This window comes from Aethalodelphis obliquidens, unplaced genomic scaffold (assembly GCF_003676395.1).
Source record: "Aethalodelphis obliquidens isolate GAN/ISIS:26980383/991018 unplaced genomic scaffold, ASM367639v1 scaffold3, whole genome shotgun sequence".
In the NCBI taxonomy this organism is placed as follows: Eukaryota; Metazoa; Chordata; class Mammalia; order Artiodactyla; family Delphinidae; genus Aethalodelphis; species Aethalodelphis obliquidens.
This window is the reverse complement of record NW_020837947.1, coordinates 50,434,079-50,506,167: the sequence shown is the minus strand read 5'-3', so window position 1 is coordinate 50,506,167 and position 72,089 is coordinate 50,434,079. Positions and strand designations below refer to the sequence as shown.

Sequence of the window (72,089 nt, the reverse complement as noted above, 5' to 3'; positions counted from 1 at the left end):
CTACAAGAGCAAGCACTCTATCTAAGGTCTCTATTCTGACTGGATGAAATACAGCTACTCCTAACCCTGTGTGGGCTTTGAGCATTGATCATCCTTACCGTTTTCACAAGGCCGTTATTCCCAGGCCTTGCGGGGTTTCCTCTTAATACATGTTCAGATCAGTACTCAGCCAAACACTCAAAGGGGGCTCCCCTGAAGCTCTCTTTTTGTTTACCTCCCTCCACTCTGGTACTGTATGCCACAAATTCCCCAGACTCTGATCTCTGTCTTTCAACTTGGCAAGACTATCAGATTGTTTAGATTCCTTCTTCTTGCAACCAGACAATGAGCTAGAGTGCTGATAAGGCATTCCTTGTTTCGTTCCCTTTTCTCAGGGATTACAGTTCATAACCTGTTGTCCAATGTCAGGAAACTGTTTCAAATATCTTGTCTGGTTTTCCAGTTGTTTATGGTAAAAGGAAATTCCTGTAGTATTTAATCCTTCATAGACTGCAACAAAAATCTTTCAGGTTAATTTTAACTCTTTCAATTGTCACTGTGCTCACTGTCTTTGGGATTCAAACTCTGCCAAGTAAAATGCGACTCTAGTCCAGATTATAGGGGAAATTTGGGGTGGGTGGGGGGAATGTTTACCTGGAGGGGGACCTGAATGAATGAGGGGCAGAAAGAAAGCAGAGAAAGAAGTCAGGATGATGTCCAGGTCTCTGACTTGGGTGTTGAGGGGGTGGTGGTGCTATTAAAATAGCATGAGTAGAATCTGGGCATGTTGACATTGAAGTTTTGATAGACGATAACTGAAATCTTGGGAAAAGAGATCTGGGCTGGGCTGGGCTGGAAAAACAGATTCCAGTGTTATCATTGTACAGGTGACCATTCAAGTGTGGGAATAAATGTAATTAGGAAGAGAGATATAAAGGAAAAGAAAAGTAAGTCAAGGGCAGAATCTTGAGTAATGACATTTTGGAGGATAACAGATAAAGAGAGAGGTGTACAAAAAAGAGACTGAGAAAGAGCTTTGGGAGAATTGGAAGAAAACCTGGAAGAGAAAAGGATGATCAGCTATATGAATGAAACAAAGATAGTACTGAAAATTGACCATTTGCCTTGGCAGTTATGAGTTCAGTGGGTTCAGGGGGTTACAATCAGGTGAGTCATGGGCACAAGAGAGGTTTGGTGCAAATGCTGGGAGAGTGGAAGAGGGAAATATTTGATTTTCATGAGTGGGGGAAGTTAGAGAAGATGTTGTGCAAGAGGAAGTCTTCAAGTTGGGTCTCAAAAAATGGGTAGAATTTTGAAGGCAAAGACTGGAAAGGGCAGTGAGATGATAGCTTTTCAATTTCACCATCTCTACCATCACTTACACAACTTTTGATGGAGTTGCTAATGAGTTGAGAAATAGTTCTTTCTATGCCGAAAAATAAAATTTTTAAAAAGAGAGTGTGGGACACAGAAAAGCAGAAAGGAAGAGTCAGGATAATTCACTATCTGGATAATTTGGAGAACAAGTGAATCACGCCAATAAGATTTTAAGAAAACAGGGACAAAATCACTTCCTTGATCAGATGTGTCACAAAGGGAACAAAACCAAAAATCATCCAAGCGAGTAACTCTGCTGACTCCTGGACTTCGACCTGGGATTTGAAGATCCTGGATAAGCAGGATTCCTACATAAAGGCTGGCAGTCATGCTGGCTTGCAGAGCTTGCCTACATTTTAAATAAAACTGTCAGATTAAGCAATGCCTGGCTGAAGTATATTAATACAAATTCTTAACTGTCAATTAGCTAACTTGCTAGTAAAAAGAACCTGGTTTATAAGATTGCTGCTAATGAATATAATGCTTTGTTCTCAGGCAAAACATCTGCTTTGGATATGTAATTAGAGGAAAGGCCCCCTCCCACACTCCCCATAGGGAGAACATGTGCCGCTTTATTCAAAGGAGCTTATTATACCTGTGAGGGGTCAAAGTCTGTGGATTTGTGGCTTATGGTATTATGACAGATTACAAAATCACTCCATTATGCTAGTCAATCTGTTTCCAAGCACCTAGCGGGGAGCTAGCCGGCGGCACTGGATGCTCTGAAACAAGATTCCCATTGGTTTACTTCCTAAGGTCTTATGATAGGTCAGCTGTTGTTGACATCACCCGACAGCTCACATGTCAGAGCCTTTCTGTCTGACTTCTGCCTCTGTTACTGCCAAGCTCTCCTCTGAGAGCCGGCCTGTGCCTCAGGCCACAACCAGGCCCTAAGAAGAGCTTAAGTGGATTTGAAATACACGGGTAGCCCCATCATTTGCGCTAATGACAAGGAAAAGGAAGCAGAACACTTAAACCCTATGTGTCCTTTGTTTCTGACTCTTCCTCTCTCCTACCCTTCCCCCATCCCCCCTCTTTTTATTTTCTATTATTTCCCTAGTTCCTCATCCCACTCCTCCCATAGGCATATGCCTTCTTATGAAACATATTTAGAGAGGAGAGCAGCTAGTTCCAAAAGCCTTTGTTTCGAAGTCAATTGTCACATGTACCTACAAAACCATTTCAAACTCAAGAGGTTGAAAGATATTTGATATTTGCCTGATACTCCAAAGAAGTGGTTTGAAGGAAAGTCAATGTTATTTCCTCAGCAGAGTAATAATTACTTTTAAAGGGTTTTCTCCCTCATAGTCTACTTTTCCAGCAGTGCCTTGCTATGGGCTGGATAGTGTGTGCAGGAAGCGGGGGGGTGACTGTCTTCATTCCTGCCAACTATGCCCTCCCTGTCTAATTTCTGCAGTTGTCCAAAGAACCCAGAGTTTACGAAGGTGAAATTGACTGGGGGATGTGACATGCCAAATCATAATATTTATAAGACTTAATGAGCTGGAATAAAACCACAATTTTCAAGTAGTAACATCTGAAAGAAAAAAATAAAAACCATATCCACAGGGGCTAGGAGGAATGGAACTGCTTCCCTGAGATGGAGGAAGAGTTTGGCTCCAGTGGGAAACCAGCACTCACTGTTGCCAGTCGTTGGGGAAGTCACACCCCTTGGAAGACACAGCTGCTTTTCATCAATGAATACTATTTAGGTGACCATTAGGAACTGAAAATACCTATGCTAAGACAAGACATGAGAGAAACCTGAATGGACCTAGGGGATAAATGGTGTCACCCAGAAGGGCTCTGCAGTTACCAAAGTGGGAACAGAAGCTGAGCCGATTAAGGGTCTTGTATCAGTCACATCTGTAATTGATAGTTTAGTGTTATTTTTGCCCCGTGTCTTCTACGTATCCTTAGAGCTCCTGCAGCCTTATTCAATGGTTCCATTAGTACAGTGTGCCATTGGACTGCACCCTCTTTGTAAGGAAGACTGCCTGGATCTACAGGGCTTTTACCTGGTGTGTATAAGATGTTCTCTAACACGTATAGAGAAGGGAAGTTAGGAAGAGATCCACTGTAGGTGAAAAATGGAGGAACTGGGTCCTGGAATATTTGAAACAAGAGCCTGTGGTATAGTGCAAGGAACATGGGCTCTGGCACTAGAAACACTGGGATCTGATTCATGGCTTTCACTTACTAGTTGTGTAACCTCGAACCAGCTACTGAATTTTCCTGAGTCTCAGTCTCATCATATGTAAAAATGAGTTTAATATAATTGGAACTACTTTGGGAGAAAAACAATGTAAAAAATGCCCAGGGGGTGTTTCCCTGGTGACGCAGTGGTTGAGAGTCCGCCTGTCGATGCAGGGGACACAGGTTCGTGCCCCGGTCCGGGAAGATCCCACATGCTGCGGAGCGGCTGGGCCCGTGAGCCATGGCCACTGAGCCTGCACGTCCGGAGCCTGTGCTCCGCAACGGGAGAGGCCACAACAGAGAGAGGCCCGCGTATCGCAAAAAAAAAAAAAAAAAAAAAAAAAAAAAATTGCCCAGGGTAGGGTCTAGCACATAACAGGAGCTCAGTAATGGGTAGCATTTTTTTTTCAAAAAATCATTATTTGTTTTGAAACACTGGGCACTTTTGTGGAGTCCAAAGGATCCTAGGCTTTGAAAGGTGAAGGATTCAGAAACCATTTCAAAATCTCATATTGTAGAACAACACTCCTGAGACTGCTTCATGTACTAATGAAAATTCTGTGGTCTGGGCAATTTACAAAAGACAAAGCCCCTTATGTCTTTACTCCCTTAGAGTACAAGATCTCTCAGGAAAGGGATGGAGGCTTCCTCATCTCTGTGTCTCTAGAACCTCCCAATACTGCTTGCATATTCTCTTATTGAGGAATTCAGACTGATATGTCTTGGGAAACATTACAAGGGACTGTTAGAATGCAGCCTAGTTTTAGGAAAATTCCAATTAGAAGAAATTGCCTTGGGGGTGGGGGGCAGGATGAATTGGCAGACTGGGATTGACATAAACATACTACTATGTATAAATAGATAACTAATGAGAACCTGCTGTATAGCCCAGGGAACTCTACTCAGTGATCTGTGGTGACCTAAATGGGAAGGAAATCCAAAAAAGAGGAGATATATGTATACATATAGCTGATTCACTTTGCTGTACGGCAGAAACTAACACAACATTGTAAAGCAACTATACTCCAATAAAAATTAATAAAATAAATAAATGAAGTTGGATAGAAGAATGCCAAAATAAAAGAAAAGAAAGAAATTGCCTTGGGCCGATGAGTCTGTGTTTTCCTGTCCACATCGATATTCTTGGAGACTTCATTCCTGGCAGGCAATTCTGAATCCAGTTGACATCATAATTGCACAGCTCATCGCTATTTGAACAATAATCTACTATCCTCCAGCTTGTTTTATTTGTTACTTCGTATATTCAACAAATACTTATGAAGCATCTACACTGTGCCAGGTAGAGATGCTGGGGCTATGTACGGTGAACAAGACAAGAAAATTTTTACAGAACTTACCTTCTGGGGCGAGGGGAGAGGGCAGACAAACAGTAAAAAATTAACTCAGTTTCAGATTATGGCAGGTCTATGAAGGAAACAAATAGGATCATGGCCTGGAGACTGAGTGGATAGAGGTGGTGCCTGCTTCAGGTAAAGTGCCTCAGAAAGGCTTCCCTTGGGATGAGCAGCCAGTCCTAGGAAGGAAAAGCGTTCTAGGTCAAGGTATCAGGTGAGGACAGGGGCAGGGCCTGGAAGTGTGGAACAGCAGCTGGAATCTGAGGAACACAATAGAAAACAGCTGGGCTGGAGCATGGTGAACAAGGGGAGAGCGGTCAGCAATGAGCCTGGGCGAAGCAGGTGGGGTCAGTTCACGAGGACAATGCAGGCTAAACAAAGTGAGGGGTTTGGGTTGACTGCGTGATTCTCTCATAGACTGTTCGGAGGATGCTTTCCATTTGTGTACACTGGCTCCTCTGCAGGCTACCAAGAGGGCAGTCTGGATCTCTATAAACCCCAGTATACTATAAGCATTATTAAGTCAGTCTTTGTCTACCCCATGAGCCACAGATCCTAATGAATTGGGAGCAGCCCTCCCTAGGAATATTTTTATTAAGGATAATCTATTTGATATTTTATTTTTGTTTCAACTTTAATTTTTAATGGTGCACCTGAATAAAGAGACATTGAATAGGTACCTTTCAAACATTTGGGAAGTAGTCAACAAAATCCATGAAAAGAAAGTAAAGAAACAAGTAAGGCATGTGAGAGAGTTCTAAGCCTCTTGCATTAGTCTAGGGCTAAGCGTCCCCGTGGCTCAATAGAGTATGATTAGAAGGACATTATCAGAGTTTTGAACTTAAGAACTACTGGGCAGCTAACTAGTGAACTGGAGAAACAAATCAGAGGTCTAATGATAAACTTCTACTCAAAGTATTTTTATTTTCTCATTTAATCAGGATTTCTCTTTTGTTTTGTGACCTGAGTTTAACTCTTTAACTCAGGAAATTAATATTTTGAAAGCACAAATTCATGTTATATTTTTTTTTCAAATAAAAGAAAAATAAACTTTTTTTTTCCTGCCAGTACTGGAGACTTCTTTCTTCTTACTATTCTGTTAGAGAAAGAAGCAAGGCAGCAGTACATAGTGGGACAAATTAGCCGTCATCAATGAAAAACTGGTCTCCAACTTCTGTGGGCAAATCATTTCAAGTCTCTGAGCCTAGGTTTTCGCCTCAGGGGATGTTAAGCCAGATACTAGAGAGTCTGTTGAGTCCCTTCCAGCTCTAAGAGCTGTGATTTTAGAAAGCAAGGAGATGTTTCTGAGGAAGGATGAAGAAAATATAATGAAAGATGAAGGAGGCAAGAAGAGACAGAATATGAGAAAAATAAAGTGAAGGTAGCTTTCCCTCCTTACCCGACAAATTGACCCTGAAGTCCAAAAGATTAAAAGGGATCTCTACTCTGCCTGGGCTTCTCCCAACAACCTTAATTCAAAAGTATCCTGGTTGCTTAAATTATCCAGAATCGCCTCTTAAGCCCTTTGCAGTGCACTTCATCAAGGATTTCGACATGACAAAAAAGCCCTGAAGATTCTTTGATAGGTGAAGCTTAGAAAAGTTTCTTGGTTCTAAATCAAGTCTTATATTTTACTGTCTAAACTGATTAGGATTCATTTCAGGTCAAGTTATCCTTCGAAATATATCTGTGGGTTTTTTTTCTGTTTGTTTTTAGTGTCCAGAGGCCAGCCCTAGGCAAAGAATATTCTCGTTGAGTATACTAAGTAGAATTCCCAACTTCCGGTCTCCAGCAGTGACTTAGAAAATAGTGTCACTCAGATTCACTCATCTATTCGATACACCAGGCCCTGAGCTTGTGTGAGAGGAGGCAGGTGAGTAAACAGCATTTACAGCTCATGGCCAGGGGATGGTACAGGTGCTGAGGGGCTCATAGGAGGGCATTGCCAATGAGCTATGAGGGAGGCTTGCACTAGGATGGTGCAGGCGAAAGGGAGAGAAGTAGATAGACTTGAGATACGTTGGAGGAAAAACTGACAAGAAGTGGCGATGGACTGCATGAGGAATACAGGGAAAGGGTGTGATTTTAATTTAAGCAACCGTGTGGGCATTGGTACTCGTTTACCAAGATGGGAAATCATCTCAGTTTTTGACATGTTATCTGATAAACTATAACTCCTAAATTAAGCTATAACTCCTCCAAGGAGTACACGATTTTACAAAAGAAAGCTCTCAAGAATCAAAAAAGGTGGGGACTTCCCAGGTGGCACAGTGTTTAAGAATCCGCCTGCCAACACGGGGGACATGGGTTCGAGCCCTGGTCCGGGAAAATCCCACATGCCGCGGAGCAGCTAAGCCCGTTGCACCACAACTACTCAGTCTGCACTCTAGAGCCAGTGGGCCACAACTACTGAAGCCTATGCACCTAGAGCCCATGCCCCGAAACAAAGAGAAGCCATCACAATGAGAAGCCCGTGCACCGCAACGAAGAGTAGCCCCGGCTCTCTGTAACTAGAGAAAGCCCGCGTGCAGCAACAAAGACCCAGTGCAGCCAAAAATAAATAAATAAATTTATAAAAAACAAACAATCAAAAAGGGTGAAGCTAGAGTAGTAGATGGGTGGGCAGCTGCATTGACTGTTGTTTGTTTTTTGTTTGGGGGATGTTTTTGTTTTTTAATTTAGATATAATTGACATATTACATTAGTTTTTTAGGTGTATGACATAATATTCCAATATTTATATATATTACAAAATGATCCCCACAATAAGTCTAGTTAACATCACCATCACCATACATAGTTAAAATTTTTTTTTCTTGTGATGAGCACTTTTTTTTTTTTTTTTCGCGGTACGCGGGCCTCTCACTGTTGTGGCCTCTCCCGTTGCGGAGCACAGGCTCCGGACGTGCAGGTTCAGCGGCCACGGCTCACGGGCCTAGCCGCTCCGCGGCATGTGGGATCCTCCCGGACCGGGGCACGAACCCCTGTCCCCTGCATCGGCAGGCGGACTCTCAACCACTGCGCCACCAGGGAAGCCCTGATGAGTACTTTTGAGATCTACTTTCTTAGCAAGTGTCAAATATACAATACAGTACTATTATCTATAGTCACTGTGCTGTACATTACATCCCAGGACTTATTCATGGGCTGTCATTTTTGAATCAAGGGCCTATGGGTAAGGGTACTTGGGGCATAATGACCATATTTTATGGAGGTGAGCACTTCCTCCTCTAAGTCCTCTAGTCTAGACACACACCCTCCTTTAAAAAAAAAAAAAAAAAGGGCTTCCCTGGTGGCGCAGTGGTTGAGAGTCCGCCTGCTGATACAGGGGACACGTGTTCGTGCCCTGGTCTGGGAAGATCCCACATGCAGCGGAGCGGCTAGGCCCGTGAGCCATGGCTGCTGAGCCTGCGCGTCCGAAGCCTGTGCTCCGCAACGGGAGAGGCCACAACAGTGAGAGGCCCGCGTACCGCAAAAAAAAAAAAAAAAAAAAAATTTTGTTCTGGTGCTAGGAACCTGAGGTTTGGTGGAGAATTTTCCCCGAGTTGCTCCTGACTATATCTTGACCTAAAAGCCTGTATAAAATCTGTCTCACACAAAATGGCTTGTGGAAATGACCACCATTCCCCCCTCAAAAGCAGCACCTCACCTCCAGCCCCTAAGCCCACCACCTTGAGGGAGGGAACAGCTGAAGCTTCCAAAAAGCTGCCAGTCTCTGTGTCTGGAAAAGGAGAAGTTGGGATAGGTAGAATTTCATATTCACAGAGAGCAAGGAAGAGAAAGAGACCATTGTCTGCCTGAAGCCAGGTTTTCTGATCCGATTCCCAGAAACCTCACTCTTCTCCAAATACCCAAGCACAGCAGTTCCTTCCAAACCCATCCTGAGGAGCACCTTTAAAAAAATCACAATCATCAGTTCAAAAGAATTTGTACCTAAAAATGTTCTTCATAAAAAATTTTTGTCTTGGGCTTCCCTGGTGGTGCAGTGGTTAAGAATCCGCCTGCCAATGCAAGGGACACGGGTTCGAGCCCTGGTCCAGGAAGATCCCACATGCCGCAGAGCAACTAAGCCCATGCGCCACAACTACTGAGACTGCGCTCTAGAGCCCGCAAGCCACAACTACTGAGCCCACGTGCCACAACTACTGAAGCCCGTGCACCTAGAGCCCGTGCTCCACAACAAGAGAAGCCACCACAATGAGAAGCCCACACACCACAACGAAGAGTAGCCCCTGCTCGCCGCAACTAGAGAAAGCCTGCGTGCAGCAACGAAGACCCAAGGCAGCCAAAAATAAATACATAAATAAAAAAGAAAGATTCTTAAAAAAAAAAATTTTTTTTCTCTACATATGTGAACACCTACCATTCACTTAGCACTTAAAAGTTTTGAGTTATAACACCAGTCCTGAAGAAGATTTTAACTGGTCTCTACTTATTTTACTGAAATTAGAATACGCAGCCACCAAGTAAACTTGTTTACCCTTATATTATCCATAAGATCGGTTAATCTAGAGGGAAATCATCATGAGTTTATAGCCAACTTTGCTTTTCATATAAAATTAAAACACCCAAAGAAACAAAAACCACTTTACTGAAAAGGATATACAATTTTAAATTTTAAATAAAATATAATTGCCTATTATGACTAAATTACAGTCTCCCTGCTCTTTATTAGTTAGTAATCCCTGGTTTTCTTACCTAGGACCTGCCTGGTTCCTGACATTGGCATTCTCATTAGATCAAGAACTCTGTGAACTCAGGCTCATGTCTGTCTGGGTCACTGCAGGAGCCCCAGGGCCTGGCATACTGCCTGCCTCACCTTAGGGGGCCAGAAATATCCCTTCAAAGACTGAGTGAGTGGACACAATCCAGCACCAGGGCTTTAGAATAAGCTGAATATGGTTGGATTATTTCTGGAGTGTCTGGAAGGAGACAGATAGAATTTAAGGGATAAATGTGAATCAGAGCAGAGGAAGGGAGCTAAGACCAAAGGATTATCAAATGTGTTTTGGTTTTTGTCTCCCCAAGCCCTCCCTAGGGGATTTTTATGAGGCCAAAAATAAGAGATAAGGGGAAAGTTCAGGCAGAGGACATCAGGAACTTCTCAGGAACTCAGGTGTGAATAGGGCAAAGAACAAAGCAAGGGTCTTGGATGTCATTCTTGCTGGTGCCTGGGGATGTGACATAAAGACCAGTTCTCCTACTTAAAGATTCGATTTGGTTCATTGAAATCAGACTCTTCCTGGGATGGCTTAAAAATTTCAAAACAATTTGACAACAAAAATCTTTACAGTGAGTTATACTGTAGTTAGGGGAACTTCAATTCAAGGCCACATTCCCCAAAGTATATTTTTTGTTTTTTTTTAATAATTTCAATGGGGAATTATAGGGTTTTGTGGAAGGAAAAATAATGGTAAAACAAATGTTAAGCAGATTACTTTCTTGCAGTAATTCTCAGAGCCTTTAATATGTTAATGTACATTATGAGTCAGAGAGAGAGAGAGAGAGAGAGAGAGAGGAGAGAGAGAGTAGCATCTCTTTGGGGGGAAAATATTGACTTAGTAATTCCACCTTCCTCTTAAGCACTCTTTGCTAAAAGAAATTCCCCATCTATGTCAACACTTTTCAGAGGGCGTCATTTTCTTTTTTTGTGGCATGGCAAAAGCCCAAATGAAAATGCAAAGACCAGAAGTATATATTTTTTCAGTAAGAAAGAAATATTCTTTTCTCCTAAATTTTGCCTATTGAAGCCAGAACTGGTATGATTACTTTATATAAATATAATAGCTGTTCAGTGATCATGACAAACAGAAAAATATGACAAAACTGCTTTGTGAAAGAACACAAAGTTAGAAAAATGATTTACCAAAATATAACTTTAAAACATACTTTAAAAATAAAACTTGGGCTTCCCTGGTGGTGCAGTGGTTGAGAGTCCGCCTTCCGATGCAGGGGACACGGGTTCGTGCCCCGGTCTGGGAGGATCCCACATGCCGCAGAGCGGCTGGGCCCGTGAGCCATGGCCGCTGAGCCTGCGCGTCCGGAGCCTGTGCTCCGCAACGGGAGAGGCCACAACAGTGAGAGGCCCGCGTACCGGAAAAAATAAATAAATAAATAAATAAAACTTAACCATAAAAACAGAGATATAATGTGGTTTTATTACCAAGTATTTGAAAAATAGAATGACTCATTATTTTTGTAATTCCTAAGGGTACCATTTTATAATTTGCCCAAGGATTTGATTTGATATTCTAGTGGCCCCAAAGGTGGCAACATCTGCTTATAAAAGACCTGATTTGGACTGTGTGGGCTGCTGAAGTTTTTTCAGGCTTTTTCTCATTAAAACAAGATTGTACGGTAGACTGGCAGTGTCACTTTCTCACTCATGCTTCCCAAAGGCTTAAGCGGTCAGAATTTACCTTTTCCTTTTCTTTGTAATACCAATTTTGTTTCATAGTTAATGGGTGTAAAATATCCTCTGGGGAGAAGCTACAGAGTTTAGAATTTTTCCTTTCTCAGAAGTCAAAAGATAATAGATTATCAATTTATTTATCCTTCATTTCCCAAAAAATATTTTCTCACAGATTCCCTGCACCCCTCTTACCACCTTTTAACAAAAAATTCATGAATAATATGAAGTAAACACAACTGATAGTGGTACGGGCCTTGGCCCATCATTGCTTACCATTTAAGAGGTGCCTACTGCAGTTGGAAACTAATTTTTGGTTCCTGCGGATATAATATCCATGGATTTTCCAAAAATAAATGACTAGACTGGGCCCAAGTAAAAAATATGTCTTAATCACTGAAGCAGCTTTTTGTCTGACCATCATCTACTCACTTCTTTACTCTGACAGCTGCCTCCCCTCCTGTGGCATGAAAGGATACAGCACTAAAGGCGGAGACTGTCCTAAAGGATGGCTGGAGAGGCTACATGGAGGAAAAGAGAACCCTGGGATTGCAGGGCTGAACTGCCTATGCTGCCCTGAAGATTCCCTGCAGCAGGGTTATCCTTGCAAAGCAGGGTAAGAAAGGGAGTGGATCCTGAGCTCTGAGAGCTGCTCTCAGTCCTGTGGGATTTTTCCCTCAAAGAATTGCCCAAAGAGTCTGTTTTCTAGAAAAGTCTGAATGATGGCTGGATTACAGAGCTCTTGTAGCTCAGAGATGGACGGTGCTGGCTGTAATTCCTCTGCTTGCCTTCCTGACCCATTCTCCATCTTTCCCAGCCCTGCTCTGTGCCCAAGGAGACTGACCCCTTCTGATGAGAGGGCAAGAGGAGAGAGGGGTCAGGCTTTATTCTTTGCCCTCCCTCCTTAGTAGCTGCATCTCTATTGATAGCTGTGATGTTCCACACCTATGGCTCCCCTCAGGGAGCTCCAGCTCTCGCCAGGCTCCAAGACCACTTTTTCTTCTCCTTCAGCCCTAGGGGAATTAATGGCTTCCTGCTGGTGCCAGACTCTGGGTGCCTCAAAATCCTTCATTCATTTCCTTAACCCTGCCCACACCTCTGGAGGCAGTCCCTTTATTACAGTCTCCCCATTGTATTAAAAGTCTTACCTGTTGGGATAAATTCTGTTTCCTGTGGGGAACCTGGATGTTACACCAACTGACGCTCATTTTAATATCAAATTGTTAAAAGAGATCTAGATTTTGTAGAATATATTTCTTCACAACTTCAGTCAGAGTATTGCTTAGGAGTATGGGTGTTGGGGTCATGCAGATCTGTTATTAACTGTGTGATTCTAGGTATGCTTAGTCTTTCTCTCCAAGTGTCAGTTAAGTATCTCTATGTATGTCATCCAGAAAATGGAGCTAAAAACAGTATTTAATTCATTTAGCACATAAATTGTTGTTAGGATTAAATGAGATAATGTTTATAAAGTACTTAGCCTAGCACAGCACTTAAAAGACTGTCGATAAATTGGAGTGCTTCTTTCTTATTACTATTTAAGTATATTTCAATTTTCAAACTGTGATACTGCAATTTCTCTCTATTAATTGTTCAGTGTTTCTTACTTGTGAAACTAAAAGCCAAACACATTATAAAACATTATTATTAGTTTACCAATATGGATATTGAATGCTCAAGGGATTTGCACTGGTTTAAGATTAAGGACCAATAGCAGAGAAAGAAGGGAGTTCAAAAGCCTTGGCCTTGGTTACTTTTAGGAAGTAGCATTGTTCCTACCAACCCCCCAAAACGACTGCCCAGCTTTTCACGCTTTTCACTCCAGGCTATCACACACCCAGCCCTTCCTGGGTGATATGACACTTTCCCTTGTCCTTTAGTACAAAATAGAATTCCTCAGCTCATCTGCTCCACCTGAAATATACTAAATCAATTGGTATTGGTTTAATTGTGAATGACCAAAATCTCAAGACAATAGTAGCTTAAGCAACATGGAAGTTTATTCCTCCTTCACATAAAATCTGAGTGGGCAGGCCTGAGTTGGTAGGGTGCTCCATGGTGTCAAGGACTCAGGCTTGTTACTCTGCTATGCATGGCCCTTGTCCTTTTCTTTCAAGATGGAGCTCCAGCCATCACAGCCACTTTCCAAGCAGCAGGATGGAGAAAGGGGAGAAAGATAAAGGGCCTTGTGAAATAATAGAAAATATATATTGGTCTCTGCCTCCCAGGTCCAGGCACAGAGATCCTAAAACCCTTGTAATTTCCTAAGTGATAAGGGCATTAGGAGCATCTTTTGTTCTAATATTTGGCCTTTGACCCCAGTTCCTGACACAGAGCTCCTAAAGCCCTTGGAATTTTGGATGATAGGAATTTTGTTATTCTAATGAGGCAGCTCTTGGTGGGCTCTTGAATAGCTTCAGGATGGGGGCTGGTAACCAGAAAGACCAATCCATGATTAGAAGCTTGTAACTTCAATCCCACCCCTATCCTCTGGGAAGGTCTGGAAAGGGGCTGATGATTGAGTTAATAATTGATCATACAAAGCCTTTATAAAAATCCCCAAAGTATCGGGGGTTTGGAGAATTTCCAGGTTGGTAAACACATCCACATGTGGGGAGGGTGACAGACCCCAACTCCACAGAGACAGAAGCTCCTGTACTCAGGACCCGTCTGGACCTCTCCTCGTCATCTGGCTGTTCATCCGTATCCTCTACCACATCCTTAATTACATAATAAACTGGTAACTGTGTTTCCCTGAGTTCTTTGAGCCATTCACAAGGAGAGAGTCATGGGAACCCCAATTACAGCCAGTCAGTCAGAAGTATAGGTGAAAAGCTGAAACTTGTGATTGACATCTGAAGTGGGGGTGGGACCTGAGGCTATCTCCAGGTAGTGTCAGAGTGGAGTTAGATTGTAGGACACCCAGCCGGTGCCAGAGAGTTGCTCGATGTGTCAAACCCCACACACCTGGCAGCAGAAGTGAAGTGTAGTAGTAGTGTGAGAGGAAAGGAGGAACGTGGGAACTCACCTACACCAGTTCTCTCTTAAAACAAGCGTCCTAGAAGTTGCCATTGAACACTCCTGCCGTGAGCCTGTGGGCCACTAACCTCAGTTGGATGCCGCTCCTCTCCCCCACATCAGGGAGGCTGGGAAATGTCTTTATCCTGAGAAGTCAGGCATCCAGTGCAAACTTCTATAGCTATGGAAGAAATGAAGAGCAACCACTGAGGGCAACAAGCAACCTCTGTTAAAGACATCTTCCTCTCTACCGCTCTCCTTCCTCACCAATAGGAAAAGAAGGCAAGGAGATTTTTTTTAAAAAACCAGTGCCATCTTGACAGTAGAAGAGGGCATTTAATAGTGGTTTTCAGCTTCTCAGAAGAGGTACGGTGTGAAACTAAAAGAAAACCAGAGGGACTTCCCCGGTGGTCCAGTGGATAAGACTCCACGCTTCGACTGCAGGGGCCACGGGTTTGCTCCCTGGTCGAGGAACTAAGATCCTGCATGCTGCTGTGGCGAGGCCAGAAAAAACAACAAAAACGAAACAGAACTGTCTCATTCTGCCCCACCTTGAACTCTGCTCAGAGCCTGGTTTCCAAACATGAGCAATCAGTAGACTTTGTCTTAGACCGTTGCCACTGCCCAAACATACCAAGCAGTATTTGTGCTCTTTACCCAGAGCACAAATCTGGGTAAAGATAGCATTGACTGTAACTGGAATTACAGAATACATTTCATATCTGAGAGGTGGAGACAGCCTGCCACGCGGCATGCAGGACCTTAGCTCCCCAACCAGGGATGGCCCAGCCAATCATAGCACCTCATTCTCCTGGGCACAGTGATTGGTCCAGCTGAAGGGCTGAAGGGCATGTGCCCCAGTCTGGGCCAATTAGAGCCCTTTTCTGAGACTAGTTTGGGGCTGGAGGAGAAGGGGTCTTGCTTTTTGGAAGTATGTCAGTGGGGACTGCCGGCAGCCATATTTTTTTCCACTACATGAAGAACACCTGTCTGCAGTAGGAAAGAATGAAGACAATATAGACAAATGGGTAGAGGGCACAGGTGGCAACCTCCCTGCAGTTCCTCAGTCCAGTCAAACCCGAAGCTAGATCAATTTCTGGACTTCCCAGTTAGGTAATCCAATAAATCTCCTTTAATGCTTAAGCTAGTCTGAGTTGGATTTCTGTCACTTGTACAAGTCTGAACTAAAAAAAAAAGTAAAAGAAAAGTTAAACAACATGCTCTTTCTATTAGAAATACACTTAATAAACTTCTATGAGTCCACAGTAAATTCAACGAGACAAATGCTTAAGCAGGTTGGTATCTAAGAAATATTCGTTAGCATACTACGGACAAATCAAAGGTGTTTAGGAGAATGTTGAGGAAGTCAGTTTTGCTCATTTTTGCTGTCTTCCTTCTTACACTGGCAGTTTTTGCTTTTGAAATTGTAAGAAGAAAAACAATGAGTCAGTCAACAGAGAAGGGATAGAGAGGTAGTAAAAGGAGGTATGGGAACAGAGTGATGGAGAAGGGAATAGTGAGAGATGGCACGGAGTATCAGAGCTTCCAGCCTGGGAGTCAGGGGACCTGGGTCACAGCCCTGGCTCTGCCACTACTGCTCCATCTGCTTGGGTGAACCACTTTGACTAGTTGTAATTTCTACACCTGAGAAATAAGGAGGCCTGGAATAGAGGTGATTAAGGTCCATCTTGGCTCTAATAGTCGATCCTTCTAGTATATCCTTATTTCTAGCAGGAAAATGAAGGACACAAGGGAGTAGGATGCATCACTGTTGGAGTCACTGCTGTCAAGAGCATGACCTCAGGTTTCCCAAGAGGTCTAGCTCAGAAGGCAGCTGTTCCAATACCCCCAAACCAGCCTCAGATCATCCCAGGAAACTGAGGCTCTGGCTTTTCCCTGGAAGGGTCAAAACTTGGTCAACAATTATTGGGCTGGGGGTAGAGGTATATCCAAGACAGAGCTCCTTGTTTATAATTCATTAAAGAATTCATCAGACGCCCTGGGCAGACAGGGCAGAACCCACCTAATTGCCTTCTTCTCTCCCCACCCTCTTCCTGCCCACTGAGGAATCCTGATCCATATTAGATCCTATCCAGAGGAGCACACTGGAACTCATCCAACATAGCAAGTGCAGCCTGCCCAGCAGAGACCTGAGCAAACCAGTTTCACACAGGAAAATTCAATTGCCTGCTATTGTCACAGCCAGGGAGGCAGGGGAGGAGCACTCCTACCCATCACAGCAATTTTTTTTTTTTTTTTTTTTTTTTTTGCGGTACACGGGCCTCTCACTGTTGTGGCCTCTCCCGTTGCGGAGCACAGGCTCTGGACGCGCAGGCTCAGCGGCCATGGCTCACGGGCCCAGCCGCTCCGCGGCATGTGGGATCTTCCCGGACTGGGGCACGAACCCATGTCCCCTGCATCGGCAGGCGGACTCTCAACCACTGCGCCACCAGGGAAGCCCCCCATCACAGCAATTTAAGTAGGAGGAGAGATGAGAATGGGAAGAAGTGATGAATAAACACGGGGAAAGAAAGCTCTACAGAAGTGTGCTCCTGCTCAAAAGTTGGGGTTGAAGGGTAGTGTCTGAGAAGAAAGGAGTTTTCTTCTAGCTCTTTTAAACCATTTTCCCCATTTCAGCCAAAATAGCCAGCAAGAAGTTTCTCAGTTCTTACAGTGCTGACGAGTAAGACTTAGCTTAGCACAGAGCAGGTGCTTAATAAATCTGTATTGAATGAATAAGTAAGTGAATGGACGGAAAAATCTGTTGGTCACCATACTGACTCTCTTTGACGAACCACAAAAATGGAATATGCTCCACGGAAGAGACGGCATGACGAGGATGGGGCTCCTTGCAGGCTTAGCTGAGGCTAATGGTCCCCTCTCCAGACTATCCAGGCAGAGTCTGATGGGTCTGATGGGTCACATCACACAGAGGGTTATTTCCTTCAGTCAAGGAGCAATTACTGGGCCCTTCTTTTGGGTTCAGGACCATATAGACGTTAGTCCCTGACTTCTGAGACCTTGCAGTCTAACTGAAGAGATAGTCTTAGCCCACAGAACAATGATATGAATCATATAAATCACTAAATAAGCGGTCTTAAGTAATGTAGGGAGAACTATAATTGCAATTAGAGTCCAAAGAAAAGAGAGATGAGTGGGGCTCGAACAGTCTAGAAAGATCCATTAAAGTGGGATTTGACCTTGACGCAGAGAACAGACAAATGTGCATTCACTTGGGGAAAACTTGGGTTAATTTTCTGGACTCTGATTCCACCTGAGTCACAATGCTATTTTCCAGATGCATAGTCAAGTCCCCTTCCAACTTCCCTTCCACAGTCTGCATGGCAGGCGAGGTTTTCATCACCATTAGAGCAGAGGGGGGCTTCACAAAGAGCAGTGTAATCTGAGTGCTGATGAGGCCAACAGGTTTGATTCTGAAGATTGTTATTGCTGCCAGGCTATAACCTAGACATATAAATGTACTGCTTCAAATGTTCCATCAGGAGAATCGGCTGGGGAGCACTAATCCTAAGTGAAACCATCTTGATTACAAAGGAAGGAATGACAACACCATATTGCTTAACTGCTGAACCTTACAATGAAACACAAAGTGGCATTAACGTTCTCTGCCTGTAAGGCTGCAGTTTAAGCAGTTAATCTTATTTTAGCTGAATGGCATGTTCATTACAGCAAATAAGTAGGTAATGTGTGGGATTACTGAAAGGAAAGATAAATTAAACCAGTTATGGTTATAATGTTGATTTTATTTTAACTGTCTGATTTAACTTGGTATTTTTCAAGAGTCAGATCTAATATACACTCATTTAGCAGAGATTAAGCAGATGGGACTCTTGCCCAGAAAAGGTATTATATGCAACTTAAGATGCTACTTTTAAGGGCAGCAATCCAGGACACTCGATACTGGCTCTAGCCTGGAATCTTCAGTGCTTAAACTGGAGGGGTCCTGAATGGTAAGATAGCACTTCTCTCTTTCCATTAAATAGTTATGTTTTCACCATTTATGCTTTTCAAGGGCAGCTGAAGGACTTTTCTTCAAGGTCTCAAACATCCTTCTGTGTGGACCTGCTACAAAACAGTGTGTAGCTCAGGAATGTATTTTATCTTGTTTACATGTGCTTTCTTCACACAAGTGTTACCCTGACTCCAAAAACCCTTCATTGAACTACAGGTACAAGAGGAAAAAGAGATATAGTCCCTGAACTGGAAAGGATTACAATCTAGTCAGGAGAGGAGGGATAATAATCTCAAACATAAGGAACCTAGGAGACAATGTGAGAGGGTGTCTAATCAAGTGCCGAATTGCATAGTGCAATTGAGCAGAGTATGGAGTACTAGATACTGGGCGCTGCACTGGAGGCTCTTCATATACCTAATCTCATTTAATTTGCACAATAATCTTGTAAGGCCAGTATTATTACCTCCTATTTGTCCAAGGAAGGGGAAGTAAATTGCCTGTCCAAGGAAGGGAAAAAGCAGGAGTTTAAACCCAGGTCTAATTCTAAAGGCCTCGTTTTTTCCTTTATGACAAGCTGCTTTCTTAAATATGAAGAGTCAAGAGCAGAAGAAAATCATAAAAGATGTCATGAAAGGAGTGGAATTGGATCTGAGTCAGAATACACCTTCAATCCAACTTAAAAACAAAAAAATTCTTTACCAGTACCCACTTGACAATCAATTTTACTTCCAGAAACAGCCTAAAGAAATAACCTTCTTTCCACATAATACAACGACCTTAAAACATTTTAACTCCAAGAATCCTCTTTTGATTTTTATGCCATTGTTATGTGTTTTCATTATATATATGTTAATCCCACAGGGCATTATTGTTGTATAGTCAATAATTATTCAGATTTATTTATCTATTTTATCCTTCTTGTGCCTTTGGGTTTCCACCTAAGTTCATTTTATTTCTGCCTGAAGAACGATCTTTAGTATTCCCTTTAATGCAGGCCTTGCTTGTGATAATTCTCTCAGACTTTATGCCCAGATATGCCTTATTCCCCTTTCAATTTGAAGAACACATTTTTGCTGGGCATAGAATCCTAGATTGTCAGTTACTTTCTTTCAGCACTTTGAAAATACTCCGTTTACCTTCCCGCTTTCATTATTTCTCTTGAGAAACTAACAATAAGTTTAATTATTGCTCTCATGAAGGTAATGTCTTTTTTCTCTAGCTGTATGTATGTATGATTCTCTCCTTGGTTTTCATTTACTATGAATGTGACTAGGTTTTTGGGTTTGTTTTAAATCCTTTTTGGGCTTCTTAACTTGTGACAATGTTTTTCACCAGTTTGGGAATATTCTCAGCTATTATCTTTTCAAAAATTGTTTCTGTTCCATTTTTCTCTCTCCTTTGCTTCAGGGACTCTAAATACACTTATATTAAATCTTCTCACGATATCCCCTATATCTCTTACACACCCCACCCCCCATTTGTATTTACAAACTTTTTTCTCTGCAGGTTTCCTTCTGGAGATATTCTTCTAATTTATTCTTAATCATTTCTTCAACCATGTCTTATTGGTTATAAAACCCTTCCACTGAGTTCATTTCAGCTACTATATTTTTGGTTTGGGATTTAGTTCCTATTTATGTTTTCCATCATTATCAACCTTGCTTTTTTTGTTTCATCTCTTTACCCATTAAACGAATTGCACAGCAATTTGCTGTCAAGAAAAAACTTGACAACAGAGAAGCAATCAATGAGCTCCAGTCCCACTTAGGATATAGAAAAACAAGAAGTTCTGCTCCAACAAACTATGTTTATTTGGGCAGAGTACAGAAGGAAGAGTAGCAGCCAAAACAGTAAGAGGAAAAACCCGAAATTTTAACAAATGCTTAAAGACAAAGTATGGGCCAGTGTGACAGCTTAGAATCTCCAGGAGGCACAGATACAAGAAGAGTCTGCCCTCACTTGCCAGCTCTTTTCTATAGGCCTCCACTGGGTGTTCATAAGAAAAATGGGGGATAGATCAGGAAAACTGAAAGAGCCACCCTTTGGTGACACAGGCATGCAGATAACAACCATCTGGCGCTGGGGTAAAGGCATGAAACCCATGTTCTTTTATACAAAGAAAGAGCCATTTGCCACTAGTGGAGTGGTACAAAACCTTCCTGTTCCCTGGTTCCAGGAAAAGGCTGTGGTAGAGAAGTTGAAGGAAAAAGCATCAGATGCTAGAGGGGGGTAGGAAACCCACCTGTGACCAGGATCCTGCCCTAATGCAAAGCATTAGGTGTGCTGCCAGTGAGAGAGGGACAGGAAACTTACTCTCATTTAAGAACCGTCCCCCCCCCCATTACAATGCAGAGTCTGACTGCCATGGGGAGAATGAGGTGCACCTATAAAGCTCAAGAGCCCGGGGCCTGCATGAGACTGAGGCTAGCGGGGAAAACACTGCCTGCCCCAAACACAAAACTTGCTCAAAGAAACAAGCAACAGATCCCTAGAGCTAAGGGAGGGGCAGGACTTGTAGAGATTCCACTTGTAGTATAGTTGTGCAGTCTGCTGAAAGCAAGAGGGTGAAGCAGGGTCACTGAGAAAAACTCCCTGGCATTCTAGGCCACTCACTAAACACAAAGTAGCAGCAGTTCACCACTGGATGAATTTTAAAGCTGTGGTATATTGAAGGTTACAATATCAACAATAAAACCCAAGCCCAGATCAACTACTACTGAGAGTTACTTGGTACCCCCACACTAATGGCCCAAGAGAAGGAGAGGTGTGCCCACTGTACGTATAAATACTATTTACCTCAGTTTCTACTGTTCTTTTACATGCAATGTCTGACATTCAATCAAAAATTATAAGGGCTTCCCTGGTGGCACAGTGGTTGAGAGTCTGCCTGCCGATGCAGGGGACACGGGTTCGTGCCCCAGTCCGGGAGGATCCCACATGCCGTGGAGTGGCTGGGCCCGAGAGCCATGGCCATTGAGCCTGCGCGTCCGGAGCCTGTGCTCCACAGCGGGAGAGGCCACAGCGGTGAGAGGCCCGTGTACTGCAAAAAAAAAAAAAAATTATAAGACATTAAAAAGCAAGAGAAAAAAATGACAATGATCCACTGTCAAGAGATAAAGTAGTTAACAGAAGTAAATCCAGAGATGACCTAGATATTGACACTATCCAACAGGAATTTAAAATAACTGTGATTAAAATGCTAAGGGATCTAGTGGAATGAGTGGACAACATACAAAAACAGAGAATTTCAGCAGAGAGATAGAAACTATAAAAAAGAGTTAAATGGAAACCCTGGGAATAAAAATACAGTATCAAGAGATGAAGAATCATTTTGACAGGCTTATTAGTAGACTGGACACAGCACAAGAAAGAATCAGTGAACCTAAAGTAGGTCAATAGAAATGATGCACATTGAAACATAAAAGTAAAAGAGAGTGAATAAAACAGAAGAGTGCATCCAACAGAGCTGTGGGACAATATCAAATGGTCGAACATAAATCTAATTGGAGTCCCAGAAGGAGAAGAGAGAGAGAGTACAGGACAGAAGAATATTTGATGGTATAATGGATGAGAATTTCCCAAAATTAATGATATACAACCAAAAATTCCAAGAGGCTCAGAGAATCCCAAGCAGAATAAATACAAAGATAAACATACCAAGACACATCATAGTAAAACTGTTGAAAATTGAAAGTTAAGAGGAAATCTTGAAGGCAGTCAGAAAATAAAAATGTTACATAGAGAAGAACAAATATAAGAATCACAGCAGACCTGTCATCAGAAAATTTGCAAGCCAGAAGGCAATAGTGATTTCTTTAAGGTACAGTTGACCCTTGAACAACATGTCTTTGAAATGTGCAGGTCTACTCATACACAGATTCTTTTTCAACATATATACAAAAATATATGTGTAGAACATCATATGCAAGACTTGTATTGAAGTGGATAGCCTATCCCTACATAGGCACAGGGTGAGTGATATTTAACATAACATTAATGATATTAGTTTTCTTACTGTTTTATAACTTTGCTTTCAAAGAATTACGTAACTGTACAGTATGCCTCTCTCTTTCATAATTGGAGAAACTGTGTATTAGCCTATCATCACAGGGAAGTGTTTTTTAAAAATATATAATTATTTTTTCCAATACTGTATCATGAATATGACTGCAATAAGGCATGCCATAAAAATTTTATGCATGCCATAAAAATTTTATAACAATTCATTCATTAGTGAGCAGGCTAGGCTACCATGAAGCAATTGTATTGATTATCCTAGGCTACCATAAAGCAATCATATAGCTGCTTCTTCATAATCAATGCATGAATTGTTATACCTGTAAATAAACTGAATTTCTTTTTCAGGTTATCTCTTCATTTCTGATGTCTAGTGTTAGTAATACGTATAACATCTACAGTATTTTGCATCATATAAGACAATACTGATGTAGGTACTGACAGACAATTCATCTTGTAAACAGATGACATAAACTTATAGTATCGATAAATACAGTACAGTACTGTAAACATATTTTTCTTCCTTATGATTTTCTTAATAACATTTTTTCTGTAGCTTACTTTATTGTAAGAATACAGCATATGGACTTCCCTGGTGGCGCAGTGGTTAAGAATCCACCTGCCAATGCAGGGGACACGGGTTCGAGCCCTGGTCCAGGAAGATCCCACATGCCGCAGAGCAACTAAGCCCATGCGCCACAGCTACTGAGCCTGCACTCTAGAGCCCACGTGCCACAACAACTGAAGCCCACGCACCTAGAGCCCATGCTTTGAAACAAAGAGAAGCCACCGCAATGAGAAGCCCGCGCACCTCAACGAAGAGTAGCCTCCACTCGCCACGACTAGAGAAAGCCTGCGTGCAGCAACAAAGACCCAATGCAGCCAATAAAAAAATAAATAATAAAAATAAAATATAGCACTTTAATTTCCTTAAGCTACTTTGTTTATTTCAAAGTGCCAAAAAACTAAAGGTGTTCTGGTGCACACACATATGCTGTGAATCTAAGAATTCAGAACTATGCAAAGAACTTTTCAATACGACTTTACAAGTGAAATATTTACACACTTTACTGGTAGTGCTTAATGCTTATTTTTGAAATCTATTGCTGATGCTCCTCTAAAGAGCAATGACTCAACCAGAAAAATATTAAAGGCTGCCTTTTCTTTTGTAAAGTGCTTATTAGCAACCATATCCAAAAGCAATGGTTTTCAGAAATACATGATATTAAAAGGTGCTCAAAGAGTCACCTCTTACAGAATCAAATATGCCATTTTGTAACTTTGTACATGTAAACTGATTTTATCTGCATTAATGAAAGATTGCTTTCAATGGCCCTCAACCATATGCTTCAAATCAAGACAGTGCTATTAGCATCAGCAGCATGAACAGTAACAGCAGAATAAAACCCAGCACATTTTAAATGGATCACAGCAGACTAGAAAAACTGTAACAGCTTTTGGATATGTTGCATATCCAAGGATGAGGCTTCTCTTTCACTCTGCATATATGGTAAACATTTTAAAAAATAATAAAAACACTTTCTTGTCTCTCTGTAAGAGCATTTTACAGTGTATAAAAGGATTCAGATTCTTGTACCAATTAAGCAAACTGTTTTTCTATATAAAGTAGGCTTTATATTAAAGAAAGAAAGAAGGAAAGAAAGAGAAAAGAAAGCCTATTTCCACCAAGACAGCTAGAAGGAATTAACAAGTGAAACACCTAATGCTAAAAACCTGAGGGAAAAAAATGTGAACAATTCTGAAATGAAGCTTTTTTGAAAGGTTGACATAAACATTCCAAAAAGGAATTTGTTTTCGAGTGTGAAGTATCTGACTTCATTTCAATCATATATCACTTTTATCTGATTTAAATAATTTAGGAAAAAAATAAGCATCATCTTAACTGAACTACTTTCTGTATCAGATTCTCTTTCTGACTCATGCCCCCCAGTACGAACCATTCAATACTCTTATAGTGAGCATCCCCTCAGGTCCCTGTCTATTTTCTGAATCTTAAAAGCTTTTTTACTCCTCCTTTTTTTTCCCCTCCAAAACTCCCCATATATCCCAAGAGAAAATTCCTATTAAAAAATCATAATTTAAATACATTGTGACAATGTTACATTTGATTTAAAGAGGTAATAAATTATAAATTGCCAAATAATATAATTCACAATGCAAATCCCTGGTATAAAAAGAATCCATCTTGCCCTGAATATAATAAAGCAGTCCAGTGATTTCAAATTACTTATGAAATAAAGGCAAAAATAAGGTGTAAAACACTATTTATAAAAGTTAAGTAAGAAACCAGTTACCATAAATCTTTTTACAAAGATAAATGTAATGGGCCTTTCCATTTCTAAAAATTTTGGGGGAGGTTTATAACTAGTGGTTTCAAAAATGACTTTAAGGAAACCAGAGATTGAATTACATATTATTTGTAATATATGACATATTAAATATATGTGACAATAATACTGCAATGGTAAGAAACTTAAATTAATCTTTGGACTTGCTACTTCTCGGCAAGTAAATTTTTTTCAAAGTCTTTGCTATAACTGATTAATTTTTAAATGTTAGTTCTCAAAAACTTTGCTACTAGAGATACTATGTTAACTAAGGAGATACTGGAAGTCTCAAATAGTAACAATATGCCTACAAAATAAAACAAGATTGTTCTTGCATCTTTTGTTAGTATAACAAATACACTTTAAGATAGACAACATTGCTATGCCTGTAAATTAAAAATACCCAAACCTTTAAAAAGGGGGTGGAACAGGAAAGAAAAATTGAAAATTCTTATTTAAAAATAAATCTGAAGTCCTTGCATTTCTTAAGAACTTGACTTGTCAAATCACGGTTTATCTTCTTTTGGACCAAGCTGTGTCTTCCACCATTCATCCATGGGATATGATGTCAATTCTCCATTCTGTAGGTTTCAGTGTGAATTTTCTTGAATGTTTGCAAAGCTGGTACTGGACTTGAGACGTTTGGCTAAATAAATCAAAAGTATTATATTTTAACTTAAATTTAATTCTCTAAACATAATTATTCATTATTTTATGTAAACTATAGTATTCATCTATTAATTCCATGTTTGAATCTGAATAGATTCAATCTTATAAGAATTAAACCTAAATCTATTTTTTTCTACCAACCTCAAAAGATATAACTTTGCTAGAAGCTGCACATGATTTTGTTAGAAGCAGTGCCAAATAAAACAGATGTAATTTATATCATCCTGAACAATACAGTCTTAAATATGTAATAAAAATGAAAGTACTCTACTTTAAAAATGGAAGTGCTGTAAAGTATAATAATAAAATTATATATTTGAAAGTCTAATCTAGAAATCCAAATCTAAATTTCTCTTAAAAGAATTCAGTAAAAGAACTCTGTAATGTTTAAAAAAACAAACATTCAAATGGTTTACAAAGAAAAGTGAGTTGGATATTACACACATGTGCACAAACATATATGGCAGCTAATAAAATATGTACAATCAGTTTTGATCATGATGCTAAAGGGACTGAGTCATTAGAGTTAATAAAGAAAATCATGGCTATTTGGCTTGGTAATATGTTTTGTTCTTTAGTTAAACATGAATGTTTCTCATGTTCCAGAAATTAAAAACAACCATGCCATAGTGAAAGTATCTTACATTGGATAACTAGGAATCTCTCTACTTCAGAGGTTCTCAACACTAGAATAGAGGTTATGATTTAGAAGGTCTGCAATGGGATTCAGACATTTAATTTTTGTTTTTGTGTTTCGAAAGCTCTGCAGACAATTCTGACATGTGGCCAAGGATGAGAACCACTGTTCTAGTTTCTATCAGGGTCTCCCCTGACAACTGTAAGTAGAAGATGACAACATGGCTTCCTGGACCAGTGCATTGTTTCAGCCTAAACTTAAAAAGCAACTTAAACTAAAAAACAGCCTAAACTGAAAGTCTACTCTTAAGCCTTCAGTGGATCTGGGAAGCAAACTAAATCAAAAGGGTTTTTTGTTTTAAATGTTGTTTAAAACTATTAAAAGTAATCTAGTTTCTAATGACCAAATTCATTAAACTAACCAGGTAGCAATACAACTTCCTTGCTTCCTTATTCTCTATCTGATAAATCCCTACCTACATCCTCCAAAATTCTACTGCAGGGATCTTCTAATGGTGAATTCCAACACCCCAAATGCAGAGTTTGTCTTCTATGCCTCTGTGGTCCAACCACACTGTATGCACTTCTACTACATTTGTTATAATGATTGGATTATGGTCGGTATGTTCTTTGAGGGCATCTATTGTGCTTTGTTCCTTTTTAAATCCCTAATTCCTACCATAGGACTTGATGAATGGTAGCATAAAGAAAATGGTAGCATAAAGAAAAGTAAATTAAAATTTCCATGAGGTATCAGCACAAGAACTATTTGCTTACACTAGCACTTCCTTAAGTTCATCATTTAATTTGTAAACAATGCTTCTATGAAACATTAATAGGTATTATGCAAAGGTCCTATTGTCAAGTTTGGGGGATGTAATCTCAGAGGCCTTAATTTATATTCAGGTACATTACAAAGCTCCTGAAAAGGAATTTCACAGGACTAGTATTTTAAGGAACTCACTCTAGGAGTTGCTAACATTAAGTACAATGTTCTTTTATTCAACAAATATTTTTGAGTATCTACTATGGGCCAGGTACTTTCTAGATGCTGGTGATATAGTGGTGAGCAACATAAACAAAATCCTTTTTCTGATGGAACTTACAGTTGAGTCAGGGTAGACAAACAAATGAGGTAGAAAATAAGTGGAAAAGTTAATTGGAATAGACTAAATAGTGATTAAATGCTATTAAAGAAAGATGATACAGAAGAATTTTAAACAGGGTGTATTCTTAGGTTAGGGGGGTCATAAAAGTTCTCTTTGTGTCAGTAACCTTTGACCTAAGACCTGGATGACAAGGAGCCAGTCAAGGAAAGCAGGGAGGGAAAAATACAAGAACCTCGGAAAGAGGGCAGTGTGAATGAGCTTGGCGTTTGAGAGGAGCAGAAAGAAGGCCGGACTGCCTACATACAGCATCATGAGAAAGGAGAGGGGTAGACACAGGAGTTTAGGAAGGCAGATGGGGACCAGGTCACATGCAGCTTGGAGAGCAGACCTTGGAATAAGTCTGTATTTTATTCTAGGTGCGACGGGTACACGGGAAGGGTTTCAAATGGGAGAGGAGCACGTGGTAAAATTTGTTTAAAAATTTGTTTAAAAATTTACTCTAGCCACTATACGGACAATGGATTGTAGTGGGTCAAGAAGTAGAAGTAGGGATACCAGTTAAGGGACCTCTGCCTTAGTGCTGGTAAGAGACGGTGATGGCCTGGGCTAAGGTATTACCAGTGGGGATAGAGAAAAGATAATTTAAGATATATTTTTGGAAATAGAGCTGGCAGTACTTGCTGATGAATTGAAAAGGGGTAGGGGAGGGAATAAGGGAATGGGGAAAGAAAAGAAAAGAAAAAGTTAAGAAATTGAAAGATATTAAAAGAAATTAAACGACAAAAGGATTTGTGGCTTATACAAGCAGATGGATGGTAATGACTTTTATTGTGAAAACAAACAAACAAAAACACTGATCAGAAGTACTATATATCTTCTGTAGAGTTAAATAGATTTGCAAAGCAAATAAGATGCTAAACTTTAAAAGTACACCAAGCCCTGAAAAATAAAGTTTCTCAACAGTGAGGTCCCTGCAATATTTTGTTATTACCCTAAAGAAGCACTTTTAGGCCCGAGTTATTACATATTTACAGAATGCTGGCAATCTTCAAAATACTTTACTAAATACACCCATGATAAAGACTCTCTCCTCTAGTAGCTAGCCTTTTGAGGTGACAAGACATTACAAATTCAATGTAAACTGATCTACAAGCAATCTGTTTTTTTTTTAAGTTAGATATATTAGACGTGAAGTTAGATAAATCATGAAAAAAATGCCAGAAAGAAATTTACAAGGGAAAGAATTTTTATATCATAGGTTCCTAAACTAGGAATAATATTTAAGAGAAAAAAAGCCTGACTTTTTTTTTCTCCTGAAAACATTCTTTTTTAAAAAAACTAAAATTACTAAGGGATAAGCCCATACTTTCATTCTGATAATAAACAAGAAACCTATGAGATTTGGAGGTCACTTTTCTTTGGCTAGTTGGGACCTTCTAGTTAGTGTTTTTTTCTGCTCTGCCCTATTTGATGGGGAGAAAGGAAAGGAATGAACACATACTGAGCACATGCTATATGTCAAGTAACTTTCTTGCAACTACAATTCCAATTTGTTCATAAACAAATTGTCTGTGTGTAAGCTACAGTTTCTCCCTGCCTGCTACTTGTTTGGTGGTTCTGTCATGGGTGGTTCTGCCAATGGGCCTAAGAGCTCTCTACTATTTATCTCCCTATTATGGCCATTTCAGGTCAGCAAAGCCTTTGTTGCTATTCCTTTGTTGTTGTCAACCTTATTCCAGGGAACCTAGCTTTCTCAATTAAAGCTTCTGAAAGATACTGTATGTTAAAGTTTGATTATAAAGTCACTTAACTTACACATCTCTTCTGGTAGTGAGCACAGTTGTAAAATTTGAAGAAGAGAGCTGTTTTAGGCTCATATACTTTGAGTTCTCAGAGTATATATTATTTCTAAAACAGGCTTAGATTTTTTTAAATACAGGTTTTTAATCTAAGTAAATAAACAACCATAAAAAGAAACTTACGTAGAATGAGTTTGCGTTTCTTTTGCTCTGAGTGAAGAAAACTACTAAGGTAGAAGACAACAGGTAGAAAGAGAATGAACACAGAAACAGCAATTACAGGCACTGTGTCACTGCAAGGGACTGAACAGTTGAAAGTTCGACTCCAAAGTTTTCGAGTAATATTCATCTGAAACAATAACAAATAATGTTACTCTATTTTATATTTAATTTGTCTTCAATTTCATAAAATTATTTTGTCAGTAACAAGAACCCCAAATTTAGACTAAATATACATCCCTAAAAAATCTATTAATAGTTGAGGACAATTTCTTCTGTCAGGGAAATAAGCTGGTTCACGATTAGTCATTGTATAAATTTATATCCATACAGAAATTTCATATTGTAAATTCATAATACTGTCCAAAGAATGTCAGCTTTTCACAGACTTCAAACACAGAACTTGTATCAATAGAAGTATACTGTGCTTCATTCATTAAAAAAGATTTAAAAGGGTAACTATGTGAGGTTATGAATGTCAATAATTAGACTGTGGGAATCCTTTTGCAATATGTATGTATATCAAATCATCACACTGTACACTTTAAATATATTATAATTTTATTTGTCAAGTACACCTCAATAAAACTGGGGGGAGGGGAAGTCTCACAAAACAAACAAACAAAATATTTTCTTTCATATGTTACCTACATAATCTCACTGAGCTTGTTGTAATATTTTTAGAATGGAGATAAAAATATCAGCTTTATAGGGCTTCTTTTCAAGAGATGATATCTATGAAATGCTTAATAGCTTATCTAAGATATTAGGAAAGATTCATACTCACAGCAAATAATTTTTTAAGTATATAATATCTAATGAGTCATGGAAACTTTATTAGACAATACTAATATCTTATTTAGCCCCTAGATACACTTAGGGGCTGCAGTACCTCACTTTCATTGAGCTCATGATTTCTGTCAAACAGGCTAAACGATGTAAGGAAACTATCAAATTCAGCTTTTTTTTTTTTTTTTTTTTGCGGTATGCGGGCCTCTCACTGTTGTGGCCTCTCCCGTTGCAGAGCACAGGCTCTGGACGCACAGGCTCAGCTGCCATGGCTCACGGTCCCAGCCGCTCCGCAGCATGTGGGATCTTCCCGGACCGGGGCACGAACCCCTGTCCCGTGCATTGGCAGGCGGACTCTCAACCACTGCGCCACCAGGGAAGCCCCAAATTTAGCTTTTAAAACTGTTCTTGCCTAGATTTTGTTTAATTGAGATATGGTTTACAAATGGTGCACTGTACGTCTGTCGTAATTTTTGCTTATTGCAAGATGGATGTTCTAAAATAGGTTGGTCATGTTGATTTCCTGTGTAATCCAACTTGTGTCATAGAACCAATATTCATTTTTCTTCTTTATTTTAAAAAAAAGAAAGAGACTATTATTCTTTAAAAAGATGTTATTATTTATTGGGAACCTACTAGAAGCCAGGTACTACTCTAAACATTAGTAACAGAGCAGTAACAAACAAAAATCCCCATGGTGTATCCATTTTAAGTGCTTTTTACCATTCTGAATATTACAGATCCACTATGTTCACTCTGAGCTGCTATAATTCACACTCATCATTCTCAAACATTAAGTTTACCAATTTTGACCACAAGTTCTCTGCTTTTTGACAATAAATTTTCAGTTTCCTCTAATGCCTCAATAGTCAGGCATCATATTCCCATAAAAAGGCATGATTGCCATCTAGTGGTGCCCCATGTAAAGGCAGGCTATTCAACGGAGGAAAAAAGAGTTTTTGTTGACTATTCATTCAATCAATACATGTTACTAAGGGCCCACTATTTGCTAGGCGCTGTTCTAGATACTGAACAGTGAACAGAAAAGGACAATGATGTCCTTGTCTTCATATGGCTTATATTTTAGTAAGGGGAGAAAGACTACAAATAAGTAAACAAAACTTTTCAGATGGTAATAGATATAAAGAAATAAAGCAACAGGATAGGAAGTAACTGAGGAATGGCTTCAGAAACATATTGTAGCAAAACCTAGAGACTTCTTGAATTAGCAACAAGTGCACAAGAAACTGAAATGAAAACATTTAACAATATACCCACACCTCTGAAAATGACACACATTATCAAACTTAAAAAAACAAAATGTATAAATGGAGTATAATCTATAAAAATATTAAATCACTATGTTGTATACCTGAAACTAATATGATATTGTAAATCAACTATACTCTAATAAAAAGAAGTCAAATATACCAAATTATCAACTTACTTATGAAGTATCTGATTAATTTCCATTTTAGTTTGACACATCAGGATATTCTAAAACTTTACTACTTAGCAACTAGTTATTTCTGGTTGAAGACACCATATGCAAATTCCAATAATAATACTGAAGGCACATTCAACAACACTGCAAAACACGTGTTGTATCAGGAGCAAAGTACTTACTGCATCTTCCACATCAATGCATAAGTGCGTTCCAGATTCAGCCTTATTTTCAAGTTCATTCATTTTTTGCATTTCACTGTACAGACTACTCAGAGTTTTGTATGCGTCATGACAGTTTTTGCATACTTCTGAATAATTTCTTAACTGAAGAAGACTGTGTGCGCTCCCCTAAAAGTTAAAGGCACATAAAATACACACAATAAACATTACATTTTTTAAACTTATTTGCCCTCCTGGAGGAAATAATAGAGTATGTTAAAGTGCTGAGCTGTGGTGTGGGCCAGGTTGCTAAACCACTCTGAGCCTCGGTTTTATCTATAAAATAGGGATACCCTTACCTGTATTACAGGTCCCAAGGAATAGAGACTGGTATGTAGCACACAGCAAAATATGTGGTACTTTCTAGTCGCCCCTGAATTTTGAAAACCACTGCACTAGCCACTGTTAACTGAGGGCAACACTAGCTCATATACCAAATTATTGATACCTAAATACCAAAAATTTACTAAGTTATCTTGTCATTTATACATCTGCCCTTATCTATCCTATACTCACCAAATAAATAAAGTATACCCTTGCCTGTGCTGACTTGAACCCTGAAGTCTGCCTTATTGAGACAGAGAAGACTTTATAATGAGTTAGGAAAAGGCACCCAAACTACATCCCTCCCCCAGCCCTCTTACCCCAATGCTTTTAATCCAGGCCTTTCAAGTCAACAAAAAGGGACTAATACCAATGAATTGTGTAACCTAAAATATAACCTCAGGTACTGGATATAAGACATTATGTTAGTGAATCTCAATCTTTTCCACTTCTGGGACTGACGCTTGTATTTCAAGAACAAGTTTGCTAAACAGTCAATTCACACTTTTGTTTTCTATTCCCTTTATTTTTTACCTTATAGCCTGGAGAAATAATATTAACTGACTATCAGAATGAAAGAGAAAAGGAAAAATTAAAGGAATTAAGCTGATGTAGCCTCTACAACATTACCCTTACTATCTACTTGACAGAGAAACTCAAGACTCTCTTTAGTTCTGCCACAAGAAATAGCCCATTGCCTGTTTTTCACAGAACAATTGTACGTTCAGCTAAATGTGTTCGATCAAAAATGGAGCACAGTACCTTGAGGGGGGAGTATAATTTAGTCATTTATATTAAAACTTAAAATGTACATATCATTTGACATTGCAATTTCACTTCTAGGAATCTACCAGACAGATAAAGATACAAATACCTGCAAAAGACTGTCCATATTTGTGATAGTAAAATACTGAACCAAACAAAATTCTCCATTGATACAGGGACTGACTGAATAAATGGTGGCATAGTCAAACAACAAAAAGCCCTGCAACGTTTAAAGCAAATGAGAAAGTAGGATTCTGGGAAAATGATGACATCAGCACGTGCCATTCCTGATTTCTTGCCTGAAGAGACTCAAGAACAGAAGAGTAAACCCAGGCCCTTGATAGCACTGTTAATTATAGAGGCATGACATGCACATTTCATCATAGGAAGGTTGTATGACAGCTGTCATACCACTCCCAGAGAAACTAGCCGGAACCACAGTCTCTTGTGACCCTCTATCCCCTGCAACCACCTACTGTCCTCTGGAGATGCGAGGGGCTGGAATAATAGCCCCACCCTACCTGCGGGACCACCCACAAAAAGCAGTCTCCACAGTCACCCAGACAGTCCAGGTTCCCAGAGAAGCCACCTGCAAACGCATACTACATAAGGTGGAGCTGGTCTGGAACCTAAACCCACATCTCTGCCTCATCACTGAGCCAGAAGGCACTGCCACAGCCAATACCATTAATTTCACTGCTACCACCTATCTCTTTAGCTGGTTCTCCTCCCTTTTCAAACACACACACACACACACACACATACAACCTATAAAACGTTGGCATTGCCCAGAACTCAGTCCTTGGGGCCTCTTCATCATCTCTATCTCCACTCACTCACATCCAAGTCTCCAGGCTTGATACCATCTGTACCTGATGACTCTCAAATCTACAGCTCCAGCTCATACCTCTCCCCTGATAATAAACAAACTAACTAATTAGCTAATTAATTTTTAAAAACCATTCAATTTAAGGAAATAGAAAAATGACAAAACCAAAAGAATATAGGAGGAATTAATAAATGCAAAAGCATAACTTAACACATTAAGAAAAATAAAACAGAGACTGATAAATAAAGCCAAAGGTGGGTTTTCAAAAAGGTCAATAAATATAAATGTATCTTCAACATCCTAAAGAAAATTCAAGGGAAAAAAGGACTCACAAGTATAGCATTTGGAAATAGAAAGGAAATGTAGCTATATATATGATAGAAATTTTAAGGAGTAACCAATTACTAAATGCAATGCATTATCCTGGAATGAATCCTGAAATAGAAAAGGACATTAGTAGAAAAACTGTTGAAATCAGAATGAAGTCTGGCATTTAGTTAATAGTTATATACCAATGTTCATTTCTTATTTTTGACTAATGTACCTTGGTAACATAAGGTGAACATTAGGGGAAACTAGGTCAGGGATATACAGGAATTCTCTGTATTAGCTTTGCAACTTTTCTGTAAGTCTAAAATTATTCCAAAAAAAAAAAAAACCATTTAAAAATAGGCAGTTAAAATCTGTAGTGGGGCCTTTTTGTCCGACATCTTAGGGAGGTGAGGTGATAGCAGTTGCTCTCCTCTTCTTCGCTATGCCGCCCAAGGATGACAAGAAGAAGAAAGATGCCGGAAAGTCGGCCAAGAAAGACAAAGACCCAGTGAACAAATCTGGGGGCAAGGCCAAAAAGAAGAAGTGGTCCAAAGGCAAAGTTCGGGACAAGCTCAATAACCTAGTCTTGTTTGACAAAGCAACGTATGACAAACTCTGTAAAGAAGTTCCCAACTATAAGCTTATAACTCCAGCTGTCGTCTCTGAGAGACTGAAGATTCGTGGCTCCCTGGCCAGGGCAGCCCTGCAGGAGCTGCTTAGTAAAGGACTTATTAAACTGGTTTCAAAGCACAGAGCTCAAGTAATTTACACCAGAAATACCAAGGGTGGAGATGCTCCAGCTGCTGGTGAAGATGCATTAACAGGTCCCATCAGCTGTATATTTTGAAAAATAAAGCTTTATTAAATCAAAAAAAAAATCTGTAGTGGGGGAAGAAAAGATATCGTTCATAAGGGCACCAAACACTATGTAATACCTTGAAATAGACTTAAGAAATGTATAAACCTATAGGAAATTTAAATAAATAAGTAAAACTGTGCTAGAGAACATTAAAAAATAAAGAATAATGGTGGTTACCAGGGGCTAGAGAAAGAGGAAATGGGGAGTTATTACTTAATGTGTACAGAGTTTCAGTTTGAGAAGATGAAACATTCTGGAGATGGACGGTGGTAGAGTTGTACAACAATGTGAGTGTACTTAATGCCACTGAACTGTACACTTAAAAGTTGTAATGTGGTAAATTTTATATTCTATTTTACTGAAATAAAAAATAGTGAATATATACTGTACTCCTAGATAGGAAAGCTTAATATAATAACAGGTCAATTTTTCCCAAATGATGACTCTAAAATGTAATGCAATTCTAATAAAATATCAAAATGATTGATTATTTTGAACTTGGTTCTAAAATTCATTTCATGGATTTATTTAGTAAATCATGTTTTGAAAGTCAAGAAGCCAACAGGAAAAAAAGGCTGGCGCTAAACCTTACGTCTTACACCAAAATAAATTTCAAACAGATAAAATGATGCTTAAATGTACAAAACAAAACCATGAAAGTCCTAAAACAATCACAGGAGAAATTTTTTAAATAATCTCAAAGTGGGAAAAGGCCTTCTAGTGTAACACAAAATCCACAAGCCATTAAATTAATTTTGGTAAATCTAAGAACATAAAAATTAAAATTTTCTTCATATCAAAAAGAGAAGCATGATAAAGAGACAAACAACAAATGAGGAAAAAATATTTGCAACTAACATCCCAGGAAAAATGCTAATTTCCCTAAAGTACATTCATCAGAACTAGTGTCTTTGGTCTCTAAAACCAGAGTTCCTAGTCAAATAGTCTTGGTAAATGCTGTATACAAAGTTACCATTTGAAGTTCTATATAATGTACATTAGTCCACTAAAGTTCTGCAGTCCTGTATTAAAGCATTTCTTACCCTTATTAAGAACATTACACCTTTTTTATGGGCTACCTATTAAAATCTTGCAGAACATATTTTGGGAAATGTTCATCTAATAGTTTTTATTATACTCAGGGAAATTCATATACTATGTTATCACATTTATTAAAGAGAAAATTATACATACCTATATCCTAAATATATTTCTATCTATTTGTGGGGATTACCTACTTGTTAAAAAGCAAGTTTCAAAACTAGGATTTTACCAGAATTCCAATTTCACCCCTCACCACTACCAGGAACATTCCAGTACTAACATTCAAGGGTCAGAGGTGGAGAAAACAAAACCCAATAAAGTAGGTTTCTTAAAGGCTACCTTTTATATTATAATTCAAAACTCAAAGTTACCTTATTAAACAGCACCTTTTAAAGTAGGTAAAATATATTTAAGCAAATATTGAGGCAAAGAATAAGCTTTTTATAGGCAGAATCATACTGAATTGCAAAATACATTATTGCATAAACAAAGTCAAGAAAAATTATTGTCTGATAGAACAACACTGTGTTTTAATTAAACAATCACATGCCTCAGTTTATATGTTCACACTCATTAACTCATTGGATCCTGACTACAAAATACTGGAAGGTAGGCACGGTAGATCTTACTATTCCCATCCTACAAATTAAAAAACTGAAGTTTTGATGATTTGCCTAAGGGCTAGTAATAGAAGAATTTAGCAGAAATCCAGGTCTACCTCTACACTGTGTATGTAGATAAATATCAACAATTAATGCTATAAAAATTGGAATTATTTATTATTCACTTGGACAAGACAGCATTTTAATTTCAAGTGTCATATATAAAATACCTGAAGGTTATTCTCAAAGCAGGTCAAGGTGTGATTAAACAGATTCAGGAAGTATACTGTGCTATTTGATAATTCTTCACTTTTGTTCGTTAAACAATCTGTCAAGAAACCAAAAAGTAGATTAATATATCTCAAGCAACAATTATATATAGTCATTTATCTCTCAAGCTGTTATCTTCTGTTTCACACTATCGTAATCCTTTATTCAGACAAGCATGAAGTGTTCCACATTAAGAGAATTTTCCAAATACATGAAGCTTACCTCTTTTAGTTTCCAAAAGATTTTTTTTACATCATAACCATTTAAATGAAAATATTAAAATAGTCACATACTTTTCTCTCTTTGTAAAAACCATATACCAAGTAAAATTGAAATTGATTTTTGATGGTACAAAGTCTTAATCATGAATATCAGTTATCAAATGCCGCCTTAATAGGAGTACTCTTAGTGCTGTTTAGGCATAAGACTATCCTGCATTAATTTTAGCTAAATTCATATGCTGTTTGATTGTTTTCTGTGTTACATTTAGTAGTTCTGGGTCTCTTCCATCTTCACGAGTGGGTCAGTTATTGCATCTAAGAGGTTAATCTTTTAAAATCTGCTCTTTCTAATCTATTGTGAGTTGGGAGACCAGAGAAACAAGCTGGTGAGAATCTTGCATAAAATACTGATAAAGGGACTTCAAGTAAAATCTGGAAATAAATACACTTGTTTTATGTTTTTCTTAAAATCTTACATAAATGATATTCCTCTGCAACTTGCTACTCTCACTTAGCAAGTTCATTCCTTTGAATTGTTTTCTATTTCTATGTATGAACATAGCACAATTTTTTAATCTATTCTCCCTTCTTGGATGAACTTATTCTTTATCCTCAGTTTGCTTTTACCTCTCCCTGTGCTCTCAGCTTACCCTCTGGGATCTAGGTTCAAGTGCCTGGCACCATATCCTGGAACTCATAGTCAACCATTTCAATCTCACTTTCCTAGAATCCTTGCCCTTTTTACATTCCACATACTCACAAATATTTAAAACCTTCATTAACTTTCTCTACTCCCAATTGTGGTTGTAGAACACTATTATAGAAAATTCTAAAGTTATAATGAGGGGACTCAATTCAAACTAGTTTCAGGGCCACAAAACAATCCTTGTAGATGCCCTACCAATTACTCCACAAGGGATGTTCAAATACTTTCTATTCTCTAGTACTCAACCATACTCTTGTTCTTCTTAAATTTAACTGAGAGCTGTATATTATACACACTCAGGGCCATCTATTATGATCTTTCAACTGGGAGGGGAGAGACAGGATAGAAGGCTGTTGCAGTTATCCAGGAGAAAGGTGGCAATGCAAACAGAAAGAAATCAATGGATAAGAGATACACAGAATAGGTAGTGAAGAGTACCAGAATATGCCAACTCAAAATATGCCTCTTTGGCATATGGATTATTCTGAGCTAAAGGCCTTTAAGGACTTCCCTGGTAGCGCAGTGGTTAAGAATCTGCATGCCAATGCAGGGGACGTGGGTTCGAGCCCTGGTTGGGAAAGATCCCACATGCTGCACAGCAACTAAGCCCGTGTGCCACAGCTACTGAGTCTGCGCTCTAGAGCCCATTAGCCACAACTACTGAGCCCGCGTGCCACAACTACTGAAGCCTGCGCGCCTAGAGCCCATTCTCCACTACAAGAGGAGCCACTGCAGGGAGAAGCCCGCGCACCGCAAAGAAGAGTAGCCCCCGCGCGCCGCAACTAGAGAAAGCCCGCGCACAGCAACGAAGACCCAACGCAGCCAAAAATAAATAAATTTTAAAAAAGTAAAGGCCTTTAAGAACCAACAGATTCAGGAAAAACTCTAAAAACAGGGCACAAGTTTTTATTTTGTAGATAAAATTTACACTTGTAAAGGAAATTTCCATTTGTAAAGATGTCTCTCTCTCAAGAAAAAGAAAAGGGAGGACTCTTAAGAACTAACTCTTACCAATGGAGATGGTTCTAACTTAAATCTATGTAACAAACCTTACTAAACAATCCCGTTTACCATACTTTTCCTGGTCACTTTCCCATAACTTGCCTCCTTCATCCAGAAGACCAAAACCCTTTCTCCTCTGATTATCCTAAGATGGTATATAAACCCAAATTCTAACCATCCATTTGGGTTACTCATCACGGGGTGCTCCCGTGTGTACATGTGCAATGCACTTGTTAATAAACTTCTGTTTGTTTTCTCTTGTTACTCCGTCTTTGGCCAGTCTAATTAGAGAGTTCCAGCCAGAGAACCTAAAATGGATAGAGGAAAAAGATTTTTTCCCTCCCTTAGAGTAGACATTAGGATATGACACACTATATGACGCATGTACTATTAAAAACAACAATCACTACAATGAAAGCTAATGTTAACTGAGTAGTTGCCATGTTCCAAGTGCCATGCTTGTACTTTAAACACATTTATTCAATTCTTACAACAATCCTATGAGGCAAGAACTATCATCTCCATTTTCTAAATAAGGAACAAAGGCAGAGAGGAATTAAGAAGTTACCCAAGGTCATAAAACTGGTAAGTAAAAACCTGGAATTTCTACTCAGTCTGATTCCTGAGCCTGCACTTGCAAACACTACAAATATAAAATATCTACACTCTAGACAATTAAAGTTCAATACTGGGAATCAATAAATACATGCCACTGCTCCTCCCTCCACCACCCATAGATTTCTTACACCATGCAGGGATTCAGGCAGTCGCTACCAACTGATCAGTGCTGGCAACTGAGATGAAGCATAAAACTGGTAAACAGGGCAGCAACTAGCACATAAAGACTCCTTTGTGCAAACTGGAAAAAGACATTCCGTCCAGGTAGATTATTTACAAAAAAGTGCTCCTACCTCCAGAAGCTGAGCTGGAATCCAGCCCCACTCATCCCCTTACATGGCCCCTAGTGTAGGACTTGGCCTGCACCTGGCATACCTGGGGCTCTACTGATGAACCTATTCCAAGAGTCTTTCCCTCTCTGAACTCACACACTCTACATTCTCTGCAGCTTTATCTTCTCCAGCATGTAAGTCCTGTTCTGACTGTTCACCTTATCATTTAAAAATCTGAGGCATCACTTCACAAATTAGGAAACAGCTAGAGAAATAAAGTGATATACTGAGGATCATACATCAAGTTAGTAAGGCATTGAAATACAAAATATACTTTCCAGGCTCTTGATTAAGTATTATCCTAATTATACCATTTTTCCTTTACTATTTAAAAATGTTACTCTCTCTGTTGGCTTTCAAAAAGTTCACACACTAAATTCTTAAAAAAAGAAAAATAACATAAGTCTCTCTTAATCCTGGTTTAACATCATCACAAAGTAGCCTTGAATCTTTTTACACGAGGTAGAGTATATATAAATAAAAACAAAGTTACAAATATGCATAATATTATTATATTGTGCTAACGAGATTGAAGAAGTTTTCAGTTTTTGTAGTTGACATTTTGGAGGGAAGTACAGGGAATACAATTTCATCCACAACAACTGTACATCTGTGTATAATGAGCCACATCATGGCAAATGACATGCACAATATGGGGGTGTGTGTGTCCCTGGATTGTCTTACAAAAGCAGTATAAAGCAAGAATGTGATTCATACTTCTATACAAAGTATGTAACTGAAATAATTTCTTTATAAAAAAGTAATTTATATGGGGCTTCCCTGGTGGCGCAGTGGTTGAGAGTCTGCCTGCCGATGCAGGGAACACGGGTTCGTGCCCCGGTCTGGGAAGATCCCACATGCCGCGGAGCGGCTGGGCCCGTGAGCCATGGCCGCTGAGCCTGCGCGTCCGGAGCCTGTGCTCCGCAACGGGAGAGGCCACAGCAGTGAGAGGCCCGCGTACCGCAAAAAAAAAAGAAACATTAGTAGTACTAAAGCTTCCTATAAGCACTAAGTGAAGTGGTCATTATGAATTTTCCTCATCTCAGATAATCAATGCAGCCTCATCAAGGACAGATTAGCATAGCTTCTTTCTCAGTGAGGGCTCAAGCATCAGCTCAAGAGGCATTCTTAAAGGTGTTAAGGATTCAAGTTAAGACCTTACATAGAAACCCACTAAATATCATAACAGGAATTATGTATGCATCTTTAGATAAAGTATTTGGCATCTATTAGGAGCTTGTATAAGGATCTCTGCTGTTTTTCAAAACTAATTCTATAGAGAACAACAGAGACAATTATCAATTTCTGAAAAACAGGGCAAGCTTCAGAAAACATAGTATTAAACTACGGGAACTTTGTACTTAAACAACATAATTAAGTTTAATAAGTATGAAAACTAGGACATTTTAAGTTATAAGATATAAATGAGTCCAATGCTTAGTATGTTACCATTTAGATAAAATATGGGAAAGATGGCTTCTGATTAATTGATCTTCTGGTTAACTATCAAGTTTTATTATTGATTTTTAAAGAATCAAGACATAAAAAGTGAAGAGTGGCAGAATATTTGCCATATGGATTATTCTGAGCTGACGGCACTTGGAAAATAGCCAAGGCAGAGAGAAGCTTTCTGTGAATTCCCCTTATCTGCTTGAAGACAGAGCTTCCAAAAGAAAATCAGTTGTCATAAATCCCTTCTCCAGGAGTTTCATCAACTAGGGAAGATTTTCTCCTATCAGAGGAAAGGAGACCAATCAAACAGAATGGAGAGTCCAGAAATAAATTCCTGCATATACAGTCAACTATGAGCTGAACTCCTAGAAACAGAGAGCAGAATGGTGATTGCCAAAGGCTGGGGGGTGGGAGAAATGGGAAGATATTTGTCAAAGGGCACAAACCTCCAGCTGTAAGATAAGTTCTGGGGATCAAATGTACAGTATGGTGATTTTAGTTAGCAATACTGTATTCTATACTTGAAAGTTGCTAAGAGAATAAATCTTAAATGATCTCACCACACACACACACACATACAAAAAGGTAATTATGTGACATGACGGAGGTGTTACCTAACACTATGGTGGTAATCATTCTGCAATCTATAAGTGTATCAAATCAACACACTGTACACCTTAAACAATGTTATATGTCAATTATATCTCAATAAAGTTGAAAAAAGAACAAAAACAAAGTACCAAAACACTTTACCATAAAGCAATTCATAGTCTCATCAAATCTGGTCACTCTACTGATTATTCACCTGTCATATGCATAAGATAACCAAGAAGCATCTCAATAACCAGGCTATCCCTATGTCAACAATACACTTCTTTTTTAAAAAAAAAACTTTTTTTTTCAAACACATAGACATTTTTTAATTTATTTTTTTACACAGCAGGTCCTTATTAGTTATCCATTTTATACATATTAGTGTATATATGTCAATCCCAATCTCCCAATTCATCACACCACCACCCCCCGCCCCGCCACTTTACCCCCCATGGTGTCCATACATTTGTTCCCTGCATCTGTGTCTCTATTTCTGCCCTGCAAACCCGTTCATCTGTACCATTTTTCTAGGTTCCACATACATGCGTTAACAATACACTTCTGATAACAGCTTTAAAATTGTGAAGAGGAGAAATCCTTGATATATTTTCTTTACTTCTTAACAGTCACTCTCCACAAGAATTAATTTCCATGTTATTTGTAATATGAATTGGAAGAGTTGTGTACACTCCTTTTGAGTTTCAATCAGTTTCCAAAAACTCATTTCTGATGAAGACTAATATCATTCAAAGACACAGAAATTCTAAAGATAAAATAGATGGTAGTGGTAATGGATGGCACTCTTTTTTTTTTATATTGGAGTATACTTGATTAACAATGTTGTATCAGGATGGCACTCTCTTTCATTGAGAGTCTAGCCTTCCTTTCATCAAGTAATAATGGCAAAGACTACGTGCCAACCCACAGCTAGATCAAGTAAAAAGGTGATTTTTTTTGGCAATGTATTACTTTTAAAAGTATTCTTTTAAACAATATTTTAGCTTTTATAGCTTTACATGTTTATATTTTTAATAATATTATTTAAAAAATTTTTAATAGCCCCTTAAATTAACTTTAAAAGATATTTATAGGGTTTCCCTGGTGGCGCAGTGGTTGACAGTCCGCCTACCGATGCAGGGGACACGGGTTCGTGCCCCGGTCCAGGAAGATCCCACATGCCGCAGAGCGGCTGGGCCCGTGAGCCATGGCCGCTGAGCCTGCGCGTCTGGAGCCTGTGCTCCACAACGGGAGAGGCCACAAGAGTGAGAGGACCACGTACGGCCAAAAAAAAAAAAAAAAAAGATATTTATATAATTATAGTTTTGCATTTTCTAGCACAGAGGATGAAAAAGGAATAGTCATTTTATATCAAAATATATATTCTTACAAAATGGATCACATATTGGTTTAAGTCTCAATTAAAAACAAATTTTAAAAACACCTCAGTAGTTTTCGTTCTTCCTTTGTAATGTTTTTCCTTCCCATTTTATCTTTTAGGTGTCAGACTGAATAGACTCCAGATTATTTACCATTTAAAGAGTTCTATTGCTGGCATCACTTATCAGCTCTGTATTTGCAAATTTAATAACTAGATCACCACAAAAAGTTAACTGAGACAAAAGGGTTCATAGCTTGTATTTAACAGTTTTACATAAGTTCTGAGAAAACTGACCAGTCTTTTTTTTTTTAATGTCTGTTTTTTTTATTTTTTAAACATCTTTCTTGGAGTATAATTGCTAAAAATATGGAACACTTCACGAATTTGCGTGTCATCCTTGCGCGGGGGCCGTGCTAATCTTCTCTGTATCGTTCCAATTTTAGTATATGTGCTGCCGAAGCAAGCACGACCAGTCTTTTTATGTTTAAATAAAAAAGCAAATAATCTAGATTTTGGGGGGAATATTTATACTGTGTTTTCATGTATATACGGTAGGGGAGGAAACATAATTTTCCCTCTACCTTGTAAGTTCTCAGTTGGGTCCCCTGTAACAAAAGACAGATCAATAGGAGAAAAACAAACAGAAGTTTGTTAACTTGTATATCTTCCGCATATACACAGAAGATACAAAGGGAAATTGAGTAACTCAAAGGGGCTTAGAAGTCAGACTTGAATATCATCTTCAGGTAAAAGCAAAGATGGGTGTGGGAGAGGTCAGTTATGGGGAAATGACCAGGAAAAGTGAGGTAAACAAGCATAAGGTTATGCAGATTATGTCCCTGCCTTCTCCATTTACAAGATTCTCTAGTGATTTAAAGTCATCCTTTTCTTCCTGGTACAGAGAGGGAGACACCCTTAGCAGTGGAGATTTCCTTAATAAATATAAATTTCTCATACAAAATGGTTATTTCTACTCTGTTTTCAGAGCTTCTCCTGTGTCTGCGGTTTCTCAAAATAATCAGCTCAAAATAATCCTTATGCCAAAGAGGCATATTTTGGGATGGCACATTTTGGTCTCCGACAATACAAAATGACAACATCGTAGGCAAACTTCTGATCAGGCACAAATTCATTTAAAATTATAGTGTGATATGATTGCTTTCTTCCATTTTATTAAAAGAGTAAATATCCTTTGTATTCATTCTTTTACCTATTTCTAAAGGCCAAAGATTTTTAAAAAACAATGACTGGATAGGTAACAAATGGATTATCCTTTAAGTAAAAGGAAAAGAGAAGCCTTTAGCATTATTTATTAAGAAAATAGAAGAGTGAGGATTCCCTGAAATCAGTGGTTTAATAGATCTGGTTGCTAGAGATGCGATTGTCTCAGAACCTGATGCCTGATTCCTAATCATTGCTGACCATTAACATTAGAAAATGTGCAACCCTATTAAAAACTTTTTTTTCACATTATCTAGTTTTAATTTTATGTAGTATTGATAGGTCTTTAGGCAAAAAAAGAGTATTTTACATTTATATCTTTAGTAAAAGACTAGGTTTTCCATGATATCAAACATGTATATAGCATAGATATTAAACTTTGTAGGGCTAAAGTGCAGGGCTAATATTTCTTAAAATGGAGACTGTGCAATGAATTTGTCAAATAGCACTTTAAAAACAAAATTAGGCCTTAACTCATGAACACTGTCTATTCAGATGAACAATCTTAAAGCCCTCCGATTTTAGTTCTAGGCTCTTGATCTGCAGTTCATTTACACTTTCTGAGCCCCCATTCTACCTCACAGGGCTCGGCTTATTGTGAAGTTCAAATGAACCAAGGGCCATGACATTGAGAAATATTATTTAATTTAATTGCTGACTTGCTATTCACCTTCTTTAGCTCATTTTCTCCTTCCTTCAAATTTCTTTTCTCACTGCTTTGTAACAGAAGACTATGTTGCTCAAGTAAGAATGCTTTATTAAATTTTGGTAAAAATTGCAAAGTTTTTTGAACAATTCTTTAAATTTTTCAGAAAATGTTCATGTTATCTTTATTACAGAGATTTGTAGAAAACATAATTAGAAGTGTTTCCAGGTAATTTGGTAAAGATTATTCATTTCTAGGTAAGGTGATTATTTTATTTTATTATTTTATTTAAAGATTTTTTTTGATGTGGACCATTTTTTTTAAAGTCTTTATTGAATTTGTTACAATATTGTTTCTGTTTTATGTTTTAGTTTTTTGGTTTCGAGGCATGTGGAATCTTACCTCCCCAACCAGGGATCGAATCCACATCCCCTGCATTGGAAAGCAAAGTCTTAACCACTGTACCACCAGGGAAGTCCTAGATGATTACTTTAGAATGAATACCCAAGGGAAAACATCTGAGGAGCACAAATTTATAAAACTATTTTATTTCCATATAAAATACAGAATATAAATTATGATAAATTTTAAAATGTGAATGAAACAATGAATGGAAGATAACTTTTTTAAAATGCATAATCTGGAAAAAGAAAATAGCCAATCTCTCTGATTACATCTAACATATGAATAATCATGGCAGATTTGGACAGTCCGTCAAGTTTTAAAAATCTTTATGTATTTTTGAATAGGTATTAAATGCTATGGTATACAATCCAAAGGGTACAAATGTAAGCAGAATGAAAACTAAGTCTTCCTGTCTTTCCTGCCCACTCAGCTATCTAATTCTCCAAAAGATGTCATATTTCTCTGCAGCTTCCTTGGTCATATATTTTGGCCAAATTAATTTTAATTAGGAAGTAAACATTTCATTTTTTCTTCAGAAGAAGTTCAATCAAGGAATATGTTCAAGATAGGATGCCTCACAGAAAAACAAAAGTACCCTAAGAATTTATTCTAAAGAGTTTTACATCTACCATCCTGAGTAAATATGCAGCAAAATGTTTTCTTTCCTTTTTATTTTTTTTTAAATAGCTAGAGAAGAAAGCTATTTTAAATTAGTAAATTCATTACAAAATATCTTTTAAAGAAAAGATGCTTTACCTCTCAAGTATGTAAATTAAGTAACATCAGTCGAAAGAAGTGAATCCCAACACATACCCCACTTATTCTAATTAACTGATTTTAAATTATTTGCAATTAACATATTTTTTCCTATATCAATGGATTTTTCGGAAGGGCTTAAGAATAATTAAAAACAGCTCTTCCGTATAAGTTAAGCAAACTCTGTTCAATCATATTTACACTAAAAAGTTTTACTCCAAAAAAGTAAAGATTTGCTTTAAAAAAAAGTTAGCTGTCAGTCAAGCCTCTGTTCAAATTACCAGAAATTTTGAATTAATAGAGACAAAATTAAAAGAGTTAATATTCAATATCCATGGTATACTACAAAGGAAAAGAAACTTAGCAGGGAGTCTTTTTCCCATTTACAGTTTTTCTTCATATGAACTAAACAAAAAGACAAAGTCCTTAAAAAGTTAAGCTCCTTAATGACTTACAGATACACAGATTTTTAATTCACTCTACCCTTTCTATTTCCACAGCCCATGCCCTACTTAATGTTTTCTTTGCTTCTTGCCTAAACCATTGTAAGAATTTCCTCACTGGTCTCTCTCTTCCAATGGGGTTCCACAAAAAAAAAAAGAAAAAGAAAGGGTCTTTGTAGTTTAAAAAAAAAAAAAGCTCAGAAAGTGCTAGGTTAAATGATGTTTAAAAGTTTTTTTTAACCTATAGTCCTTCTCACTGCTTTTAATATTCTATGTGTATTGTAAATTCCCAAGATACTATAGTATATAACCATTTCTTAATACTATGCTGGTGTTCTAGGCAGTATGAAAAATGTTGGCATAAGTGATAAACTACTATATAGGTCAAGGTCTTACCTTCCCTTTCCAAGTTTACCTCCCATTGTGCTTCCAGCATCCTGTAACATCTACTACTCTTTTATACCTCTGTGCCTCTGTTCACGATGCCTCCCTATCTGCAATGTCCTTCCTCTCATCTCTACTTATTGAAATCATGTCCAGTCACAAAAGTGTAGGATCAAAAGGTACCTCCTCCAGGAAGTATTTCAAATTCTCTCCAATCTGATTTATTTTCAGCTTCCCCAAGACTCTATAACTTTATTATAGCAGTTATTTGTCTGCTTTAGGTTATATATATAACTTCCTTCCTCAAACATTATAAGGAATAGAAAATAAGAATTTCCTAGTACATAGTTGGTATTCAAAACACTTATGAATTGAAATAGTGATTTTAATTTTCCTAAAGAATGCTTGAAAATAGATCTCATTTCATTATACAAATACATACAAGCCTGCAAAACTGGTAGAACAGACGTTATCACCTCCCCCATCACAGATTATTATAAACATCATAATTACTATTATATTAAGCAGCTAACATTCCTTGAACATTAACTATATGCCAGATACTAAGCTAAGTGCTTTACACAGTTTATTTCATTTACTCCTCAAAACAATCATATAAAGTAGGTTCCATTATTACCACCAATTTACGGATGAGGAAACTGAAGCTCCAAGAGGTAAAATCACATGCCCAAGGTCTGACAGTAGTAGGTTAGGGCTAATAAATGGCAGAGCTTAGAATAAATTCCAGATCTGTCTGACTGCAAAGCTCACTGTTAACTGCTACACTTTTCTGCCTTTCAGTATTTGCCCAAGCATTTCTCACTAATAAACCGTGATGCTAATCACAGTTCATTTAAACTTAGTAACAAAAAATATTCAAAATTTTCAGATTCAAATAAAATGACATCTATACTGTTGAACCATGACAGCAACATGAAAATGAAAGAATTACTTACTTGCACAATTTGCCTTCTGCCATGTGGAATTGAAAAACTCAGACAGAATCACAACTATTTGCATTCTATCTGCCATTAAGAGACTTCTGGCACAACTATGACTCTCTGAGGAATTCTATAACGACAAAAGAAAAAGAAAGAAAAATACACTCTGAATATTTTTAGACTTCCCAAACAACTACTTGAGGCAAAAAACCTTATAAAAATAATTCAAATATTTATTATAAGCATTTAATTTTTTTGCTATAATCAAATAATGATGTCATTAATAATAACAACTGTAATAAAACAATAGCAGCTAACATTTACTGGTACCAGGTTCACTTGCAAGGGAAGAAAATTTTTGCTTCTTAAATAAATAAGTACTTGCTTCTATGGTACAATCTCAACTGCTTAGGCCCACATGTAATATTTCTTACTCCTTACGCACAGGAAAAAATTCTGGAAAGCTATTCACCAAAATGTAGCATTAGTTATCTCTGAATAATGGAAATAGAGCGATTTTCAATTTCTTTTTTGCCTCTTTTACACTAAATTTTTCTACAATGAACATATATTATTTACACATTTTTAAAAACCTGGTGGATAAATGATCACAAAACATTGTTTCAGGGCTTCCCTGGTGGCGCAGTGGTTGAGAGTCCGCCTGCTGATGCAGGGGACACAGTCCCCTGTGCCCCGGTCCGGGAAGATCCCACATGCCGCGGAGCGGCTAGGCCCGTGAGCCATGGCCGCTGAGCCTGCATGTCCGGATCCTGCGTGTCCGGAGCCTGTGCTCCGCAACGGGAGAGGCCACAACAGTGAGAAGCCCGCATACCACAAAAAACAAAAAAAATTGTTTCATCTTCCGGACATTTTTTGGCTCAAAATCTTAAAACCCACAAGAAAATGTGATACATCTAGTTTGTACCGAAACAGTTTGTACCCAGATAGAAGAACATGCTTTCCACAGATCGTTTTAATAATGAAACTCACACTATGCAAATAATAAATTCAAGTTCCTAAATTATTGGATCCTTATCTATTTCCTTTCCTTTTTGCCCCAAGCAAGGAACTAAGTCCTGCTGACTCTTCATTCTTTCAAAGTTATTTAACTCCTACTATTTATCCGGCACTATAAGAATCTTGGAGTTCTGAGTATACAAAGAGTATAAAGGAATGCCATCAACACTGGGTCTTCAAAACCTCCCCAGAGACATACAGATAAGGAATTAAATAGTGTCATTAGTAATAAAAGAGAGAATATGTTAACTCTAGAAAAGAACTGATCAGCCATGTGGGATAAGAAAAGAGGGAAGGAGGGCTTAACAGCAGAATTTTTGTTTTAAAATATTTCTGAAGATCATTTTGGGATGATTACCCTTTCTGTGGCTTAGTTTTGTTTTCTCATTAAAACATGCAGCCAAATGAATGCTTGCCTTTAAAATAGTAAATTGAATAAAACATTTTACTTTTTTTTTTTTCTGTGGTACGCGGGCCCCTCACTGTTGTGGCCTCTCCCGTTCCGGAGCACAGGCTCCAGACACGCAGGATCCGGACATGCAGGCTCAGCGGCCATGGCTCACGGGCCTAGCCGCTCCGCGGCATGTGGGATCTTCCCGGACCGGGGCACGAACCTGTGTCCCCCGCATCGGCAGGTGGACTCTCAACCACTGTACCACCAGGGAAGCCCTGAATAAAACATTTTAAAAAGCCCTTTTCTTGGAATTGCTTTCAGAGCAATATCAGCTATAGAAGAAGATTTCATAAAAGATCAAACAATGGTTTGTGATAATTTACCCACCCGATTAAAGTAGAGCATGGCCTAAAGAGTCAGACAAACCTGGATTACTAGCTGGTAATCTTGGACAGCTGAGGTAAACTCTCTGAGGCTCAGTTTCATGATCATGAGTCCTACAGGTACAGCATTAAATGAAATACCATATGTTAATCACTTAGCACAATGTCTGGCACCTAGTAAGTAACTGATATATGCTATTTCACCTAGCTACCTGTTGCCAACAAGAAGTGCTCTAAGTGGGTGTAGCTGGCTAAGTATAACCAGTTACTTAAGTAGAGTCTTATAAGTAGATGATTGGATATTTTAAAAATCAATACAGATAGAAACTAGGGGCCTGAACCAAGATGGTGGAGTAGAAGGACGTGCTCTCGCTCCCTCTTGTGAGAACACCAGAATCACAACTAGCTGCTGGACAATCATCGACAGGAAGGCACTGGAACTCACCAAAAAAAGACACCCCACATCCAAAGACAAAGGAGAAGCCACAATGAGACGGTAGGGGCACAATCACAGCAAAATCAAATCCCATAACTGCTGGGTGGGTGACTCACAGACTGGAGAACAATTATACCACAGAAGTCCACCCACTGGAGTGAAGGTTCTGAGCCCCACATCAGGCTTCCCAACCTGGGGGTCCGGCAACGGGAGGAGGAATTCCTAGAGAATCAGACTTTGAAGACTAGTGGGATCTGATTGCAGGACTTCGACAGGACTGGGGGAAACAGAGACTCCACTCTTGGAGGGTACACACAAAGTAGTATGCGCGTCGGGACCCAGGGGAAGGAGCAGTGAACCCAGGGGAGACTGAACCAGACCTACCTGCTAGTGTTGGAGGGTCTCCTGCAGAGGCGGGGGGTGGCTGTGGCTCACCATGGGGACAAGGACACTGGCAGCAGAAGTTCTGGGAAGTACTCCTTGGCGTGAGCCCTCCCAGAGTCGGCCATTAGCCCCACCAAAGAGCCCAGGTAGGCTCCAGTGTTGGGTTGCCTCAGGTCAAACAACCAAAAGGGAGGGAACCCAGCCCCACCCATCAGCAGTCAAGTGGATTAAAGTTTTACTGAGCTCTGCCCACCAGAGCAACACCCAGCTCTACCCACCACCAGTCCCTCCCATCAGGAAACCTGCACAAGCCTCTTAGATAGCCTCACCCACCAGAGGGCACACAGCAAAAGCAAGAAGAACTACAATACTGTGGGAAAAAACCCACAGCCTGTGGAACAAAAACCACATTCACAGAAAGACAGACAAGATGAAAAGGAAGAGGGCTATGTACCAGATGAAGGAACAAGATAAAACCCCGGAAAAACAACTAAATGAAGTGGAGATAGACAACCTTCCAGAAAAAGAATTCAGAATAATAATATGAAGATGATCCAGGACCTCGGAAAAACAACAGAGGAAAAGATCGAGAAGATGCAAGAAATGTTTAACAAAGACCTAGAAGAATTAAAGAACAAACAAACAGAGATGAACAATACAATAACTGAAATGAAAACTACACTAGAAGGAATCAATAGCAGAATAACTGAGGCAGAAGAACGGATAAGTGACCTGGAAGACAGAATGGTGGAATTCACTGCTGCAGAACAGAATAAAGAAAAAAGAATGAAAAGAAATGAAGACAGCCTAAGAGACCTCTGGGACAACATTAAATGCAACAACATTCGCATTATAGGGGTCCCAGAAGGAGGAGAGAGAGAGAAAGGACCTGAGAAGATATTTGAAGAGATTATAGTCGAAAACTTCCCTAATATGGGAAATGAAATAGCCATCCAAGTCCAGGAAGCGCAGCGAGTCCCATACAGGATAAACCCAAGGAGAAAAACGCCAAGACACATACTAATCAAATTGGCAAAAATTAAAGACAAAGAAAAATTATTGAAAGCAGCAAGGGAAAAATGACAAATAACATACAAGGGAACTCCCATAAGTTTAACAGCTGATTTCTCAGCAGACACTCTATAAGCCAGAAGGGAGTGGCATGATATACTTAAAGTAATGAAAGGGAAGAACCTACAGCCAAGATTATTCTACCTGGCAAGGATCTCATTCAGATTCGATGGAGAAATCAAAAGCTTTACAGACAAGCAAAAGCTAAGAGAATTCAGCACCACCAAACCAGCTCTACAACAAATGCTAAAGGAACATCTCTAAGTGGGAAACACAAGAGAAGAAAAGGACCACAAAAACAAACCCAAAACAATTAAGAAAATGGTCAGAGTAACATACATATCGATAATTACCTCAAACGTGAATGGATTAAATGCTCCAAGCAAAAGACACAGGCTTGCTGAATGGATAGAAAAACAAGACCCATATATATGCTGTCTACAAGAGACCCACTTCAGACCTAGGGAAACATATATACTAAAAGTGATGGGATGGAAAAAGATATTCCATGCAAATGGAAATCAAAAGAAAACTGGAGTAGCAATACTCATATCAGATAAAATAGACTTTAAAATAAACAATGTTACAAGAGACAAGGAAGGACACTACATAATGATCAAGGGATCAAGCCAAGAAGATATAACAATTATAAATATATATGCACCCAACATAGAAGCACCTCAATACATAAGGCAACTGCTAACAGATGTAAAAGAGGAAATCGACAGTAACACAAAATAGTTGGGGACTTTAACACCTCACTTACACCAATGGACAGATCATCCAAAATGAAAATAAATAAGGAAACAGAAGCTTTAAATGACACAAATAGACCAGATAGATTTAATTGATATTTATAGGACATTCCATCCAAAAACGGCAGATTACACTGTCTTCTCAAGTGTGCACAGAACATTCTCCAGGACAGATCACATCTTGGGTCACAAATTAAGCCTCAGTAAATTTAAGAAAACTGAAATCATATCAAGCATCTTTTTAGACCACAACGCTATGAGATTAGAAATGAATTACAGGGGAAAAACGTAAAAAACACAAACACATGGAGGCTAAACACTACGTTACTAAAACCAAGAGATCACTGAAGAAATCAAAGAGGAAATCAAAAATACCTAGAGACAAATGACAATAAAAACACGACAATCCAAAACCTACGGGATGCAGCAAAAGCAGTTCTAAGAGGGAAGTTTATAGCTATACAAGCCTACCTCAAGAAACAAGAAAAATCTCAAATAAATAATCTAACCTTACACCTAAAGGAACTAGAGAAAAAACAAACAAAACCCAGTTAGCAGAAGGAAAGAAATCATAAAGATCAGAGCAGAAATAAATGAAATAGAAACAAAGAAAACAATAGCAAAGATCAATAAAACTAAAAGCTGGTTCTTTGAGAAGATAAACAAAATTGATAAACCATTAGCCAGACTCATTAACAAAAAGGGAGAGGACTCAAATCAATAAAAATAGAAATGAAAAGGGAGAAGTTACAACAGACACCACAGAAATACAAAGCATCCTAAGAGACTACTACAAGCAACTCTATGCCAATAAAATGGACAACCTGGAAGAAATGGACAAATTCTTAGAAAGGTATAACCTTCCAAGACTGAACCAGAAAGAAATAGAAAATATGAACAGACCAATCACAAGTAATGAAATTGAAACTGTGATTAAAAATCTTCCAACAAACAAAAGTCCAGGACCAGATGGCTTCACAGGTGAATTCTATCAAACACTTAGAGAAGAGCTAACATCCATCCTTCTCAAACTCTTCCAAAAAAATTGCAGAGGAAGGAACACTTCCAAACTCATTCTATGAGGCCACCATCACCCTGATACCAAAACCAGACAAAGATACTACAAAAATAGAAAATTACAGACCAATAGCACTGATAAATATAGATGCAAAATTCCTCAACAAAATACTAGCAAACAGAATCCAACAACACATTAAAAGGATCATACACCATGATCAAGTGGGATTTATCCCAGGGATGCAAGGATTCTTCAATATACACAAATCAATCAATGTGATACACCATATTAACAAATTGAAGAATAAAAACCATATGATCATCTCAATAGATGCAGAAAAAGCTTTTGACAATATTAAACACCCATTTATGATGAAAACTCTCCAGAAAGTGGGCATAGAGGGAACCTACCTCAACATAATAAAGGCCATATACGACAAACCCACAGTAAACATCATTCTCAATGGTGAAAAACTGAAAGCATTTCCTCTAAGATCAGGAACAAGACAAGGATGTCCACAATCACCACTATTATTCAACATAGTTTTGGAAGTCCTAGCCTCAGCAATCAGAGAAGAAAAACAAATAAAAGGAATACAAATTGGAAAAGAAGAAGTAAGGCTGTCACTGTTTGCAGATGACATGATACTATACATAGAGAATCCTAAAGATGCCACCAGAAAACTACTAGAGCTGATCAATGAATTTGGTAAAGCTGCAGGATATAAAATTAATGCACAGAAATCTCTTGCATTCCTATACACTAAGGATGAAAAATCAGAAAGAGAAATTAAGGAAACATTCCCATTTACCACTGCATAAAAAGAATAAAATACCTAGGAATAAACCTACCTAGGGAGACAAAATACCTGAATGCAGAAAACTATAAGACACTGATGAAAGAAATTAAGGATGATACCAACAGATGGAGAGATATTACATGTTCTTGGATTAGAATAATCAATATTGTGAAAATGACTATACTACCCAAAGCAATCTACAGATTCAATGCAATCTGTATCATGTTACCAATGCCATTTTTTATACAACTAGGACAAAAAATCTTCAAATTTGTATGGAGACACAAAAGACCCCAAATAGGGCTTCCCTGGTGGTGCAGTGGTTGAGAGTCTGCCTGCAGATGCAGGGGACACGGGTTCATGCCCCAGTCTGGGAGGATCCTACATGCCGTGGAGCGGCTGGGCCCGTGAGCCATGGCCACTGAGCCTGCGCATCCGGAGCCTGTGCTCCGCGGCGGGAGAGGCCACAACAGTGAGAGGCCCGCGTACCGCAAAAAAAAAAAAAAAAAAGACCCCGAATAGCCAAAGCAGTCTTGAGGGAAAAAAACGGAGCTGGAGGAATCAGACTCTCTGAATTCAGACTATACTACAAACCTACAGTAATCAAGACAATATGGTACTGGCACAAAAACAGAAACATAGATCAATGGAACAAGATAGAAAGCCCAGAGGTAAACCCACACACCTATGGTCAACTAATCTATGACAAAGGAGGCAAGGATATACAATGGAAATAATTGTATTTTCAATAAGTGGTGCTGGGAAAACTGGACAGCTACATGTATAAGAATGAAATTAGAACACTCCCGAACACCATACACAAAAATAAACTCAAAATGGATTTGAGACCTAAATGTAAGACTGGACACTATAAAACTCTTAGAGGAAAACATAGGAAGAACACTCTTTGACATAAATCACAGCAAAATCTTTTTTGATCCACCTCCTAGAGTAATGGAAATAAAACGAAAAATAAACAAATGGGACCTAATGAAACTTAAAAGCTTTTGCAAAGCAAAGGAAACCATAAACAAGACGAAAAGACAACTCTCAGAATGGGAGAAAATATTTGCAAATGAATCAACGGACAAAGGATTAATCTGCAAAATATATAAACAGCTCATGCAGCTCAATATTAAAAAACAAACAACCCAATCCAAAAATGGGCAGAAGACCTAAATAGACATGTCTCCAAAGAAGACATACAGATGGCCAAGAAGCACATGAAAAGCTGCTCAACATCACTAATTATTAGAGAAATGCAAATCAAAACTACAATGAGGTATCACCTCACACCAGTTAGAATGGGCATCATCAGAAAATCTACAAACAACAAATGCTGGAGAGGGTGTGGAGAAAAGGGAACCCTCTTGCACTGTTGATGGGAATGTAAACTGATACAGCCACTATGGAGAACAGTAGGGAGGTTCCTTAAAAAACTAAGAATAGAATTACCATATGATCCAGCAATCCCACTACTGGGCATATACCCAGAGAAAACCACAATTCAAAAAGACACATGCACCCCAATGTTCACTGCAGCACTATTTACAATAGCCAGGTCATGGAAGCAACCTAACTGCCCATCAACAGAAGAATGGATAAAGAAGATGTGGCACATAGATACAATGGAATATTACTCAGCCATAAAAAGGAATGAAACTGGGTCATTTGTTGAGACGTGGATGGATCTAGAGAGTGTCATACAGAGTGAAGTAAGTCAGAAAGAGAAAAACAAATATCGTATGTTAACGCATATATGTGGAACCTAGAAAAATGGTACAGATGAACCGGTTTGCAGGGCAGAAATTGAGACACAGATATAGAGAACAAACGTATGGACACCAAGGGGGGAAAGCTGCGGGGGGGTGGGTGTGGTGGGATGAACTGGGTGATTGGGATTGACATGTATACACTGATGTGTATAAAATTGATGACTAATAAGAACCTGCTGTACAAAGAAAAAATTAAAAATAAAAATAAATAAATAAGTCAAAATCAAAATCAATACAGAATAACCTGTATGAGTGGTCAACGTGCGGAACAGTTCAGTTGAGGAAGACATCAGAGTAGTTGGGAGAAATAAGGAGAGTTCATGGAGGAAGCAGGATTTGAACTAAGCCCTATACTAAGAAAGGGAAGAAGGTTTTAAAATGGGGTAAATAAAATGATCAAGGGGTGAAAGTAGGAATGGTTATGCAGTATTCAGGGAGTATTCAGGAGACCAGTGGAAGGTACCTCTATGAAAGTAGAGGCAGTAGAGGGAGAAGTCAGGGCAAGGTAATGAAACGTCTTGAGGGTTATGAGAGTCACACAGTGGGAAACTTTTTAAGATTTTTGAGGAAGATGGCATGAAAAGCAGAGTTTGGAGAGCATAGGTCTATGTCACAATATGTAGGGTGAAGCAGGAGACTAAATAGACTATTTCCATAGTTCATGTATAATGAGAAGATAGTAGCAACAGTGAGAATGGAAGGTTAGTGATGAATAATCCCAACAACGATGATGTACTTTTGAATACCTAATGGTTCTAAAAGCTCTAAATGTATAACTCACTTAATCCTTGTAACAACTCTATGAAATAGGCAGTAGTATCCTTTTGGATTCAAACCCAGCCTCTTTCACTGCATGGTCTTGGGTAAGTTACTTAATCACTCCGAGGCTCAGTTTCTTAAAGCATGATATCCACCTATATATGTCTAGGTTCCTTATTTGGACAAAAGTTCCTTTAGGATGGAAACTTTGTCTTATATCTTTGTATTCCCAACACCTAGCATATGACAAAAAACATTGGCCTTTGGTTTATATTTAGAACTTTTAGAACTCAAATCTGTCACAACCACTTAGCAGAAACCTAACCACAATGAATCCAACAATACACTTTCATCATGCCTATTTGGCTAAATGCAAACAACCAGACAGATTATTTCCACAATAAATCCATAATCCCAAACTGTACTCCTCACTTGCCTGTCTGCTCATTCTCCCCTGATTAACACCACTATTGCAATCTTCTCCACTCTCCCTTGAAACTCTGATATCCCTCTCACCCTTTACTCTCAAGTGAAGATCTAGCCTCCTGGTTGACAGTGAAAACAGAGACCATCAAGCTGAAACTCTGATCTGCCTACCCCTCTACACCCAACCTCTCCTTCTACCCTCCTGTTAGAGTGCAGAACGTGCCTGCCCCTGTCAAAGGCTCATCTCTCTCTCTCTCTCTGTGGATGCCTTAGATCTCAACTACTCTGCCTTCTCAGGAAAACTGACCTTGTTTACTTTCCCACTGTTTCCTGTATCTTCCCTCTCTCTATAGGATTCTTCCTATCAGCATTTGAACATGTTCAGGTCTCTCCCATCTTAAGAAAGGAAGAAGGGAAGTAGAGACAGAGGGATGGAGGGACAAAGGAACCGAAAGAAATTAAAAGAAAATCCCTGAGTCTCAATTCCTCTTTAGTGACCTTTCTTATCTCTTCCTTATGGCCAAACTTTTAGTTGTGTAACATCACTATTCCCACTTCCTCATCTTCCATTCATTATTTAATCTACTTTAATCTTACTCCCACCCCCAAGTGCTCCCTCAAAATGGCTCTTATGGCACCAAGAATGCCAATGTTGACAGATTCACTTCTGGTCCTCTCAGCTGGATTTGACACAAATAACCACCCCTTCCCTTTTCCCTGATTTATAGGACAGCACATTCTCCTGATTTTTCTTAATCTCTCCGACTCTTCTTTCTTGGTCTCTTTCAATATTTTATCTTCTAACCAAATCTTCAACCCAGCAGTTCTTATGTATTCTCACTTCTTACTCAAACTCATCATGCCATGGTTTCAAACACTACTTTTAAGCTGACTACTCCCAAACCTATTATCCCCAATCCACATCTCTAGACACACACATCCAACCACATATGCAATATCTCCACCTAGATGTCTCATAAACACCTCAGAATCAACAAGTTCAATATCAAGTTCATGATCTTCCCCCACCAAACAGGTTCCTCCCTCCATCTTAGTAAATAGCAACCCTATTCACTAAGCTGCTCTTATTAAAACCCTGGAAATCATCGTTCCTTTCCTTCATATTCCATATTCAATTAACTACCAAGTTTTGTCAGTTCTACCTCCTAAATATCTCTGAAATCTATCCATTTCTCCCCATCACAATGGCCCCCATGTGGCCTAGCCACCACCATTTCTCACATCACTGTAAGAGTCTCTTAATTCATTTCCCCACACATACTATTCCCCTACCCTCCCCAGTCCCTGTCCCCTCCATTTTCTCTCATGTAGCCATAATGACCTTTTAAAGTACAAATCGGATCATATCATTCACAGAATTAAACCCTTCAGTAATATCACACTGCTTTAAAATCAAAGACTAAAACCCTTAGTAATACCCTACAGTTAATATGACCTGGCACCTGCCCACTTCCTCAGGCTCAGATCACTAGTCTCCTCCTGGCTCACGGTGCTTTGAGTTCTTTCTAGTCCTTAAACATACCAGACTCCCATTCAGAGTCTTCACACCTGCTACTTCGTAACATGTATACATTCTCTCTCCTCCCCAACCTTCTCAAATTTTAGGTGTCAGCTTTAATCACTGACCACTTCTATCTACTCTCAGCTGATCTTGAATGCTCAAGATCTGCATTCTTGTTATATGCTTTGGCAGCATCTGGGATTTTTTTCTCTGCAACACTTATCACACCTGAATTAAATAATTACTTTTATAACAATATGTTTAATGTCTGTTTCCCCTACCAGACTACAAGCTCTGCTCATTCACAGCTATATGCCTAGTTACTACCACTACCCTGCACATAACAGGTACTCAATAATTTTTTTTTTTAGTGAAAAAGAAGCACTACATTTTCTGATCTCCAATGAAAGAGACTAAAACTACACTAAAACTATGTTGAACACTTCCAGATACATACCTCCAATCATAGGTAATATATATATACATATCTATATGTCTATCTGCTTATATAAATTTTAAACAAACCAAGTATAATAAGATGAAGATTAGCAATTCAGAATTTGGGGGGCCAAAGCAACCTGGCAACCACTCTAGTGATGCTGAACAGCTCAATGAAACTACATCTCTTTTCAGTTTAAATTAAAGAAGAAACTATGACTCTAAGTAAGAGGGAATCCGTCAATTCTACTATTCAGGTTTCACAAATCACTGTATTCTTTACCTTGAGATAATAAAATGATATTATTTGTTTTATATTAGTTTTATATTATTAGTCCTTGACCCAGTAATTCCAAGAGGAAGTGACTAGAAAATAGAATTCTCATCAGATAACTCTATTACAGTTAAATGAATCAGCTTGCTGTACCACAGAAATAGCTTACTAATTTCTACCTTTGATTCTTTTTCTCCTTGTTATACTCCCCTCCTCTCTCAATCAATCCATGGACATTGATTCACCCTAAAGAGGTGAGAAAGAATGTCTTGTTCATAATTCCACTTGTAGGTATTCTCTGATTAACCCCACCTTGCTCTGTTCCCTCCTTTAATTCAGCATCTCCTTCACTCTTTTGTTCTAAAATCCTATTGTACAATTTATAACACTCACATTGATGATTTTTTCCCTTTTTCTTTTTCTCAGTATAGATTTATTTTTATTTCCCCAACTACACTGACAGTTTAAGGCCTGGACTTTACCCTCCTTTTCCTTCAAATACCCTTTAACCAGCCCAATATTTAAGAATAGCATGTGCTTGCTAATTAAGCTTATTTAAATGAAAGACTGAGTCTATGTGAGTCAAAGAAAATACATTACTCTCCAGAAACAATTCCCTGCCACACACACACAAAGGACAACTGATTCCTTTAAGTTCACTCCTAAGAAACTCAGACATAATTTTCCATAGGTTCATCATTACACATAATGGTTCAATTCCCAGACCAATCTGAAAAGGCCTATAAAATCCACGAAGTACCTCACAACTGCAGAAATCATGCTTTTGAGCTACCACATCCAGCTCTACTGAGGAAAGGGGATGGGGGGTAGGCAAGATCTAGGATGAGTTGGAGAGGAAATACGGATTGGGGAAAGGGGTTTCTGCCTCTTTTTATCTCTTTACCCCGTTCCTTCACACAACAGTGAGGCGAGCTGGGTGTGCAGGTCACTGGTAGAATCAGACACAAAGCAGAGGAAGCAAGTTTCTGCCGTCTCCACACTGGGAAGCCTCCTGTAGGCAGTAGGGAATTCATGTGGAAATTCATATACAAATATGCCCATAATTGGCCCACAGATGCCCATCACTGTGCCACCAGAGTTTGGGGTAATTTTTTAACCTCTTCTTAATTCCACAGAAACTACACAAATGAGGAATGTGTTTGCTGCCTCAAAAGATCCAAGCTTTGCTTCAGGACTCACGGTCATTCTGGCCACAGAACAATGCACCTAACTGCTTAAAACAGAATATGATGCCATATCATATCCTGCTGTAGTTGACAGGGACAAGTCTTTGGTGTTTTACTTTAAAATCATGGTGAGATATACTATATATATATATATATGTATATATATACATACACACACACACACACACACACATATCCCTTGCTATACCCAGGAGAAGTATGCCTGAAAAATACTACATGTAGGTCTACATTTACTTAAAGTACCTTGAAAAGTAGCTCTTTACAGAGACTGGCCACAGAATTTATTTAATGCAAATAAATTCCCTATTTTTGTAAAAAATACATATTTATGTCAAGTAATATCAAGCTGACAAAGTAGGATGCAACTATATATGTTTATATTTTGTCAAATCAACTATGATTTATGAAATAATTCCAACCACATTTTCATGAGACTTTTTCTCCCAGTACAAGAGGAACTTTCCACTCCATAATCGCAAAGTCATTTCTCCTGTTTTTCCTTTACAAGGCATATCCAGCCCATACCTCATGACTCCCACCAGCCCTGACACTAATCCTTTCCTACTCTAGCCCCTTTAAGGTACTTAGGAACAAGGACATGTCTGTGCCTGCCTGTCTTCCTTCCTCCCTCCCTGCCTTCCTTTCTTTCTCTTTCTTTCTTTTAATTAAGACCCTCACAGCACCAACCACATGACCAGAGAGCTCGAAGAGTACCAAGAGTGGAAGGCAGATTTACCCTTTTGTAAAATTTTAGTTCCCATTTACTGAGAACTGTTACTATGTGTAGTAATAGTTTTCTAAGAGTTCCTCTCATCCCCATCTTACAGATGAGACAACAGTTACAGAGAATATAACTTGCCCAGAGTACACCTCTAATAAGCAGAGAACTGGTCTCCTGGCAGAATGGCTCCAGCCTGTATTAATGACTAAAATGAACTCTCATGCATTATCTCTTTTTATTTTTTTAACAGTCACATCTGGCAGCGGTGTTTCTCCATTCTACAGAGGAGGAAACTCCAAGATAGACTCCAAGATAATTAATCCAAGGTCCAACTGCTAGAAAGTGGTGGATCTGAAAATGCCTGGCTACAGAGCTCAAGCTCCTTACCACCAGCACACTATAGTTTCCCCACTCCACCTGGGGTTTCAGGAAAGAGTCCTTCCTGGGAACTCCAGGTGGAGATGGGAAGAAGCTGTGGCAGACTGGGGGGAAAGAGGTGACGAAAGGTAGAGTTGGGGTGCAGAAGCCCCAAGAAAACTAGTCATACCTATCTGCAAATATGTACCCAAAGATGCCCAACAGCAGCCATGGAAGCAAAAATCCAAACCCCACGCCCCATAATGCCACCCACTTTTCTGATGCCCCTAACTCCACAGTCCCAATCCAACCTCTTTTTCTCACAAAAGGGGAAACTGAACACCCCCCCCCACCCCGAGATAACCATCATTCCATCCTCCTCCCTTTCCAACAATCCACGCCAGAGGTCCCAGGTGTGCCTTCTACCCACCCCTACGGCTCGGCTGATGTTGTCCATCTTGCTGGCGACCTGTTGGAAGAGAGGATAGCAGGTCTGACAGAGGCGCACCGGCCGGGCGCCGCGCACTAGACACCCGGTCAGCTCTGCGCTGCTGTTGGCGAAGTCCAGCAGCAGCTCCCGGCACTCGGGATCCAGATCCGGCAAGTCTGGGGGTAGTGACAGTGGCCCCATGCTTCCGCCCTGCAGTAGAGCCAGGGACAAGTCCTCCACCTTCAGCAACTGCTCCTCCGACAAGAGGTCGTGGAGGACCCGGTGGGGACTGCTGCCCAAGGAGAAGGTGCCCAGAGCCAGCCCCGACCACAGCAGCGCCACTAGCAGCAGCCGCAGCAGCAGCAACGATGACCTCCGCCGCGCGACTGTCCGGTCCGGGTCCATCGCGGGGTTCACGAACCCCAAGGTACAGACCTCCACCTCTCCGCCCCTAATCGGTGCTGCGGACAGCTGCCGCTTCCGGTTTCCTTGGGCGCAGGCCGCGAGCAGGGTCACGAGGCGCGCGCGTCACGGCCCCGCCTCCGGCGCGCGGCGCCCCGCCCCATTGGCTGCAGAGAGCCTCTCGCGCCGCGGGCCGGCGCGCGTGCGGGAGCGCGCATACAGGGGCGGTTTCGCGCTCCCAGCCTGTGGCAAGCGCCTGACCGAGGGGCGCGCGAGACCCGGTTGGCGTCAGCTGTGGAGGCCGGAGCTGAGGCTCGCCTGCCCTATGAATATAGGCGTCGGCCGCTTTGAGCAGTTAAATCTCTGGGGTCTTGCCCTCGGTTGCCCACCTCTTCAGGAGTTCGTTGAGTTCTAGAAGTCTGAGGAGTTATGTGCCACAGAAAGACGGACGGCCTCCGCCGTGGGAATTACGAGTGAGTTCTCTGAGAAAGCCTGCTGGCACGTGCCTTGCAGGTTTTTTTACTTGGTATTTCTTAGCATAATTTTCCCCCTCAAAATATTTGGAAAGAGTAATGACGTGTGTTGATTATTTTTGATAGTGGAGCCTAGCGGCTTAAAGCTTTTTTAAAAAAAAAAAAAACTCATCTGTGTCAGCGCTGTCCGATAGACTTCCTGAGGTGATGGAAAGATTCTGTATCTGCGCTCATACAGTAGCCACTAGCCACTTGCGGCTGTGGAACACTCGTAATGTGGCTACTGCCACCGGGGAACTGAATTTTTAACTGTATTTAATGTGAATGTAAATAGCCCTATCTGGCGAGCGGTGCTGTGTCGGACAGCGCAGGTCTAAGTTCTCTCACTGTGTAGCCTGGTCCTTGGGTGGCTAATGTCCAGGTTTCCTTGCGACTGAAGGGGTTCCTGGGGTGCAGCCCAAGCCTGTATCCCAGTGCAAAAACCTGGAAAATCCTTGCCAAACCGCTCAATTTCAAACTCCTATCCAGTTTCTGACAAGCCCAGGGCAATCTTTGGGGACACTCGGAAAAGCTTCCTGATACCACTACTGGGCTGTAAAAAGAATTTAGCTAATGACCTGGAAAACGGTTTTCCGACAAGCATATGCTAACAAATTTGGTAGAAAAATTATTTCCTGGCTGTTTTGTGTCATCCCGCTTTCGTTTTTGCCTTGTAAATTGCAGAGTGGCTGTGCTAATTCCTATTCATCTTATGGTGCTAATTTATGTTTCTGAGAGTTGGTAGAGTTACCTTTTTAAGTCTGTTTGATTATTGTTTTGTGTTCCTAATGGGAAGGGAGAAAAGGCCCATAATTTCTTTAACATGCCTCTTTATTCTTTTACTATTACAAACAATATTGCAGGTAATAATCATATCTATACAAGGTTGGTATATGTTTAAGGTAAATTCCTAGCAGTAGGCTTGCTGGGTCAGAGAGTATGTGTATTTGTGATGTTGTTGATTGTGCTATATTACTTTCCACGGAGGTTTAATAATTTACTCATAATGGTTCCTAAAGAACTCTTAAAGAATGGTAATTCTAACATGTAGAAAGACCTAAAAGTTATAGGATGACATTTGAGAAAATTAAGACAACTTATTTTACTGGGGTGGCTAATGTCCAGGTTTCCTTAGGACTGAAGGAGTTCCTAGAGTGCATGCAGCACAAACCTGCATCCAATGCAAAAACCTGGAAAATCCTGGACAAACCGCTCAATTTCAAACTTCCCTTCCTGGAGCAATTCCATCCTAAAGCCGTTAGATCAAGTAGCGTAAGGTTGGCATCCATGCTTGGTGGGGTGGGGGTGTCAGAGGCCCAGAGAGGGGTGTCAGAGCACAGGGAAGACGAGGAAGACATGACCAGGGTGGGGGTGGGGGTATCCTGATGCAGGGTATTGGATCCTGAGTTGGGTAAGAAGGGTTTCCCTGTAAGGGAGGGTACAGCAGTGACTGGGAGTTTGCTTACCTTCAGAAGGATTGATCAAATAGGTAAATATATTAAGGATAATGGGAGTCTGGTTTCTCATTGTCCAAGAAGGGAGTTACAAATATGAAAAGGGAGAAAAGTAGAATGAACTCTGTAGTGTTGGATTAGAATTAGCAATGTATGTATTATTAGTGGCTGCAAATACATACAGAAATAGATTGTGGCTTCTAAATGTCATTCCCCACTAAAAGGAATCAAGAATCCTTGGAGGAATAGCCAATTCTACCACTGGGGTAGGAAAAGCAGAAGTTTAGCCTGGATCATCATTTTGTACCAGAAAGTAAGGAAGTGCTGAGAGAATGATGGGGATGTGTCAAGAACACACAGAAGCCAGCTTAACTAGGCTCCCACTGGCCAAATCTGGAACAATATGAGCATCAAAATAAATAATGATGGTTAATGGGTCGTAAACCATTGAATAAAACAGGAAACCATGAACCTATAGTGATATATTTAAATAAATGAATAAGCTAAATGTTTCATGGGGATTAAAATATTTACATCTATTCAAAGTCATCTGCTAAAAAATGTATTAATTATAAATGGAAAAAATGAGTAAATTTACAGTGGAGAAGTCTGTCAGATCCCACATTAATCAAATGATCAACATGAACGTCATCATAATGGGACAAATAGAAATTGTATGCCACCTGATAGAATGCATTTAGAAGAACATAGCACCAATTCTATTATATTCCTACCAAAGATGCATAACCTGATTCTAATCATGAGAAAACATCAGATAAATCAAGTTGTTTCATTCTGCAAAATATCTAGCCTATAATCTATAGTGTTATGTCTACAAGAGTCAAGAAAAGATTGAGGAATTGCACCTGACATAAAGGACATTATTCAGACAACTAGCGAAATTTGAATGGGATCTGAGAATTAGAAGGTAGTAATGTATAATGTTAATTTCCTGATTTTTATAATTGTATTGTGGTTATGCAAGAGAATGTTTTTTTTTTTTTTTGCGATACGCGGGCCTCTCACTGCTGTGGCCTCTCCCGCTGCGGAGCACAGGCTCCGGACGGGCAGGCCCAGCACCCATGGCTCACGGGCCCAGCCGCTCCGCGGCACGCGGGATCCTCCCAGACTGGGCACGAACCCGTGTCCCCTGCATCGGTAGGCGGACTCCCAACCACTGCGCCACCAGGGAAGCCCTGGAGAATGTTTTTATTTGTAAATATAAAATACACAGGAAAGCATTCAGGGGTGATAGGACATCAGGTCAGCAACTTACTTTTTTTTTGAGGTATAATTGATTTACAATATTGTGTCAGTTTCAGGTGTACAGCAAAGTGATTCAGTCATATTTTTTTTCAGATTATTTTCCGTTATAGGTTATTACAAGATATTGAATATTTTTCCCTATTATACAGTAAATCCTTGTTTCTTATCTATTTTACATACAGTAGTGTGTATCTATTAATCCCATACTCCTAATTTATCCCTCTCCCCCTCCCTTTCCCCTTTGGTAACCGTAAGTTTGTTTTCTGTCTGTGAGTCTGTTTATGCTTTGTATATACATTCATTTGTATTATTTTTTAGATTCCACATGTAAGTGATATCATATAATATTTGTCTTTGTCTGACTTACTTCACTTAGTATGATGTTCTCTAGGTACATCCATGTTGCTGCAAATGGCAATATTTCATTCTTTTTATGGCTGAGTAGTATTCCATTGTATATATGTACCACATCTTCTTTAGCCATTCATCTGTCAGTGGACGCTTAGGTTGCTTCCATGTCTTGGCTATTGTAAATAGTGCTGCTGTGAACATTGGGGTGCATGTACCTTTTCAAATTAGAGTTTTTCATCTTTTCTGGATATATGCCCAGGAGTGGGATGGCTGGATCATATGGTAGCTCTATTTTTCATTTTTTAAGGAACCTCCGTACTTTTTTCCATAGTGGCTGCACCAATTTACATTCCCACCAACAGTGTAAGAGGGTTCTCTTTTCTCCACACCCTCTCCAGCATTTATCATTTTTAGATTTTTTAATGGTAGCCATTCTGACCAGTGTGAGGTGATATCTCATTGTCGTTTTGATTCAGCAACTTACTTTCAGTTGGTTCTGGAAAGAAATGATTTGTACTGTGCTTCCAACTTTTTTGTAAGCTTGAAATTGTTTCAAAATTTAAAATACATTGTAAAAAAATTAGGGTACAGCAATGCAATAGAATTCTGTGCATTTGACGTCTTATGTACCCAATGTGGAACAATTGCCAACATAAATTAAATAGAAAAAAAGAAAGTGTCAAGAAAAAGAATTTTTAATCCTCATGCATACATATGCATAGACTGTCTCCAGAAGGATACACTAAGTGTGGTCACTTTGATAGAAGAGGAATTGAATTGAGTAGTATGGGAACAGGGCTAGAAGAGAGACTGTTCATTGTAAACTTTATTTTAAATTTTTGTTCCATGTGAATATTATTCTTACTCAAAAAATTAATAAAAATGAAAAGATAGTTTCTTCACTTGTCAGCTATCAGTGAGTTCAGGGCATTTGTGAATCCTACGAAACTTTTTCATGGAATTTTGTATGTATGTATATCTTTCTGAGAAGAATGACATAACTTTCATCATAGTTTTTTGTTTTTGTTTTTGTTTGCGGTACACGGGCCTCTCACTGTTGTGGCCTCTCCCGTTGTGGAGCACAGGCTCCGGACGCGCAGGCTCAGCGGCCATGGCTCACAGGTCCAGCCGCTCCACGGCATGTGGGATCTTCCTGGACTGGGGCACGAACCCACGTCCCCTGCATCGGCAGGCAGACTCTCAACCACTGCGCCACCAGGGAAGCCCAAAAGTCTAGACTTTGAGCTTTATACAATGACAACATGGGACTTTGGAGCTGTTTCCCATGGAGGGGGAATGAGTGTATATTGCCTGCAAGGAGAAAAGTGAACCAGTTATTTAGGTGAGCTGTGGTAGTCATTAATATTTTTCACTAAATATTTCCAGTGTTTCTCCTGTGCACGTAATAGGATTGCATTTTGCTGTGCCCTTGAAGTTTGTCCTGACTTGAAGTTAGGTTAGCCATTTGACTTAATTTGGCCAGTAAAATGTGAGCAAGAATGACAGGTGGAAGCTTTAGAGATGAGTCAGGGGTCCCACCCACCTGCCATCACAATGACTAACACTTTTCTAAATGGTGGAAATTCTGTTGGCCTAAGTGAGAAAGCATGGAACAGAACTCCCAGCTGACTGACTTGTGATGGACGTGCAACTTGAATGAGAAATAAACCTTTGTTTTTATAAGCTACTAAGATTTAGGGATTGCTTTTTACCCCAGGAAAACCTAATCATCTTAATATATATTTATTGGCTGATTTTCTCCCCACTATTTTCTCTGGTTCTCTCTCTTTGGATCTCTTTTTATTTGGATGTTAGACTTTATTGAGGAAATTACTCAACTTCCTTCAATATCCATCCTCTTCTTCCTTTTAATAACTCTCTCCTGAGTTTTGACGGCATAGGCAGGACTACATCCCCCAGCCTCCCTTGCAGCTAGATGTGAACAGAAGTGATACATGTACCTTATGAGTCATATCTTTAAGTTTTGACTTTTATTGACCTCCTTCCTGCTAGTTAGGGAATGTTAACAACTGAAACAGCAGCCCTGGCTACAGGGATGGATATGGATGTAACATGTTTGGCATGACAGAGCCAGCTGGTCATAAAGCAGAGCCATTTACCTACCCTAGGCTACAGAGAAATAAACTTCTTTGCTATTTAAGCCACTATATATTGGAGTCTCCTTGTTATAACAACTTAAGCTGCTTCCTAATATAGTCCCCCTAGGCTGTTACTTTAATTTTCTCATCTTCTATGTCCTCTCCTATTTTTCCATTTCTGTGTCTTTTAACCCTACTTTCTGGAGATTTCATTACCTTTGTTTTCCAGTGCTTCTTCTAAGTTTTCATTTCTGCTGCTACATTTTTAATTTCCAGTAGTTCTTTTTTTGTAGATGCTATATGCTCTCTTTAAAGTTTTCTTCTTCCTCATAGCCTGGTTCCTCCAAGCTGCTTTTTTCTTCATTTTTCCTTGGATTTCTGGTGAACTTTGGCTCTTTCTGCTTATATTTAAGAGAGAGGCACTACAAAGCTGAATGGAAGTTCATGGAAAGGGCTTTTTGACTGTAGGGATCACTATAGGCCAGTAGTTATCAACTGGGGACAATTTATCCTCCTCCACTGCGGACATTGGCAGTGTTTAGAGACATTTTTGGTTGTTACAACAGGGGGAGGAGTGTTGCTGGTATCTAGTGTGTAGAGACCAGGACTACTAAACATCTTACAATGCACAGAATGGTCACCCAAAACAAAGAACTGAAAACATAAATATTTTAGATCTTTTCTCTTGTGCAGATCACGCTCTTCAGAGAAGACTTGCCAATATGCTATCTGGCTGCCAGCATTCTGAGATCCTAGCAATGGAAAAAGACTCAGTCTTTGCACTCTGTTAGTAAACCTTTATTTAATTACCCTATTTTTAGTAAAACACTCCTGCCCTCAAATATGCTTGTGCCTCTTGGTCCAGACTCCCTCTGTTTCGCTTTCTCCAGAGATCAGAACTTCAGGGGTATTCTGATGGAATCAGAGTGAGACAGAGTTGCAGGGAGGGTATTGTAAACAAACTTTCAAACATCATCTTCTTTTTAGCTCCTCCACCTACATTTTCAGAGATACCTGAGGTCCCCCACTTCCTGGGTTATTTGAGAGTTCTATAATGTAATTCACTTGCTTTTTTTTTCCCTCCCACTGCAGGCTTAGGATTTAATTTTCCTGGTTCTGCTAAGTCAGTTATCATTAGTCCATCTGCTTTCCAGCTTCCAATATTCTTATTTTGTTTTCTTCCCTCCTGTTGTCTATGTCCTTGTGTGTCTTTTAAAAAAAATTCTTTTACTGTCATTTTGGTGAGATTTCAGGAAGAAGCAGATCTAATCATGCATTCAACTTGCTATCTTAAATGGCAGTTTCCCCTGTTTTACCTCACTCTTCGTTAAAGTAATTAGAATGTGTCTCTTATTCACCACCCCCCACTCCCATGAGATGATAACCTCATGGAGAATATGAACTGTGTCCTATTTATATTTGTACACTCAGAAGTACCTGGCCTTAATAGGTACTCAGTACATATGCTACACTGAACTTATGTAATGCAAATTCACATCTGCTTTAAATGCTTTTTCCATTAATATATCAGTGGAAACTTATACTTCTATTTTCCTAATTCTTTAATATGCAAAAATGCAATAAGTTAACTCCTAATGTCCGTAAACTTTGCATGCATGACTAAAATGACCTGAACACGTGGAACACGTGGAACACATAAATCATGTTGTTCATTCATGACACGCAGAGAGTCTCATGTACTCACTCTGGTGGCCAATCTCATTTCCAAATCTCCTACTCCTAAATAGAGTATTTTATAGCCTCTGCGTTAGAAGATATTTTTAAAACAGTGAAGTTTAATTACATTTACCTGACAGACTATCTGATTGTAAATGTATATTTCTAACAGATGAATCTTATTAGGACTTCATGTTTGTATCAATATATTTTAAATAAATATCTGCTCAATAAAGAAATGAATAGAGATACACATTAATATGTGTGTTCAGTATTTGTACATTATCAGTGACCAAATTCTGATCGCCGAATCCATGTCCTAATATAACAGGAAAATCTGGTTGTTAATTAGATACCTAATACATGATGCTGTTTCTCCCATTGCTAGGATTCACAGGTCCAGGACTCAAGGGGTAGAAATGGGAGTGTCACCACTATCACCCCTAGTGACTTAGCAGCAAAATTTTTGCTTCCTGTCTATGTGGCCTTATGTTTTGCTAGCTTAGAGGTCTTAGTTCCAAAAGGTGGAATGCTTCCACCAGGAGACATAATGATTCCATTGAACTGGAAGTTAAAACTGCTGCCTGACCACACTGGGCTCCTCATGCATTTTAATCAGTAAGCAAAGAAGGAAATTTCTGTGTTGGCTGGGGTGACTGATCCTGACTACCAAGGGGGACTTGGACTACTGCTTCACGATGGAGGTAAGGAAGAGTATGTCTGGAATATAGGAGATCCCTTAGTATCACCATGCCCTGTGATTAAGGCCAATGGAAAAATACAACAGCCCAATCCAGGCAGGACTACTGATGTCCCAGACCCTTCAGGAATGAAGATTTGGGTCACTCCACCAGGTAAAGAACCATGATCAGCTGAAGTGCTGAAGACAAAAGGAATACAAAATTGGTAGTGGAAGAAGGTAGTTATAAATACCAGCTGTGACCACATAACTAGTTATAGAAATGAGGACGTAATTGTCATGAGTACTCTTGCTTATTTTGTTATGAGTATGTGTGTGTGTATCTCAAATATCTTTGTTTTCTTCCCTCTCTTATTCCTTTATCATATAAAATAAGATATATTGGCTTTATGTCATAGTATTTAAGTATCGTTAATTTTACATCGTAGAATTTAAGTTATGGGATATCAAGGAAAAGAGTAAACACCATTCCAGGACATTACCTCCTCTTCTGTGGAAGTGGTTAGTGTGTTTCTGGCCATATGCAGTATAGTTGTATCACGGTGGGTAGAATTATGACCTTGTTATTGTCTTTATTTAGAGATTAAGCTTGTTTTAAGGAGATGCACATGGGTGCCAAGTTTACAAGGGGTGGATTTGTGATGGTTAATTTTATGTGTCAACTTGACTGGGCCATGGGGTGTCCAGCATTTAGTCAAACATTATTCAGGTTGTGTCTGTGATGGTGTTTTTGGGTAAGCCAACATTTGAATGAGCACAGTGAGTAAAGCAGATTGCTCTCCCTAATGTGGGTAGCCTTATCCAATCAAGCAGAGACCTAAAGAGAACAAAAGGGTTGAGTATGAGGAAACTCCTCCTGCCTCACTGCTTTGAGCTAGGACATTGACTTTTTTCCCTGCCTTTGGACTTTAACTGCAACATTAGCTCTTCTTGGGTCTTGAGCCTGCCAGCTTTCAGATTGGAAGTTACACCATCGGCTCTCCTGGTTCTTAGGCCTTCAGACACAGACTGTAACTATACATCAGTAACTATACCCACTACAGATCTTAGGACTTCTCAGCCTCCATAACCATGTGAGGCAATTTCTCATAATAAATATCCCTCCCTCCTCCCCATGTATATCTATATATCTATATCTATATTATATCTCCTGTTGGTTCCACTTCTCTGGAGAACCCTGACTAATACAGATACCTAATTATAAATAGAAAGGTGATTGCACTATTTTAAAAATCTTATTAATTATTCAATTCTTATTAATAACCATATACTATAGATTTTATGTATCTCTTGGCAGTTTCAAAGTATGTTTTATTATTTATTGTTTGTTATCCATTATTAGATTTCCTGGGGTACATAGATAGCTAGAGAAATAAATAAGGTGCTATTTCTATACAGTATGCCTTTTTAAATATCATAATTTAAGTATTCTTTGAAAGTTAAGTCATACTCACTGTGTACATGGCAACAGAAGCAGGAGGAAGCAAATGTTACAAACAAGGTAAAATGTATGAATGTCCATGTCTCAGAGAAATGGATGTTCTTCAGTTTACCTATGACAACATTTGGAGCAAGTACCACTTGTTGTCATCCGTTACTTGAAGATCCAGCCAATGTTAAATTGTTTGCTTTCCCTCTTTTGTAAACTATTTTATTTTCCTTCCAATTCTAATTCTGCCCAATTGCTCTATTCAAGTAAAGTCACTTAATCTCCCCTGTTCTGATTGATATTTTAATTATTCAGTTATTTCCAGCTGCGTCCACCTCAGCTTTGTATGAAGAATGGAAAACTATGC

The 72,089-nt window shown here is 39.1% G+C and overlaps 1 protein-coding gene, 1 long non-coding RNA gene and 1 other non-coding gene across 4 annotated transcripts; all 3 read right to left on the bottom strand.

Moving 5' to 3' along the window:
• Positions 1-12,476: 12,476 nt before the first annotated feature.
• On the bottom strand, positions 12,477-21,258 carry LOC113610845 (uncharacterized). The gene is made up of 2 exons (XR_003429248.1): positions 21,107-21,258; positions 12,477-14,515 (listed from the first exon to the last, which is right to left on the bottom strand). It is a non-coding gene; the product is annotated as an uncharacterized LOC113610845 (long non-coding RNA).
• Positions 21,259-21,317: 59 nt separating this feature from the next.
• Positions 21,318-62,330, bottom strand: OSTM1 (osteoclastogenesis associated transmembrane protein 1). 2 transcript variants are annotated; one of them, XR_003429245.1, is made up of 7 exons: positions 61,833-62,306; positions 47,681-47,795; positions 36,527-36,624; positions 31,523-31,690; positions 29,072-29,237; positions 25,085-25,321; positions 21,318-21,350 (listed from the first exon to the last, which is right to left on the bottom strand). XR_003429245.1 is itself a non-coding variant. In XM_027089259.1 (6 exons), the coding sequence occupies exons 1-6, from the start codon at positions 62,235-62,237 to the stop codon at positions 25,266-25,268; spliced, it is 1,008 nt and encodes a 335-aa protein (XP_026945060.1). In that variant the 5' UTR covers positions 62,238-62,330; the 3' UTR covers positions 23,253-25,265. The 2 variants fall into 2 exon arrangements, 1 of the variants encoding a protein (XP_026945060.1); XM_027089259.1 differs by lacking the exon at positions 21,318-21,350 and having other exon boundaries at positions 23,253-25,321; positions 61,833-62,330.
• Positions 43,230-43,336, bottom strand: LOC113613258 (U6 spliceosomal RNA). The gene has a single exon (XR_003430141.1). It is a non-coding gene; the product is annotated as a U6 spliceosomal RNA (small nuclear RNA).
• Positions 62,331-72,089: the final 9,759 nt, after the last annotated feature.

Bases quoted from the DNA above. Each gene is read 5' to 3' on its own strand.
- OSTM1 (XM_027089259.1), bottom strand. From the start codon at position 62,237: ATGGACCCGGACCGGACAGTCGCGCGGCGGAGGTCATCGTTGCTGCTG. The intron at 36,625-47,680 runs GTAAGTAATTCT...GTTTCTTGACAG, and splicing joins GCAGAAGGCAAATTGTGCAA to ATTGTTTAACGAACAAAAGT. The intron at 29,238-31,522 runs GTAAGTACTTTG...TTATTGTTTCAG, and splicing joins GCATTGATGTGGAAGATGCA to ATGAATATTACTCGAAAACT.